The sequence below is a fragment of the Mustela lutreola genome, chromosome 6 (assembly GCF_030435805.1).
Source record: "Mustela lutreola isolate mMusLut2 chromosome 6, mMusLut2.pri, whole genome shotgun sequence".
NCBI lineage: Eukaryota > Metazoa > Chordata > Mammalia > Carnivora > Mustelidae > Mustela > Mustela lutreola.
Window position 1 is genome coordinate 110,072,223 of NC_081295.1, and position 72,089 is coordinate 110,144,311.

At 35.8% G+C, this 72,089-nt stretch overlaps 1 long non-coding RNA gene and 1 pseudogene across 1 annotated transcript; both read right to left on the reverse strand.

The window, feature by feature from the left end:
• Positions 1 to 10,761: 10,761 nt before the first annotated feature.
• On the reverse strand, positions 10,762 to 35,169 carry LOC131833219 (uncharacterized). Its single transcript, XR_009354358.1, has 4 exons — positions 35,068 to 35,169; positions 29,127 to 29,247; positions 28,311 to 28,399; positions 10,762 to 11,320 (listed from the first exon to the last, which is right to left on the reverse strand). It is a non-coding gene; the product is annotated as an uncharacterized LOC131833219 (long non-coding RNA).
• Positions 35,170 to 35,347: 178 nt separating this feature from the next.
• On the reverse strand, positions 35,348 to 36,172 carry LOC131834654 (3-beta-hydroxysteroid-Delta(8),Delta(7)-isomerase-like; annotated as a pseudogene).
• Between the last annotated feature and the right edge of the window lie 35,917 nt (positions 36,173 to 72,089).

Here is a 72,089-nt window from a genome sequence, read left to right on the forward strand (position 1 = left end):
AGCCATGCAATGTCCCTGATTTATGGAAATTCTTAGTAAATTGCTACACTGTTGTGTTAGTGCCAATAAATAAACTTGTCAAAGTGAATGATATCAGCAAAATAGATCATTTTGTTAACAAGGAACTTTCCTAATACAAGATGCTAAAAAGGTTTACCAGCACTTTTAGTTTCTTTATCCTGGAGGATATGGCCATATTTTTTTCCATACAAATTTATTGAATGATAGTTCTTCTTCTCAAAATATCATTATTTCAAGGTAGGTTAATTATATTGAAGCAAATTAAACTATGTGTTAGTCAAAATATTCATCTTTTTAAAAAGAGTTTTTTTATTTATTTGAGAGAGAGTGAGAGCATGAGCATGAGTGGCAGAGGGAGAGGAAAAGAGAACCTCAAGCAGACTCCATGCTGAGTTCAGAGTCTGATATGGGGCTTGACCTCAGGACTCTGACATCATGACCTGAGCTGAAACCAAGAGTAGGACACTTAACCCGACTACTCCACCAGGAGCTCCCAAAATATTCACTATATATTATTTTATCCTAAACTAAGAACTGAAGTAGTCTGGGGCATCTGGGTGGCTCGGTTGTTAAGCATCTGCCCTTGGCTCAGGTCATGATTCGAGGGTCCTGGGATTGAGCCCCACATCAAGCTCCCTCCTCTGCGAGAAGCCTGCTTCTTCCTCTCCCAGTCTCCCTGCTGGTGTGGCCTGTTCTTCTATCTCTCTGTCAAATAAACAAATAAAATATTTGGGAAAAAAAAAAAAAGAATGTTATCTTATGCATAGTGTTCTAACGAAGTCCCACAGGTTGTCTCTCATTTTTATTTATAAAGTAGGAAAATAACTTGTTTGAAAATAAGCCATAAAACCATAAAATAATTATATGAATACTAGGTAAATCTCTGAATAGTGAAGACAGTTTTGTGAGGGTTGATTGTGTTATGAGAATAAAACTCAGTGTAATGTGAGAAGTATTTTCTTTTTGGAGTGTTAGGTGTTTGTTTATTTGGTAACAGCTCTAAATTTAAATGTGACTACCACATTTTATTTAAAGAAATTCTATGTATCTTCTGCAAACCCACTGCTAGTGTAGAGTCATTTCCACTACTTAAATTATCTAATAACTTTTTATTTGTATGAACTGCCATTTGCATGAACTATGGTTGTACTGGTATATGTCTTACTTCAGCTGAACTTTTCATGTACCTGAAAATCTGGTACTTTCACATAAATGAAAATCTCTCCTCTTAGGGTACAAATTTGAAGTGGTGTAATATTCTACTTCTTCTCCCCCTTCAATATTTTGTTTTTTCTTTTTTCTGGTTTGGGGTCTATCTAAAATTCTTTCTGCCAGTGTTTGCTAGAACAAAACAAAATATGCTAAGTGAAGCACAGAAGAAATTAAATTGCTAAAGACTGAATATCTGTATCCCCCCTAAAAATTCATATGTGGAAGCCTAATCTTTTTTTTTTTTTTTAAGATTTTATTTATCTGTTTGACAGACAGAGATCACAAGTAGGCAGAGAGGCAAGCAGAGAGAGAGGAGGAAGCAGGACCCCTGCTGAGCAGAGGGTCCGATGCAGGGCTCGATCCCAGGACCCTGAGATCATGCCCAGGGCCAAAGGCAGAGGCTTTAACCCACTAAGCCACCCAGGTGCCCCTGTGGAAGCCTAATCTTTAATGTGTTGGTATTTAGAGGGAGGGGCCTATAGGAAGTAATTAGGTCATGATGGCAGAGCCCTCATTGATAGGATTAATGCCATTATCAAAGGGATCCGGGAGAGCTCCCTTGGCCCTTCCACCATGCAAGAGCATAGAAAAAAGATGGCCTTTTATGATTCTCATTAGAGAATACTGGTCTTAGATTTTACAGCCACCAGAATTGTGAGAAACAAATGTTTATTGTTTGTAAGCTACTAGTCTATATTTTGTTATAGCAGCCCAAAGACATCAGTTATATTAAAGTGCTATCATATGCTATTTATGATAATGTGCATATAGATGTGTTATATACTTTTCTGTATGTATGCTACAATATAGTATGAATTCATGTGCATTTTGGAGAGTACAGAAGGAAAGGCCCTTTTGGAACTTGAAAACTATAAAATCACTTGTCGATCAATTATTTGATTGATTGGTTTCATCGTTTACTCTTATTTAAAAGCAGCAACTGTTTAAAATATTCGCTTATTGCCATGGGTCATTTGATAATTCTGGTAAATGATTATATTATGTAAAAATTTGTTATAAAGGAAAAAGTACTAATGAGTATTCTGCACTTTAGTTTGGTCAATTATCAACATTTGACAAATTAATCTTCTTTTTTTTTCATTTTTTAAATTTTTTATTTTTTATAAACATATATTTTTATCCCCAGAGGTACAGGTCTGTGAATCACCAGGTTTACACACTTCACAGCACTCACCAAAGCACATACCCTCCCCAATGTCCATAATCCTACCCCCTTCTCCCAAAACCCCTCCCCACAGCAACTCTCAGTTTGTTTTGTGAGATTAAGAGTCACTTATGGTTTGTCTCCCTCCCAATCCCATCTTGTTTCATTGATTCTTCTCCTACCCACTTAAGCCCCCATGTTGCATCACCACTTCCTCATATCAGGGAGATCATATGATAGTTGTCTTTCTCTGCTTGACTTATTTTGCTAAGCATGATACGCTCTAGTTCCATCCATGTTGTCGCAAATGGCAAGATTTCATTTCTTTTGATGGCTGCATAGTATTCCATTGTGTATATATACCACATCTTCTTGATCCATTCATCTGTTGATGGACATCTAGGTTCTTTCCATAGTTTGGCTATTGTGGACATTGCTGCTATAAACATTCGGGTGCATGTGCCCCTTTGGATCACTACGTTTGTATCTTTAGGGTAAATACCCAATAGTGCAATTGCTAGGTCATAGGGCAGTTCTATTTTCAACATTTTGAGGAACCTCCATGCTGTTTTCCAGAGTGGCTGCACCAGCTTGCATTCCCACCAACAGTGTAGGAGGGTTCCCCTTTCTCTGCATCCTCGACAGCATCTGTCATTTCCTGACTTGTTGATTTTAGCCATTCTGACTGGTGTGAGGTGATATCTCATTGTGGTTTTGATTTGTATTTCCCTGATGCCGAGTGATATGGAGCAATTTTTCACGTGTCTGTTGGCCATCTGGATGTCTTCTTTTTTTTTTTTTTTAAAGATTTATTTATTTGACAGAGAGAAATCACAAGTAGACAGAGAGGCAGCCAGAGAGAGAGAGAGAGGGAAGCAGGCTCCCTGCTGAGCAGAGAGCCCGATGTGGGACTCGATCCCAGGACCCTGAGATCATGACCTGAGCCGAAGGCAGCGGCTTAATCCACTGAGCTACCCAGGCGCCCCATCTGGATGTCTTCTTTGCAGAAATGTCTGTTCATGTCCTCTGCCCATTTCTTGATTGGATTATTTGTTCTTTGGGTGTTGAGTTTGCTAAGTTCTTTATAGATTCTGGACACTAGTCCTTTATCTGATATGTCGTTTGCAAATATCTTCTCCCATTCTGTCAGTTGTCTTTTGGTTTTGTTAGCTGTTTCCTTTGCTGTGCAAAAGCTTTTGATCTTGATGAAATCCCAATAGTTCATTTTTGCCCTTGCTTCCCTTGCCTTTGGCGTTGTTCCTAGGAAGATGTTGCTGCGGCTGAGGTCGAAGAGGTTGCTGACTGTGTTCTCCTCAAGGATTTTGATGGATTCCTTTCGCATATTGAGGTCCTTCATCCATTTTGAGTCTATTTTTGTGTGTGGTGTAAGGAAATGGTCCAATTTCATTTTTCTGCATGTGGCTGTCCAATTTTCCCAGCACCATTTATTGAAGAGGCTGTCTTTTTTCCATTGGACATTCTTTCCTGCTTTGTCGAAGATTAGTTGACCATAGAGTTGAGGGTCTATTTCTGGGCTCTCTATTCTGTTCCATTGATCTATGTGTCTGTTTTTGTGCCAGTAACATGCTGTCTTGATGATGAGAGCTTTGTAATAGAGCTTGAAGTCCGGAATTGTGATGCCACCAACGTTGGCTTTCTTTTTCAATATCCCTTTGGCTATTCGAGGTCTTTTCTGGTTCCATATAAATTTTAGAATTATTTGTTCCATTTCTTTGAAAATGATGGATGGTACTTTGATAGGAATTGCATTAAATGTGTAGATTGCTTTAGGTAGCATAGACATTTTCACAATATTTATTCTTCCAATCCATGAGCATGGAACATTTTTCCATTTCTTTGTGTCTTTGTGTCTTCCTCAATTTATTTCATTTATAGTTTTCTGAATATAGATTCTGTGCCTCTTTCGTTAGGTTTATTCCTAGATATCTTATGGTTCGGGGTACAATTGTAAATGGGATTGACTCCTTAATTTTTCTTTCTTCTGTCTTGCTGTTGGTGTAGAGAAATGCAACTGATTTCTGTGCATTGATTTTATATCCTGACACTTTACTGAATCCTGTATAAGTTCTAGCCGTTTTGGAGTGGAGTCTTTTGGGTTTTCCACATATAGTAACATATCATCAGCGAAGAGTGATAATTTGACTTCTTCTTTGCCGATTTGGATGCCTTTAATTTCCTTTTGTTGTCTGAATGCTGAGGCTAGGACCTCTAGTACTATGTTGAATAGCAGTGGTGATAATGGACATCCCTGCCATGTTCCTGACCTTAGTGGAAAAGCTTTCAGTTTTTCTCCATTGAGAATGATATTTGCGGTGGGTTTTTCATAGATGCCTTTGATGATATTGAGGTATGTGCCCTCTATCCCTACACTTTGAAGAGTTTTGATCAGGAAAGGATGCTGTACTTTGTCAAATGATTTTTCAGCATCTATTGAGAGTATCATATGGTTCTTGTTCTTTCTTTTATTGATGTGTTGTATCACATTGACTGATTTGCGGATGTTGAACCAACCTTGCAGCCCTGGAATAAATCCCACTTGGTCGTGGTGAATAATCCTTTTAATGTACTGTTGAATCCTATTGGCTAGTATTTTGTTGAGTATTTTCGCATCTGTGTTCATCAAGGATATTGGTCTATAGCTCTCTTTTTTGATGCGATCCTTGTCTGGTTTTGGGATTAAGGTGATGCTGGCCTCATAAAATGAGTTTGGAAGTTTTCCTTCCATTTCTATTTTTTGGAAAAGTTTCAGGAGAATAGGAATTAGTTCTTCTTTAAATGTTTGGTAGCATTCCCCCAGGAAGCCGTCTGGCCCTGGGCTTTTGTTTGTTTGGAGATTTTTAATGACTGTTTCAATCTCCTTACTGGTTATGGGTCTGTTCAGGCTTTCTATTTCTTCCTGGCTCAGTTGTGGTAGTTTATATGTTTCTAGGAATGCATCCATTTCTTCCAGATTGTCAAATTTATTGCCATAGAGTTGCTCATAGTATGTTCTTATAATAGTTTGTATTTCTTTGGTGTTAGTTGTGATCTCTCCTCTTTCATTCATGATTTTATTTATTTGGGTCCTTTCTCTTTTCTTTTTGATAAGTCTGGCCCGGGGTTTATCAATTTTATTAAGTCTTTCAAAGAACCAGCTCCTAGTTTCGTTGATTTGTTCTATTGCTTTTTGGTTTCTATTTCATTGATTTCTGCTCTGATCTTTATGATTTCTCTTCTCCTGCTTGGCTTAGGGTTTCTTTCTTGTTCTTTCTCCAGCTCCTTTAGGTGTAGGCTTAGGTTGTGTACCTGAGACCTTTCTTGTTTCTCGAGAAAGTCTTGTACCGCTATATATTTTCCTCTCAGGACTGCCTTTGTTGTGTCCCACAGATTTTGAACCGTTGTATTTTCATTATCATTTGATCCATGATTTTTTTCAATTCTTCTTTAATTTCCCGGTTGACCCATTCATTCTTTAGAAGGATGCTGTTTAGTCTCCATGTATTTGGGTTCTTTCCAAACTTCCTTTTGTGGTTGAGTTCTAGCTTTAGAGCATTGTGGTCCGAAAATATGCAGGGCATGATCCCAATCTTTTGATACCAGTTGAGTCCTGATTTAGGACCGAGGATGTGATCTATTCTGGAGAATGTTCCATGTGCACGAGAGAAGAATGTGTATTCTGTTGTTTGGGATGAAATGTTCTGAATAGATCTGTGATGTCCATCTGGTCCAGTGTGTCATTTAAGGCCTTTATTTTCTTGCTGATCTTTTGCTTGGATGATCTGTCCATTTCAGTGAGGGGAGTGTTAAAGTCCCCTACTATTATTGTATTATTGTTGATGTGTTTCTTTGATTTTGTTATTAATTGGTTTATATAGTTGGCTGCTCCCACGTTGGGGGCATAGATATTTAAAATTGTTAGATCTTCTTGTTGGACAGCCACTTTGAGTATGATATAGTGTCCTTCCTCATCTCTTATTATAGTCTTTGGCTTAAAATCTAATTGATCTGATATAAGGATTTCCACTCCTGCTTTCTTCTGATGTCCATTAGCATGGTAAATTCTTTTCCACCCCCTCACTTTAAATCTGGAGGTGTCTTCGGGCTTAAAATGAGTTTCTTGGAGGCAACATATAGATGGGTTTTGTTTTTTTATCCATTCTGAAACCCTGTGTCTTTTGACAGGGGCATTTAGCCCATTAACATTCAGGGTAACTATTGAGAGATATGAATTTAGTGCCATTGTATTGCCTGTAAGGTGACTGTTACTGTATATGGTCTCTGTTCCTTTCTGATCTACCACTTGTAGGCTCTCTCTTTGCTTAGAGGACCCCTTTCAAGATTTCTTGTAGAGCTGGTTTGGTGTTTGCAAATTCTTTCAGTTTTTGTTTGTCCTGGAAGCTTTTAATCTCTCCTTCTATTTTCAATGATAGCCTAGCTGGATAAGTCAGCTGCCAATCTATTATTTTTACCATTGTATGTTACAGACTTCTTTTCCCGGGCTGCTTTCAGGATTTTCTCTTTGTCACTGAGACTTGTAAATTTTACTATTAGGTGACGTGGTGTGGGCCTATTCTTTTTGATTTTGAGGGGCATTCTCTGAACCTCCTGAATTTCGATGCTCGTTCCCTTTGCCATATTGGGGAAATTCTCCCCAATAATTCTCTCCAGTATACCTTCTGCTCCCCTCTCTCTTTCTTCTTCTTCTGGAATCCCAATTATTCTAATGTTGTTTCGTCTTATGGTGTCACTTATCTCTCGAATTCTCCCCTCGTGGTCCAGTAGCTGTTTGTCCCTCTTTTGCTCAGCTTCTTTATTCTCTGTCATTTGGTCTTCTATATCACTAATTCTTTCTTCTGCCTCATTTATCCTAGCAGTGAGAGCCTCCATTTTTGATTGCACCTCATTAATAGCTTTTTTGATTTCACCTTGGTTAGATTTTAGTTCTTTTATTTCTCCAGAAAGGGCTTTTATATCTCTCGAGAGGGTTCTCTAATATCTTCCATGCCTTTTTCAAGCCCGGCTAGAACCTTGAGAATTGTCATTCTGAACTCTAGATCTGACATATTACCAATGTCTGTATTGATTAGGTCCCTAGCCTTCGGTACTGCCTCTTGTTCTTTTTTGTGTGTTGAATTTTTCGGTTTTTCATTTTGTCCAGATAAGAGTATATGAAGGAGCAAGGAAAATACTAAAATGGTGGCAACAACCCCAGGAAAATATGCTTTAACCAAATTAGAAGAGATCCCAAATCGTGAGGGGGGAGAAAGGGGATAAAAAGAGGTTCAAAAAGGAAGAAAGGAAAAAAAAAAAGAAAAACAAAAAAAAAGAAAAGAAAAAAATTTTTAAAAAAGAAAACAAATAAGAAAAATATAAAAAAGAAAAAAATATATATATATATTAGATAAACTAGTTAAAAAACGCTAAAAAATAAAAAGTTAAAAGTAGGGAGGAGTCAAGATGGCGGAGAAGTAGCAAGCTGAGACTGCTTCAGCTAGCCAGAGATCAGCTAGATAGCTTATCTAAAGATTGCAAACACCTGAAAATCCATCGGCAGATCGAAGAGAAGAAGAACAGCAATTCTGGAAACAGAAAAACAACCACTTTCTGAAAGGTAGGACCGGCGGAGAAGTGAATCCAAAGCGACGGGAAGATAGACCCCGGGGGGAGGGGCCGGCTCCCGGCAAGCGGCGGAGCAACCGCGCACAAAATCAGGACTTTTAAAAGTCTGTTCCGCTGAGGGACATCGCTCCAGAGGCTAAACCGGGGCGAAGCCCACGCGGGGTCAGCGTGGCCTCAGGTCCCGCAGGGTCACAGAAGGATCGGGGGTGTCTGAGTGTCGCAGAGCTTGCGGGTATTGGAACGGGAAAGCCGGCTACAGAGACAGAGCCGACAGTAAGCTCGCAGCTCCGTGTTACCTTGAACCGGTCGCAGGCTCGGTGAGCTTGGAGCGCGGCTGGAGGTCAGGCAGACGGGAGTAACTGGGCGCTGTTCTCTGAGGGCGCACTGAGGAGTGGGGCCCTGGGCTCTCGGCTCCTCCGAGCCGGAGACCAGGAGGCCGCCATTTGTATTCCCGTCCTCTGGAACTCTACGGAAAGCGCTCAGGGAACAAAAGCTCCTGAAAGCAACCCCGAGCGGATTACTCACCCCGGCCCCGGGTAAGGGCGGTGTAATTCCGCCTGGGGCAAAGACACTTGAGAATCACTACAACAGGCCCCTTCCCCAGAAGATCAACAAGAAATCCAGCCGAGACCAAGTTCACCTACCAAGGAGTGCGGTTTCAATACCAAGGAGAGCAGCAGAATTCCAGAGGAGGAGAAAGCCAAGCACGGAACTCATGGCTTTTTTCCTGTGATTTTTTTTAGTCTTGCAGTTAATTTAATTTTTTCTTTTTCATTTTTTTTTTTTCTCGCCTTCGGGTAAAATTTTTTTTAACTGTTACCTTTTTCTTTTTTAACGATTTTTTACTAGTTTATCTAATATATATATATATATTTTTTACATTTTTCTTAGGTGTTTTCTTTTTTTAAAAATATTCTTTTCTTTTCTTTTCTTTTCTTTTTTTTTTTTTTCCTTTTTCTTTCTTCCTTTTTGAACCTCTTTTTATCCCCTTTCTCCCCACTCACGATTTTGGATCTCTTCTAATTTGGTTAAAGCATATTTTCCTGGGGTTGTTGCCACCCTTTTAGTATTTTACTTGCCCCTTCATTTACTCTTATCTGGACAAAATGACAAGACGTAAAAATTCAACACAAAAAAAAGAACAAGAGGCAGTATGCTTTTAGTGTGATACCAAATTAGATGGAGATTTGGGGAGATTTGAAGATGTGGGTAGTGTGTTTGGCATGTGAGGATGATATGAATATTTGCACACATACAGAGGACTGCTGTAGGTTACTGCACTTTTGGAGGTTAACTGCAAAACTGACCCAACCCTCTGTATGTCAATCCATACCCTTTGCAAGGTAACTTGTCAGCATTTCTCACTAAGAAGTGGAGTTTAGATTTGTATGCCCAGAATCTGGACTGTTCTTAATGAACTGACAGGAAATGTAACAAGGACTTCTCACACTTATACTCAAGAACTCTTGTCCATTTCTACCATGTTGCAGACTCCTGCCTCCATGACAAAAACAAGCGCAAGTTAGCCTGATGGAGGATGAGAAACCACCTGAAGGAGAGTTGAGGCATGCCAACTAAGAGTCAGCCAAGCCCAAGAAGGGCCTTTAAGACATCCTGTTAGTTAACCTCAAGTGCATGAGGCAGTCAAGATCAAACCATAAGAACTCAGATGAATCCATCTTAAATTGCCATCCTTAGAATTCACAGTGAAATAAGTGAATAGCTGATGTTGTTTTAATCCACTAAGCTTGGGGGTATTATCGTACAATAGTAGTAATTGATATCAGAATATGTATGGTTATTTCCTAATATATCTCTTGAGGTTTTGTTTTATGAGGACTGTAGCTATCTATATCTATATCATCTATATCTATATCTATATACCTATATACATCTATATCTATATATTTATATTTAAACAGTTTATTTATTTATTTGACAGAGAGATAGAGCCAGAGAGTACAAGCAGGGGGAATGGCAGAGGGAGAAGAAGAAGCAGGTTCCCCATTGAGCAGGAAGCTCAATGTGGGACTTGATCCCAGGATGCTGGGATCATGATCCAAGTTGAAGGCAGACCCTTAACCAACTGAGCCAGCCAGGTAGCTCTGTAGCTATATTTTTCAATGCTTGGGCATTCATAACTATCATAACTTGGGCAATAAAAATTGTGGTGTTTAATATAAAAATTTTCTTTTTCTCAATGAACTTTGGGGGCAAAATTCTACTTTGTCTTATATCAGGATTCTAATTCCTGCTTCTTTAGTTTATTTTGGAAAGCCATTTGGGGTACTTCTATCAATCCTGTTGTTTTAGCCTTTTTCCCACTACTTTTTGAAATCCTGTATCTTGGAATTACCATAAAATTTGTTTTTGCTTTGTGAGTTAAGACTATTTGATATATTTATATGTCTAGTATGGCTGGTCTCAAATCTTTTTAATGTTATTATATTCATTTTGAGTTTTCCTGGTTTGTGTATTTTTTTTCCTTTGCCTTCTAAAAGGGTTTTGGGGATGCCTGGGTGGCTCAGTGGGTTAGGCATCTGACTCTTGATCTTAGGTTAGGTTTTAATCTCAGGATGTGAGTTCAAGTCCCATGTTGGACTCCATGCTGGGCATGTGGAGACTACTTTAAAAAAATGTGTTTTTCTTTCAGGAATACTGATTATTTTTCCTTTATTTGTAATTATTTTTCATCAAAATCAAGAAATATGAAAAACACTGTTTATCTCTCTGTATTCTTTAAACACTTTTTTTCAAGATTACTATGAACTTTATTAAATTTCAAATTGTAATGTCCAAGACAATGTCCAGATAAATTATTTAAAAAGAGTTGAGCTAGGTTCCTCAACCAAAAATAAATATAAATAAAGAACTGAATCCCATATTAAGACAAATAAATGAAAATGAAATTAAAATTATCATCTAAAATGTTAGGCAATAGTAAAGATGAAGTGCCAGAAATAAGTCTACAGAGATATATGCAAGATCTCTATTGCTAAATAATAACATTTTGTGGAGAGACTTTATTTAAAAAAATGAGTGAACAAAAAATAATATTCTTAGTTTGGACAGCTCAATATTGTGAAGATACCAATTTTTCTCCAAAACATTCATAGTAACACAACTTAGGATAGCAGCACAGTGAAAACATGCAAAGGTCTACTACTGACAGGTTGGGTATAGAAATAGTGGTGCTTTCTTGCTGTGGAAGGATAACCAGTGGTGAAGCCCAGCCATTCATGCTTCAGGCACCTGGACAGACTCAGTGTGCAGGAGTATGGTTCCTTATCCTCTCTTCAGGATCTACAGGGTAGAGAAGAGACAGGGTCCTCTATAAGTTCAGAAAGCTCCTGAGGTTGGAGTTCTTGTCCACAAAGTCATTGCCTTCTAGCTACTCAGACATCATGAGGAAATGGAGGGTCCCCCAAAAGGTCTTGGGGAGAGAGTTGACTTGCCATGTCAAGGAATCACACAAAGTCTGCAAAGGGTTCTGAGGTGAAGCTAGGGCTGAGACAGGGGAAGATAAGGTCCCTACTAGGCACTCTGCACAGAGGCTCCCCAGGAGGTGGTTGTGTTGGAAACAGAGAAGGGGCTGGAAGACTTCCAAGGGGCTAGGCAGAGGGATTTGCATAAATCTACTACTCTCTATCTCCCCCTACCCCTCACTCTGGAAACAGAGGACATGCTGGGGCAGCAGCTCTGAGGCCCTTGCCTAGCTCAGTGCTAACTTTCCAGCCTCATCCAATGTCCAGACCTGCAATTGTTGAAGTTGTTGTTACAGCTGGTTGTTTGCTGCCTTGAGTATTTAGGCCCCAGTGCTTGAACCACACCTACACTTGGCACTTGCTCTTCTCAAAGTGTTTCTTTGGTTCCCACTGCTGTTCATTGCTGTAGACTGTACTCCTAACACTGCTGCTTCAAGGGGGACATAAGAATGGTGGGGGGCCCTGGAGACATTTATATTCTTGGATCCTTATTCTTGGTGTGTTCCTTGTGCATGTGATTCTACCCACAAAAGCTAGAGTTCATATCCGACCCTTCATCTTGTGCCCACCCTGCAGGCTCTGGATCGATCTCTCTCTCTCTCTCTCTGTCATGGTATTTATTTATTTATTTTTAAAATTAGACCACTTTTGCTTAAATATATAGAATAATGCAGTAGTGAAATCTGAATATAAGTAGAAAATTTAAATGGTATAATTAACAAGTTTTATAAACACATGTGTTTTAAATATAACTTAATAGGTTTTTATTCCAAACTTCTACATATACCTTCCACTTGTTTGATGGAACAACTGCCATGAGTTTGAATTGGAAGTATATCACAAGAGTGGAAGTGTTCATCAACAAGTTAATGTTTTAATTTCATATTTTATCAGTTATCTTCTCAAATGTCTAAAACTTTTCCTTGCTATCACATTGAGAACATGACTGTTTTAATACATCATTTATTTTGACATGACATAATTTGGCAGGGCTTTTACTTCTTTGGAAAGAAAGCTTTCTAAAATTGTAACATTATTAATTATCTTAACTTGTGCATCAATCTCACTTGGATGACATATTGACAAGGGAAATGCTCTGAGGACATGGGGATAATAGAAGCATCTATGAAGGAGACACAGTGAAAATTTTGGCACCCATAATTTTAAGATAGTCCACAAGATTTCTCCTTCCCACTGGACAGACCTGTCTAATTCTCTCTCTTTGAGTAACAGTGAGACATATAAATAACAGGGGATATTTCCATGATCAGGTTGTGTTATATGGCAAAGGGTAAGTGATTTTACAGATGTAATTAAATTTCCCAATTAGTTGACTTTAAGTTATCAAAAGAGAAAGGGCGCCTGGAGGGCTCAGTTGGTTGAGCATCTGATTCTTGATTTTGGCTCAGATCATGATCTTAGAATCATGAAATTGAGTGCGTGTCAGGGGGCTCCCCAAGGAGCTTGAGACTTTCTATCCCTCTCCTTCTGCCCCTCCCCCAGTGCTCTGTCCCTCTCTCTCTGTCTCTCTTTCTCTCTCAAATAAATAAGTAAATAAGTAAGTAAGTAAATAAACAAACAAAAATAACATATATGTATTTTTTTTCCTAAAGTGTTATCAAAAGGGAAATTATCATGGATGAGCCTAAACTAATGATCTGAGCCTTTTACAATAAGTTCTAGTTCCAAAACAGAAAAAGTTGTAAAAGTTCATAGCTGCACAAACTTCTTCTTTGTTAGCCTTGAAGAATCAACCTTCCATGTCATGCAGATCACATGACATGGAATGGCAGGTGTCTTCAGTTACACAGCTGTAAGAAAGCAAATTCTGACAGTGAGTTTAGAAGAGGAAACCCGAGTACCACATTCGATTGCAGACCCATCCAATGCCTCAAATATAGCCTATTGAGACCCTCAGCAAAGGACCACCTAATCTGTGGAATAAATCAATTGCATATTCTGAAGAATAGATATTTGTTGAATTGATGTACTTTCTATTAACTTTGCTCTTGTCAGTCACAGGAAGAAAGACTACTAAAGGAGGTCTCAGATTTTGTTTGCTTCCACAAAATAACCTCCATTCAGATACTCAGGATCCATTCTTTCCAAATTTATATCATAACTTTCAATTAAGGAACCTGGTGAGAATGTGAATTCAAATTACATTATAGTTCTGAAGCCACAGAATTAAATTTGTTGTCTACTTTTTTAACTGCATTACCTTGGGAATAAAAAGAAGAAAATAATTAATTCTGTTATAGAATCTCTGGGGGTCACCAATGCCTCCCTCAGCTTAATTTAAATCCCTAAGATATTAATTTGTTTTTTAAAAATAATTATTTGACGTTAGAAAGAGCTCAAATAGAGGTACAATGCTTCATATTGATTGTGGAATTTACCCAAAATATTGGCATACAATTGTTCATAGTATTCCTTTAGAAACTCATAATTTTTTCTTGCTGTGTATCTCACTTATGCTTACATTTCCAGAGTACTCTGTGTACTTTCCTTTATATGCATCCATTGTCAAATAATTATAAATATAATAGCTATACTGTATATTTTAACAAGAATTCAGTTATTTCTTATCAGTTAATTAATCTGTATAAACTTTGGATTTAGTTTATTTATTTATTTATTTGATTTAAGATAATATTATAAAAATAGCTCTGTTGTCTATAAGAATATCCTCCCCTTTTCTGAAACACTGTCACTTTTTTTTTTTTTTTAAGTCAAGCTTCTCTACTTGTGGTAACTGACAATTTTGTGAACTATTGTTGGCATTCTCTACCTTACAGAGAAGAGAGAGATGGTAAAAGTTATGAGTTTGAAATGAGTTATTCTTGGTTCAGTGAATACATGTGTACTATTTAGAGCAGAAGATACAATCAGAGTCAACAGAAAGCTACTGAATAAAGTGTAATTTACTTTATTCTTCTGTAATAAAGTCTGGGATAGAAATGCTCACAGTGCCCATTTCTTCACTTGGTGGAAATGTAAAGTATATTGGAGATAGCTTAGAACAAAATGAAAACACACATTTCTGCTGATGTAATAAAAGTAGTTTGGAAATCCTTTTTAAGATCCACAATTTTAATTGTTTGTTTGTTTCTCTCTCTTTAAAAAAAAAAAAAAGTCTTACTCATTTATTTGACAGAGAGAGACACAGCGAGAGAAGAACACATGCAGGAGGAGTGGGAGAGGGAAAGGGAGAAACACGCTTCCTGCTCAGCAGGAAGCCCGATATGGAGCTCTATCCCAGAATCCTGGGATCATGAGCTGAGCTGAAGGCAGATGCGTAACAACTGAACCAGTCAGATGATCTTGTTTCTCTTTCTTAATATTTCCTTTTGACTTAATTTAATGAAGTCTGATTTAGGTTTTTTGTTTGTTTGTTTTTTAAGTTTGGTGCTTTGTATTACTGTTTAAAAAGTTTAGCCAAGGGGTGCCTGGGTGGTTCAATGGGTTAAGCCTCTGCCTTCGGCTCAGGTCATGATCTCAGGATTCTGGGACAGAACCCCACAGCAGGCTCTCTGCTCGGTGGGGAACCTGCTTCCCTGTCTCTCTCTGTCTGCCTTTCTACCTACTTGTGATCTCTCTGTCTCTGTCAGATAAATAAAGTCTTAAAAAAAAAAGTTTAGGCAATGCCAAGTTCACAAAGATAATATCATATGTTATCTACATGCTTTGTAGATAAACTTCACATTTCTATTTATATTTATTTAAATTTTATATGAGGTACAGAAAACAATTCATTATTATTATTATTGTTATTAAAGATTTTATGTATTTATTTGACAGAGAGATCACAAGTAGGCAGAGATAAGCAGAGAGAGAGAGGAAGCAGGCTCCCTGGCTGAGCAGAGAGCCTGATGTGGGGCTTGATCCCAGGACCCTGAGATTATGACCTGAACGGAAAGCAGAGGCTTAACCTGCTGAGCCACCCAGGTGCCCCTCATTATTATTTTTATAAATACATATATCTCATTAGACCCAGAGCAGTTTAATGAAAAGTTTACATCTTTACACTTCAGGGCATGTTTTCATTAATTGTGTGACTGTAAATTTGTGGATTTATTTCTGAACTTTCCATTCTATACGATTTGTCCCCTTTTCTATACTTGCATTATTCTCCCACTCTTCAATACAGGTATCTCCTGCTTTTTGAAAGTTCGTATTACATCACTTCACCTTTATGAAAGACTTAGTATCTGTTTTTGCCAAATTAAAGATCATTTTAAGAAGAGGACTTTGGGGGCGCCTGGGTGGCTCAGCGGGTTAAGGCCTCTGCCTTCGGCTCAGGTCTTGATCTCAGGGTCCTGGGATCGAGCCCCGCGTTGGGCTCTATGCTCAGTGGGGAGCCTGCTTCCTCCTCTCTCTCTGCCTGACTCTCTGCCTACTTGTGATCTATCAAATAAATAAATAAAATATTAAAAAAAAAAAGAGGATTTTGACTTTATCAAAAAAGCTGAAAAGCAAAACGTGTTTAGTGTTTATTTTACAGTGAGCCCTTACAGAGGCAACATGTACCCAGAGCAGAGTGGCCCCACCAGTCTCCTTCCCCTGGACTACACTCAGCATCTCAGCATCAAGCAACCCTAGCTTTGAGTTGTGTCTGTGAGCATCTGTGCCTCATCTCCATTTATTATGTCATCCTTTAGCAACCTGGGTACTAAAGTATCAGAAAAGCCTAAGAGAAGTTGCTTTGGAGGTCTGGGAATGCTCAAAAATTGCTCATCTAGGGGAGCCTGGGTGGCTCAGTCAATTAGGCGTCTGCCTTTGGCTCAGGTCATGGTCCTGGGATCCTGGGATTGAGCCCCACATCAGGCTCCCCACTCAGCAGGGTGTCTGCTTCTCCCTCTGGTCCTCCCCCCTCTCCTGCTCTGACTTTCTCTCACTCTCTCAAATAGATAAATAAAATCTTAAAAAAAAATGTTCATCTAAATTAATGATAATGACTTCTTTGCCATTTTGGCTTAAGGAAGGTTTCATAGAAACATTCTACTTTCAGATAGTAGGGGATACCTATATTTTCATAATTCCATCTTAGATACTTTTCTACTCCCCAAGAACTTTGCTCAGTTTTTTTTCTCCTTGTTGGTTGCATTTATTTTCATTTTTAATGCTGTTTTACTGGGGAAAAAAAAGTTACAATTTTTCTTGTAGAGAAATTTCTTTTTTATAAATCTTGTAGAGAATATTTTTATACAGACATGCTTTCAGAATTTTAGTGAATTTCAAATTTTAGATTGACAGTTGTTTTCACTCAGTCTTTTAAAGTATTTTTCTATGATATTCTGCTTTTATTCGTTATTGTGCATGATTCATTTTCAGTTTGCTGCTTGCTCCTTTGAAGTTAGGTTGTGGACCCATCAATGCCAACTGCTTTTAATATAGTCTCACAACATTTTCATTTTCAGTATTTTTACTATCTTATGCCTATGTTTGCTTTTTTTGTATCTCCCTGATACATTGAGAGTACTCATCCTGAATTGCCCTTACCCTTGTTTGCCTCAAGGTAGAGGTTTCATATCAAGAAAGACAAGTTGAGAAAACCAGGGCTACCCTCTCTGCCCAGTACCCTATTTGTAACACATAATGTCTCTTGAGAGAAGTGGGCCATTACCTTATTCCCAACTCCAAAGTCGTGGTATAGATAGTTTTGTTCAGGGGAAGGTGTAGATCTTAATAAGAGAGAGATCAGTAGCCGTCCCTAAGTGGACTGACTTTATTTCATACAGAACTCAAGGAAATTAAAAATCACCATTGAAAGAAATGGGGATTTTGGTTATAAGCAACTAAGAGGCAGATAGCTCAATGATAGTAAAAAGTAAAAATGTAGAAGAACTAGAATTTTAGCAGAGAGAATCTGGAAAATAAGCAGCTAAGAAGAGTCTTCCTGGGTGTTAGAACAGGCCTCAAAGAGAGGTCTCAAGGTTACCCATGCAAAAGTTAATTGGGTCAGACTATGGAACAATTTATGTCTCTGGACTTTGTCAAAGCAGTAATCAAAAAAAGCAATCAGCTGGCTATTTGAGGGCTAAGAGCTGAGTGTAATGTCAATAGATGCAAATCAGCTAAAAGCTTAACAGGTCAAATCAGGGAAAGAGAACATCAAAGAGAACCCTGTGAAAACCAGCACCATCCTATGTTGATTGTGACAATATATTAGAATGCACCCTGGAAAGTGCTAGAAGAAGCTGAACATTTCAGCAGAAGTAGACTTCACTGAAAGAATCAACCCATCAATAAAGCAAATAACATGAAGAGCATCAGGAAACTTCAGAGGAGGGTGGGGATTAGTATACAGAATTACTGAAAGTCATTCTCTGAAATGAAAAAAGTCACATGTGCAAGGGAAAAAAAATAAAAGTATTCAACAAAAACTGCCTCTGAGAGAACTCAAATGCCAGAATAAACAGTTATTATTAAAAACTAAGGGACATGTTTTTATAGCAGTAAGGAATATATATCAACTATGTCTTATAATTTAGAGACTATAATATAGAGACTATTAAAAATGTAAAAAAAATAAGTGGAAATTCTGGGGTTTAAAAGTTTAATAGGCAAGATGCATTCATTAGATTACTCCTTTCTGCCCATGGATGCCACTGAATAAAGATCATTAAAGTCTTCCCTCCTGTCCCTGTTATGTCTAAGGCAGAGTCTCCCAAAGAGCTTACACAGGTTTGAGCTTTTAAACAACCAATGAGAGCCTAAGCAGTAGAGAAGTCATTGACATTCATACTAGGAAATGACATGAAGACTTAGTGTAGACTTTCATTTTATATAAATATGTCTTCAGTAGTATCCATGGCACAATGACTGTGTGGTAATGAGAGATCCAAACACCCAGTGCTTAAGAGGTTTGGGGTCTGTCACATATGCCACTTGTGGAGGAGGTGGATGAAACCATGAAACCAAGGCCACACAAGGTGGATGGAAGAGTTGTAAAATCACAGAAGGCTGTCTCAAGAGAAGATTCTCAAAGACCTGGTGTCTACATAACTGAAAAAGATTTCTGTTGGTGGTATTAAAAAAAGATACTGAAGAACATGTTCTAAGAGATTAGTATATTATGGAAAAATGAAAGTGATTGAAATCATGATTGACCGAGGCAGTGGCAAGAAGAGAGGCTTTGCTTTTGTAACATATGATGACTCTGTAGACAAGACTGTAATACAAAATACTGTACTGTGAATGACCACCACTTCGATGTAAGGAAAGCTCTACCTAAGCAAGAGATGGATAGTCCTTCATCCAGTCAAAGAGGATGATGTGGTTCTGGAAACTGGTGGTTGTGGAGGTGGTTTTGATGGGAATGACAAATTTGGTCACAGAGGAAACTTCAGTGGGTGAGGTGACTCTGGTGGCAGTTGAAGTGGTGGTAGATATAGTGTCAGTGGAGATGGTTATAATATATTTGGTAATGATGAAAATAATTTTGGAGGTGGTGGAAGCTATAATGATTTTGGCAATTACAACAATCAATCTTCAAATTTGGGGCCCATGAAAGAAGAAATTTTGGAGGGAGAAGCTCTAGCCTCTATGGTGGTAGAGGCTAGTACTTTGTCCAACCATGAAATCAAGGTGGCTATGGTAGTTCCAGCAGCAGCAGTAGCTATGGCAGTGGCAGAACATTTTAATTACTAACAGGAAACAAAGCTTAGCAGGAGACAAGAGCCAGGGAAGTGACAGGGAAGCTATAAGTTAGAGCAAATTTGTGAACTCAGTCAACACAGTGGTGGCAAGGGCCTAGCTGCTACAAAGAAGACATATTTTAGATAATACTAATGTGTATGGGCAAAAAACTCAAGGGTTGTATTTGTGACTAATTGTTTAAGAGTTTATTTTAATTTCTGTTCTGTGGAAAGTGGAAATCATTCCAATAATGGGTTTTAATGTAGTTTTTTTTTTTTTATTTTGTTGTTTTGTTTTTGTTTTTATTTGCATCCCTGCTATTGATTGCTAAACGTTATGGTCTCATCATGACACTGAATAAATATGTCTTTAAGAAAAAAAAAGTTTAATAGTCAAGAAGAAAAATTCACTGAATAGGCTCAATAGTAGATTTGAAGTGGAAGAGAAAAATATTGACATTTTAAGTGATTATGCAATCTTTAAGAATTCTCTCGAAGAAAAAGAAATGATATAAATAAAGAGAACTTTATAGAAGTATAAGACTTCACTAAGTGTACCAGCATATCCTAATGAGTATCAAAGACAGGAGAGAGAGAAAGGATAAGAAGAATATTTGAAGTTATGATGGATTAAAATTAATTTGATGAAAAATAATGTCTAAATACAAAAGGCTCAATAAACTCTAAGTAAGAATAGATTTGATGAAAGAAGTAGAGTTGTAAACTAAAAACCATAAATAATTGTTGAAAGAGATTAAAAAAAGAACAACTAAATTGAATGATAATCCATAACATGGATTAGGAGATTGATTTAATACTAATAAAATAATGATATTCTCCAATCTTATCTAGAGAGTCAATGTAATCCCTATCAAAATCCCAGATATTTTTTGGTTTTGTTTTTGCTTTTTTTTTTTTTCCCAGAAATTGTCCAACTACTAAAATTGGTAAGGAAATTCAAGGGGCCCAGTATAGGTCAAAATAATCTTGGAAAAAAAAAAAAAGAGAGAATATACTTGGAGGACTCACATTTCCCAATTTCAAAACTTAGTACAAAGCTATGGTAATCAAACCAGTGGGAAAATGAAATTGGACTAGACTTACAGGTCTGTGAAATAAAATTGAGAGTGCAGGAATAAACCCTAAAGCCTGTGATTAAATGAGTATCAACAAGAATGTTAAACTGTCAAGACACATCTGGATTTTTGTTTTCAATTCAGGCATAACAATATATATGGAGATCAATGTCCAGATTGCTCCTGGGAAAGGGAATATGCATCCAGAGAAAGATCGTGAAGCATCTGGAAACCTAATTACATAAAATGCCTGTAGTAGGTAAAGTTGTGAAGTCTTGTTTAAAGAAGAAAATATATAAAAGTTTTGGGAGAGCTTTCTTTAAGTATAAGAAAGTTCATGGGACTTAATTTTTAATTGCATGTAAAAGTAGAAGTACAGCGTACAGCAAACCAGCACCCATTTGAAACGATATATTTCAACCTTAGAAAGGGTTACAAGGGGCACCTAGTTGGCTCAGTCCTTAAGCATCTACCTTCGGCTCAGGTCATGATCCCAGGGTCTTGGGATCAAGCCCCACATCAGGCTCTCTGCTCAGCAGGAAGCCTGCTTCTTCCTCTCCCACTCCTCTTGCTTGTGTTCCCTCTCTCACTGTGTATCTCTCTATCAAATAAGTAAATCTTAAAAAAAAAAAGAAAAGAAAAGAAAGAAAGGGTAACAAGATGAAATACACTGTTTATCAGGAGAATGTTCAGGAAGAGTCTGATTGACAACTTGCCATGGATACTATAGAAAACATATTTATATAAAATGAAAGTCTACACTAAGTCTTCATCTTCCTTCATCGTATAAATGTCAATGACTTTCTCATTCAAGTGTCTTTTTATACCTACATCTTATTGATAAAAAAGAACTTTGAAATAAAGTGTTATAAAGCTAGATGATTATGAGGAAGAATGTGTTTATTTGCCTTTCAATTTAGTAGGAAATTATTTGATAGATTATAATGAAGTATGTAACAAAAAAGTTGGACTTGACCACATATTCATATTTTTGAAAAAAATATGTATATTTTTAACCACACACATGCATTATTCCATTTCCAGTCAAATGATTAACATCATATTAATAAAAGCTTAATCTTTAGCTACTTCTCCAACATTGCTCTGAGATAATTTTGGCCTTTGCATGGTTTGAAAAGAGGTGATATTTACCTGATACATTGGACTTTAGTAAATAAAAATATTTTGCATAATAAATAAGTCCCTGGAAAAAATTTGCAAATAGCATCCCCAGCTGACAATAGAAAGTTCAGTCAATTAATTTTCCAAATAGGAATTGCCATTGAATATAGTCAATGGTAAGATCAAAGTCATTAATTTAAGAAAAATTCAAAGACTAGAAGCATTTTTTTATCTTATTTTCTTTTATGATTTTTTCCCTAGATAATTTCCCTTCTAATTTTCTTCACAGATTAGGTTCTCTGAATGGTATCTGAATTATAACTGTGACTTAATAAATTTTGGCTTTATGCCAAAACCCAATGAATATACAATTAGAGCAAAATATTTAGAAAAGAACCTATGTGTTCAATTTTTCACTTTGTTTTGTTGCACTGATTTTAGAGAAAATAAAAAAAAAAAAGTATGAGAGAAAAACAGGAGATAACAAAAGCCTACTTATCTCTCATATCCTTAGAAAGATACATCCTACTGATCCTAATTATGGCATAAAACAATTATTTGTGATGAGAGAAAGTTTTTTGTTTGAAATGAAGTAGGAAGGTATCTTGTCATATCAAGACTTGTTGCTTGATGGCAAATGCTTATTTGAGTACATGCTACAATAGCTCCCCTTCCACTACCAGCATGTAGTTAGCAAGAATAAGGAAGAAAAAATTATTTTAACTCAATTCTCTACAAGCCACTTACATAGAACAATCCAATTAAATGCTATTAATTCAAGGTCTGTAAAGAAAAATACGGACAATGTATTAGATGTGTCAGACAAAGGAGGATGTAGAGATGCCAATCACTCTTCTTTTTAATCCTCAACTATTTGACCCAAGACAGTGTATGGTCATGTCGTGACAGTCTCCTTCAGGAAGAATGTGGACAGTGACAGATGTAATGTTTAAGATTCTTTGAATATGGCTTGAAGGGCACTTGGGCCCCTATTAAGTTATTTGTTTACAAGGAAGAAGTCAAAGTGGCTCATTGGGATTTAGTGAGTTAGAGAAAGAAACAGGATAATGAGGTACATTAAAGGGTTACAAAATCTCAAGAAAAGTCTCTTCCTCTGGGCTAAGAATATTTTACATTTTACTGAGGCAACATAGAAGAAATTTTATTTTCTAGAAACTATAGATCCAGTCAAAGTGTTATTCTGCAATTTTTTAATTTATGGATTCAAAACAACATAACATTGTCACACTGATTATACTGTATGAACATATTGCTAATAAAACGTATTTCTTCTTTTATGTATATTATAGTTTAGTTTTTGTGTGAAAACCTAAACATTGGATCTGGCCTTCAAGAAGGATGATGTGTATTTAATATTTCTTATAAACTCTCATAGAGGAAAATTACATGGTGGTTATTAAGCCCAATCTCAACAGTCCTATCTTATTAGAGGCAGATTTAATGAAAAAGTCCACTATATTCATTTATAGCATTAAGTAGCAAAAGGGACCAATTTTGGAAAAAACTTGGTTAGTAGAAACATGGCTAGTATTATAGGATCCATTAGTTGAAATAATGAAAAATGCACATCTCATTGAGACTTACCTGAGAACTATCACTAGCAAGCAAATGTTAACTTTATCCTGATGGGGAGAGAATAAATTAAAGGTATAGCTTAAGCCCCAAATTCTTGAGGCAAATATAGCTTGCTCCCAATTCCTAGAGTGTTCATTTTGATGATAGGACCTATGTATGTATGTATGTATGTATGTATGTATGTATGTATGTATTGCCCAAGTTGGTTACATTGAGAGCAAAATCTTAGTACCCTTTGATTCATGGCTTTATTTCACTGATGAGAATAAAGATTAGTAAAATTACAAACTAAATTTTGTGTTTATATTACTAATGATAAATTTGCTTTTTTACTGCTTCTTTTCCTATCACAGAACTTGAGTAGCTGAATGAGCTAGTCTTTCTTTGTATCTGATGTGATTTAAGAACTATCCTCTTGTGTAGAGTTCCTGGCATTGTCCATTAATTATATTAGATAACTATGGGAGACAGAGATTTTCATGGGTATTTAGTAAAAATAAAATTAAAACAGAACAAAGAAATAAATCTCTAAAGGAGATTATACGACTTCAGTGCATCTTAAATAAATAGCATGCATTTAAATATAAAATCTTAAGTAAATACTTAAACCAAAATAAATAATTACATAAAAATGGAATCCATTTTCTACATGGGTTTGTAATGGTTGCTCCTGTTCTGGCTGGTCTTTCTCTCTGGACCCTTTCTTCCATCTAAGCCTTAATACATTCAGTCACTTTACCAAATGCATACATGCTGGTAGTCAAATTGGGAAGAAGATAAATATAGTCAATGAACTTAAGAAATAAGACCTAAATAATGCATAAGTCCATTAAACATGTAGTGAGAATTAGGTTAGAACAGGCTCATGAGGGACTTTCTCCGTGAAGAGATAGGGATAATTCTTTCAGGAGCCATTAAAGGGATGCAAGAGTTCCATAGGGGAAAAAGAAAAAAATGAAAAAGCAGAACACTATAGAGTAACTGAACAAAATCTGGTATGACTGTAACAAGAGGAGCAAGTAGGAACATAAGCAATGAGGCTAGATAGTAACTGAGTCTAGTTAAGCCAAAGACTTGTAAGGAAATATCTGATTATAAAGGAAAAATAAGATGAAGTACTTTGAACTGGTTAAAAATGTATTACTTATAATTATAATATGATCAGCCTTCATTTTTTACTATTAATAAAAAAGTAACATATTATTCACCTAACTTTATGAAATGTATTGCTTTGTATTTAATTTGATTTATTCTCTGTTTCCATCTATCTATTCACTATCTTTTCATCCAACAACCATTTCAACATGAATAAAATCTGGTGAATTTGAAGTAGTCTACAAACCGAGTAAAAAGGAACTTTTGTTTATGTCAAATATATCACATCTAAGTCTCTAAAACTAATTATTAGAAATGCAAGTTCCAGGAAATGATATCCAAGGATTCATGATCAACAATAAACAAAAATTATTCAAATATTTTAAAATAATTTATGAAAGTGAAATTCACATAGCATAAAATTAGCCATTTCAAGCATTTGGTACATTCACATTGATGTGCAATCACCACTTGTATCTAGATCCAAAACATTTCCATGACTCCAAAGCAAAACCCTTTGAGTCACTACTCTCCATCCTCTGGTAACCACCAATATACATCCTATCTCCATGGATTTATCTATTCTGGATATTTCATATAAATAGAATCATGTGGTCTCTTGTGACTATCTTTTTGGAGTGTTTTGGAGACTCATCCACACTGGAGCATGCATCAATATTTCATTCCCTTACATGGCTAAATAACATTCAATTGTATGCATATGTCATAACTTGCTTATACATTCATCCATTGGTGGAATTAGGAGCTGTGAATAGTGCTGCTATGAACATGCCTAGACATGTATTTGTGCTTGTTGAATTTTAATTTTTTTAAAGATTTTATTTATTTATTTAAGAGAAAGAAAGTGAGAGAGAGCATGAGAGAGAAGGTCAGAGGGAGAAGCAGACTCCCCATGGAGCTGGGAGCCCGAAGCAGGACTCGATCCCAAATGGAATGATAGTTACACATACACACACAGAAATGTACACAAACAGAGATAGAAAGAGTAAAAATAAAAAGATTTGGGGAGAGAGTACTATCAACAAAATGGTAGAGTTTATAGCTCCAGATGCCCACCCCTCTATAGAAACATGGAAAAAACAAGCAGGAACTCTCAAAAACAACATTTTCCTAACTCTGAAAAAGGCAAACTTTACAAAAAACAAGCAAATGCTGAATAAAGAAAAATGCATCTTAAAAATGTAAGAAATGGTAGCTTTTTAACTTCCTCTTTTTCCAGCCTCTGCCAGCTCAGCAGCACTCTTGAAGGTGACAGCCTGCATTCTCAGTGTGGGACCATGGTCTTTGGTCTTGAAGGAAGCAAAGTGTATTTTATCTGCCGTTTCTAGCTCTTCTAGAAGATATGTAAAGGACTGATGCAAAGCGTTCATCACTTTTTGCCTAAATTGGAACTCTCTGGAAGGGTAACAGGCATTGTTTGAAACCAGTGTGAGGTGAAGTAAGTCCCAACAATGACAAGTGTAAAAGATTATTCTTAAGCTATAAGCATTAGTTTTTAAAACAATTTGGCAAGTAAAAAAATAAAACTCATCCACATTGGAAAGGAAGACAGTAAAACTATCTCATCATAAGTCATTAAGGAAATTAAAATCAAAACTATAATTATGTATAGCTTCACACCCAGTAGCATGGCTATAATACATTTTTAAAAAAGGAAAACAACTACTGTTGATGCAGATGTGAAGTAATTGGTCCTCATACATCACCAGTGAGAATAAAAGAATAGTCCAGCCACTATAGAAAACAAATTGTTAGATCCTCAAATAGTTGAGTATAGAATTATCATATTAATTGCAGACCCTGAAATTCTTCTGCTAGTCATTTACTACAAAAAAATTAAAATTCAGAGCACCTGGGTGGCTCAGTTGGTTAAGCTACTGCCTTCGGCTCAGGTCACGATCCCAGGTTCCTGGGACCAGGCCCCACATCGGGCTCTCTGCTTGGTGGGGGGCCTGCTTCCCCCACTCTCTCTCTGCCTGCCTCTCTGCCTACTTGTGATCTCTGTCAAATGAATAAAATCTTAAAAAAAAAAAAAAAGATGGACTGAAGCAGAATACACAAAAGACGTTAAGCAATCAAATTATTTAACTTTTCATGCATGTTTAATTCTATGAAAATAAAAGTTCATAACACATAAAGTTACAAATTCCTAAAATTTGGCTAAAATGGACAAAACTTAAGTAAATTACTAATATTTATGTATGATACTTTAGATTTTTATGTCACCGATAACATTAACTAACCATTGTTGGTTTTTTAGTGTCCTCCATGGTACGTTTTGTGCACAGAAGGTTACTAATTTTATGATGGTTTTGAGATTAATACTTTAAAATTCAGTCCATTAAAGGTAGAAATCCCAAGTTATAATTCTTTCTTAAGATTTTCTTTTTAGTTTACAAATCTGATTTTGCCAAGTTAAAACATAGAAAAATATTAATAATCCCCATCAAATGGGAAGGGTTTACAATTTAATTATTTTTTCTTAAACTTGGATTGACACTTAAAAATTAATGTATTTGACCTACATTTTAAGAACTCAGATATTTGCCTAACAAATTAAATCTTCCAAAGTACCAAAAAACTTGTATAAAACTAATAAATGAAACATAAATGAAATGAATATGATGTCTTAAGATTTCCTATATATTTCAATAGTACATATGATCATAATTTTTAAAAAAACTTAAAATTTTAAATCAATTACTCAAAAGTGTATTTTTTTTTTAAAGACACATTTATTCAGCGTCATGATCAGACTATTACATTTAGCAATCAACAGCATGGGTGCAAAAAAAAAAATCTACATTAAAACCCTTCGTTGGAATGCTTTACACTTTCCACAGAACAGAAACTAAAATAACCTGTTATACAATTAGTCACAAATACAGTCCTCGAGTTTTTTTGCCCATACACAGTGTATTTTAAATTTGCATCAAAGAATAACTTATTATTCTAATGTGCCAACATTTTTTAAGTTTTAGAATAAACCATGCACAGAATATTTTTCTCCTCAAAATATTAAACTATAAGCTTCATTTATTTTGTTATCTATGTAATTCATTTTAAATATTAACTTTTAAAATTCTTTTTAAAATTTATTTTAAAGATTTTATTTATTTGTCAGAGAGACAAAGAGATTATCCTTTATCATTTTCATATTCAATGAAAATACTACTGCCATTTACTGCTATATTATCTAACAAAAATGAATAGCAATCAGATTTCAACCTGCATTTCCTACTATAAGCAAGACCTTCAGTTTGTCACCAGAAATAAAATCAGAATAGAATAAAACAATCTGAAAAGGCCTTACAATTTATTTAGAAAGATAAATTCAAACACACAATAGTATAGATTTGGTTCTAGTGTTCTACTCAGAACTTGTGTTACTCTTGAAAATTTGACTTCCCTTTGCTATAAACAATAATGGTAAAAATTAATATCTATTAACATTCTTCCCCTCTTTTCACCTAAAAACAAATGCAGAGAACAGATTTTATGTTCCAAGAAATACATGTAGATGGAATATAGATTGAAATTTTAAAATATTCAATTAAAATACAATACATACTTCAGATTTTATTCTCTACTATTTTTTTCTAAAACATTTGATATATTTGAAACATGTATTTAGCTAACCTGTCACTAATGATCATGGATTATTGTAAATGACTCTTAGCAAAATATCACACAATTTAAGTTATATTGGCATTTAAAATTTCCGGGGAGGTTCAAATCAATTTGACACAATTATTTTGTAGTGATATTTCTAATAGTTAGTGGTTAATCTGAATCTCTTGACATATTTGATTTAACTAAAATTACATGTGAATAGACCTTTCAAATTGTGATAACTCATTAAAACTTGTGCCAGTGCTGCAAAAAAACTGAGGTCTACTATAAGCTATAGAAGGGTTAGAAAACACTTTCTTTTAAAAGAAAATAGGTGATTTCTAATTAGAATAATAGTAAGAATAACACATCAAATATATTTTATCATTTTTTAAAACACAGAAACATCTGAGGCCCCCCAAATGAAGATTCAGTTAATTAACTTAATTAAGTAAAAGCTTTAACAGATATAGGAAATGCTAGCAAGAATGAAGAAAAAATAATCTGTTTTATCAGTAAAAGAAGACTTTTGTGATAAAATAGTCTACAAGTAACTGGTTATTTAATTGTTCTAAAGGTAGAGTACTCAGATCATGGGATCAAAGTAAAGCCCTTTATTTAATTTAATAAGCAATCCAGTACTCACAGCATAGAATCAAAAAAATTCCCATATTTAATTTAATGAGGTGGTTACTTCCATTCTCATTCTTCTTCATACAATTTAAGGTCTTCTGTCTATGGAAAAATGAAGAAATATTTTAAATATAAAAGTATGAATGACCATCTGGTTTGAAAAATTATGGGTATATGTTAGCTAAGATCCATATTTTATGCATTTATTTCTCAATAATTCAACAATTAAAACTCCAGTTTAATAACTATTCAAATACTATGTATCCTTTCTCTTACCTCATGTTTACTTTTGAGTTTTTAATAATTTAGTTTTGTGGGCGCCTGGGTGGCTCAGTGGGTTAAGCCGCTGCCTTCGGCTCAGGTCATGATCTCAGGGTCCTGGGATCGAGTCCCACGTCGGGCTCCCTGCTCAGCAGGGAGCCTGCTTCCCTATCTCTCTCTCTCTGCCTGCCTCTCCATCTACTTGTAATTTCTCTCTGTCAAATTAATAAATAAAAATCTTTAAAAAATAATAATAATTTAGTTTTGTTACAGAGCAAATTAACTTGTATGTTAATTGCAAATATTAGTAAAGGTAGATGAGTGAAAAAAAATTTAAATTGTAACTTTAAAATAAAATAAAATAATTTAGGTAATTCTAATATACAAACATGAAAACTTAATATTTTGATATATAATCTTCATATTTTAACCTGTATTTACATTTCTAAACATAAATGCAAATATAAGCTTATATAGATAAATATGTACAATGTTTAGATATATACATAGAAAAATTACTTTATAAATATAAACCATAATTTTTTTTATGAATTCATTGAAGACCCACTTTTCATTCATACTCATCTTTGTCATTGTGATTCTGGGGATCATATAGACATGTGTTCTTGTAACGGTTCTGCTCCTTACCAGCTCCATAACATAGGATAAGTTTGGATAAGTTCATGTGCCTGTGAAATAGGAATAATAAAAATAATAGTATTTTCTTATACAGATGTTGTAAGAATCAAATGAGATCATGGAAAAAGTACTTCAGACCATACCTATCCTTCTCATAATATTTACCTCCTCCTTGACATTTTTCCATTCTTCTTCTTCAAGAAATTTAAACATTTCCAATTGTTTATTCATTCTTAGTTCATCAAACTAATTATAATTTGATATTGATTATTGCTGTTATCATGTTATGTATTTAAAGAACTTGGAAAGTCTTAATGTATGTTATGGGAAAATTAATAACAGTAAAATTCTCTTTTATTAAGATCTAGTAGAAATTCCCCAGAACACTGTCTTTTTATTTATTTATTATTGTTTTTTAAAAGATTTTATTTATTTGTTTGACAGACAGAGATCACAAGTAGGCAGAGAGGCAGGAAGATAGAGAGGAAGGAAGCAGGCTCCCTGCCAAACAGAGAGCCCGATGCGGGACTCAATCCCAGGACCCTGAGATCAGGACCTGAACCGAAGGCAGAGGCATTAATCCACTGAGCCACCCAGGTGCCACACCCAGAACACTGTCTTAACCTAATGTTTAAACGTTATTTTGAGGTAGATTTTTTTCTTTTTAATTTTAGTTATTGTTGATTGTATTAGATTTTCCACTTTTGGGTTTACTTTGATAATTTGCATTTCATAGAGAAATGTTCCACTTCAATTATTTTATTAAAAGTTAGCATTCTCTCAATCCTTCCTCATAAGTTCAACCTCTTGCACATATAAAACAAGAATCTTCTTACTAGTTATGGATATCCTGTATTTGTGGAAGAACACTATAATAAAAGAGCATGAATCCATTTTTTGATAATGGATTGCTTACATAGCTTTTAACACTTCTATACCCCTCTGCTTTTTGTTTGCCAGAAATTTGAGCTGATAATAAGAAATTTCTAAAAATTTCTCCTTTGTGTCTCCAGGAGACTCAAACCATGTTGCTCTTGAGAACCCTAAATCTGGCCCCCCATCTAACAACCATAAAAATCTCAAACCAAGTTTCATTTATTGCTGTTTCTCAAGATATTTTCAGACTAGCTTGAGAACATGCCCTGTTCTCCCACAAAACCTCATTATGTTCGTAATAAAGTTTTTCATACCATCTTTTGTGTGTATGTGTCCACGTGTGCATGTGGGTAACCATTAGTCTTAGCATTCAAACCTGTTGGGGTGGAGTCCATCTTATTGCATCAGGATAGCCAAAATAAATTCAAATGTGATAGTCCTCTTATGAATAACCTCTTAATTTATCATAAATAACTTAAAATAGTTAATAAACTTATAAAAATCTCTTCATAATTAAGTTCACTCCGGAGTTTAGACACTCATATTAAGTTTACTGGGTATTTTACGAGATAAAGAGGATAGCATATTCACATATACGCTGTTATATGACTAAATAAAATCCCTATCGCTCCATTTTGTTCTCATTCCATTTTTTTTCTATAATGATAGATACTGAGTCCACATAATTTCAAGATTGTTTTTCTTTTCTAGACTCAAAATTTATCCATCTTCCTTGTGTAACTCAATTCACTAGGTCTCATCCTTCTAGACCTTTATCTCTAGTCAGCCTAAAGACAAAGGAATATCTTAACATGATGCTAAACAAAAACACAGACTAACTAAAATGAAGACCTCATACTCAGATTTTTCTCCATACTGAGAATAAGGAATTTATGCTGTCCATGGCATTCTCCCTACCTCAGCTGGCTATTATGGAAAGCTGGGTTTTGAGCATGTTTTTGCACAGACACCAGACGGGCCTGAGAGAACAAGTATTGTGAATTTAGGGAACCCTTACATAATTGTTCCAGCCTCAGGATCAAGACCTTCCTTGATTTCCCTGAATATCCCATAAGGATTGAACATTTGAAGGATTTGCTATTCAATTCAACCTTTATCTCCAGATCCGCTGTCTCTTTCAGGCAAAGAAACCATATATTTATGGACCTTCTTTTCCATGTGGCCATAATGTCTTATCACTTGTGCCTTTTTTCCTCTTATACAAGTGCTAGATGTAAAGACATGAAAAGAATGTACATTTGAGTTGTCCAGATCTACCATGTGGAAAGAGTAACTAATAAGGAAACATACACAGAGGAATACAGAATCAAAAATTGAGAGAGCAAAAAATCAAATATCATGCCATCATTTGAAACTCAGCACTCAGCTGTGTTCAAACCTGTCTACCACTAAATGTATCAATCAGATATTTCTGAAAAATTGCCTCAGCTTGTGATTAAATTGTTTTCTCAGTAGAATTAAAGTTTTAAATTTGCATTTTATGTTTTAAAGATGGTTTCTTTCCCGTACAGCAGAAATTCTATTTTTTTATATAAATCAGTCATATATCTTGAGAGAACATGTGTTGAATTAATTATATCTTGTGCCTTAAAATATGATAGGTGAGGTTTTTTTAAATTATGATAAAAAACCATTTGGAGTTTTGTAAATTGTAGATAATGCAGTAATCTTTATTTTCCTATTTCATTAATAAATAATGTGACAACTAATTACATCACTGCCATTAATTAAAGATAATTAGTGGAACATTTTTTTTAAAAACAAAACGTTAGGTGATGGTAATACAAACATGATTAAACTAAGTGTAACATATCATATTACTTCTATGTTTAAAAAGTCCACATGTGGGGCACCTGGGTGGCTCAGTGGGTTAAGTCTCTGCCTTCAGCTCAAGTCATGATCTCAGGGTCCTGAAATCGAGCCCCACATTGGGCTCTCCGCTCAGCAGGGAGCCTGCCTCTACGTCTCTCTCTGCCTGCCTCTCTGCCTACTTGTGATCTCTGTCTGTCAAATAAATAAATAAAATCTTAAAAAAAAAAAAAGTCCACATGTAACAGTGGTCTCCTAAAACTTTCAGGTGAAAGTAGAAGTGGCTTCTCTACTTATAATTTTACCTGTTTGAAATTGAGAGCCAAATGACTTCTTATAGAAAAAGTTCTAGTTTAATTATTTATTTATTTTAAGATTTTATTTATTTACTTGAGAGACTGAGTGAGAGAGAGAATGAGCAGGGATGGGGAGACAGAAGGAGAGGGAGGAAGAAGCAGGCTCTGCTCAGCAGGGAGCCTTAAGTGGGGTTTAATCCCTGGTACTCCTGGCATTATGACCTGAGCCAAAGGCAGATGCTTAACTGAGCCATCCAGGTACTCCTTGGGTTTATATAAATACAGTGTTACTGTTATTTCTATCTTTTAATAATTTCTACAGTTACAATGTATCAACTTACTCTTGGTCAAGTAGGAGCCACTGTGTTATGAGTCAGTCAGAAAAAGGAAAACCAAATTACATGAAATAAAACACCCTAAATACCGTAAGATGTAAGTATAAGGAATTAGGTACTTAAAGAATTTCACCACAACAATAAAAGTTCAGGATAAGAAACTTCTAACACACATTCAAAGAAGAATTAACACCAATTCTTTTCAAACACCTCAAAGAAATAGATGATGATAAAACATTTCCAAACTCATTTCTTGAGTTCCCCGTTACCTTGAAAATAAAGCCAGATCAAGACATTACAACAAAATAAAATCACAGACCAATCTGTCTTTTGAGAATATATATAGAAATTTTAAATAAAATACTAGCAAAACCAATCCCACAGTACATGGAAAAGATTATACACCATTAACAAGTGGGTTTTATCCCAGCAATACAATGGTGGTTCAACATAAACAAATCAATGTAATCATATTAATAGAAGGGGAAAAAAATAACATGATCAACTCAGTTGATGTGAAGACTACAAAACAATGATGAAAGAAGATCTAAATAAATTGAAAGACATCCTGAGTTCATACACAGGAATACTTAATATTGTTATGATGTCAATACTACCTAAAATAATCTACACATTCAATGCAATCCCTATCATATTTCAAAACTTTCATTTGTAGAAATGAAAAAGCCAATCCTCAAATTCATGTAGATCTGCAAGGGACCTCAAATAACCAAATCAATTTTGAAAAAAAGCTGGAAGATTTTCTTTTCCTGATTTCAAAACACCATCCAAAACTACTTAAAAGAACATGGTATTGGCATAAGGCAAGAGCAATAGGATGGAACTGGCAGTTCAGAAATAAACACATGGATCTATGGCTAGCTGATTTCTAGTAAGAATGACAAGCTCACACAAGGGGGAAAGAACAGTTTCTTCAACAAAAGGTATTAGGAGAACTGAATTTCCATGCAAAAGAATGCAATTGATATCTACCTAACACATACAGAAAAAAATAACTCAAAATAGATCAATGGTATAAGTATGAGAGCTAATCTAATGTAGGAGTAAATCTTGGTGACTCAGCTTTAGCAATGAATTTTTATATATGATACCAAAACCAAATGGAAGTAAAGAAAAAAAAAATAGATAAATTGGACTTTATCAAAATACAAATTTGGATATCAAAAGACATTATTAAGAAAGTGAAAAGACAACTTACAGAATGGGAGAAAATATTTGCAAATCATATATTTACTATCTAGAATATATTAATAATACTAATAAGTACTATTAACTTACTAAAAAAAGAACCCTTATAAATCAAAAAATCAAAAAGAAGAAAAACCTTATTTAAAAATAATCAAATGGCTTAAACAGATATTCCTACAAAAATCATAAACAAATGGCCAGGGGCACCTGGGTGGCTCAGACCTTAAGCTGCTGCCTTTGGCTCAGGTCATGATCCCAGGGTTCTGGGATCCAACCCTGGGTCTGGCTCCCTGCTCCACAGAAAGCCTGCTTCTCCTTGTCCCACTCCCCCTGCTTGTGTTCCCTCTCTTGCTGTGTCTTTCTCTGTCAAATAAATAACTAAAATCTTAAAAAAAATAAAATAAATAAACAAATGTCCAGTAATCACTCAAAAAGATATTTTAAATCATCATGAGTTATCACTTATACCTACTCAGATGACTATTAAATAAAATTAAAAAAACAGAAAGCAACAAGTTTTGGTGAGGTTCTGGACAAATTGTAACCCTTATGCTCTTAATGACAATAGTACAGGCCCTATGGAAAGCAGTCTGATGCTTCCTCCAAGAGCTGAACATTGAATTATCATATGGTCCAGTTATTCCACTGCTGGGCATATACCCAACATAATTTAAATCAGAAACTCAAATAAATACTTGTATATCAGTGTTCATTGTAGCATTATTCATAATAGTCAAAAGATAACATTACAAAATTCATTAACAGATGAATGAATAAACAAACAATGTGGTATGTGTATGCTATGAAATATTATTTATTCATAAAAAATTATTTCAGAGACGAACCCTGAAAATACTAGGCTAAAATAAATAAGCCAGAAACAAAAAGTCAAATATGTGATTTCACTTACATGTGATATGTAGAAAGGTAAATTCTTAGAGACAGAAAATAGGTTAGAGATTGCCAGGGTCAGAGAGAAAGAGGTGTTACTGTTCGGTGGTCACAGAGTTTTCTTCTCTCTTTTGGGGGAGGGGCTGTCAAGAACTTTTATTTCCTGATTTAATCTATTTATTTATTTATTTAAGATGTTATTTATTTATTTGACAGAAAGACACATGAGGAGGGTGAAGGAGGGGCTGAGGAACAAAAGGAGAGGGAGAAGTAAGTTTCCCACTGATCAGGGAGCTGGGTGTGGCACTTGAGCACAGGATCCTAGGATTATGACCTAAGCCCAAAGCAGACAATTAACCGACTACATCACAGGCACCCCTATATCCTGCTTTTAAAATTGTCACCATCATGGACTTCTTAGATTCTTCTGTACCTTTGTCCCAGTGGCTCTCAGTGGTAGCTCCACATGCAGCTGCTCTCCTGCTCCTCCCTCTGCCCTTCTGGTTGCTCACTCATTCAGCCCGAGTTTGACCGATCAATTTGCTTTGTCCTTCCAACCTGTGGGAATAAGAACTGGACTTTTCTGGCTGGTGGAGTGTTCCTCATCAGCCAGTGTGCAAGCCCAGCCTATTACTTATTAATTCAGCTTCCTCTTGGTTTTTGTGGCTCCAGCGTCTTTCACATTCTAGACAAGAACAAGCTGTTTTAGAAAATTAAGCGTGAAAATTCCAGCCAAGGGCACTCATGAAGACAAAGTAAAACCAGAAGTAGAGTGGGCAGCCCAGCTCCCCATGCTGGAATCCGTCCTGGTGCTCTGTCAGGAAATAGAGCACATCCCTGTAGATCTGATCCACAGATCTTTTGTCTGTAAGACAAAACAGAGGGACTGCTAGTGGAGAAAGGCAGTCATCACCCATAGCCTAAGTGGTCTCCATAGGCAAGCTGTAATGGTCTCCATGCATATGTGAAGTTGTCACTCAGACTGTATCAGCTGTCTCCTGTAGCACAGGCTTTCCAAAGTTGGGAGAAGAAAGTTTGGTCTTGGGGCCCCTGGGTGACTTAGTTAAGAGCCTGCATTTGGCTCAAGTTATGATCTCAGGATCCTGGGATTGAGCCCCATTTTGGGTTGCCTGCTAGCGCGGCCCCAGCTTCTTTCTCTGCTGTTCCCTCTGCTTGTGCTGTCTCACTATCTATGTCAAACAAATGAGTTAAATTTAATTTAAAAAAAAAAAACGAAAAATAAAGAAAGCTTAGTTTCCAAGAGAGTGTTTGTGGTAGAAGCTGAACCAGCCCTCAGTCACCATGTTAACGAACCCACATATTGCAAACCAGCACAGGGACAGCAGCTACTAAGTCCTAAGGGGACTACAACAGTTACATCAATAACAGTTATAACAGCCATGTGGTTACAGCCAAGACCCCAGAGATGTAGAAGAAGCCAACCAGGAGATGCTGAGTGGGGCAGTCATTAGGTATAAAGTTGTTCAGCTCAGGTGCCAAGGCCAGTATGGGTGCAAGAGTATGGTGTCAGTGGTCATGTCTTTTTAGGTAATGGATGCAAAAAAGAAGAAAATGGGGTCATGGAGCTTCTGTTTGGGGTGATAAAACTATAGATATAGTGGTAATGACTCCATCTGAAATATATTGTGAATATAATTAATGCCACTTAGTTGTAAGCTAAAAATGACTAATAGTTTTATGTAGATGATGATGATGATAAACATGATAGATGGATAGATAGACAGACAGATGGATAGATAGCTGTACTATAAGTAAAATTAATCAGTAAAGTTGGAAGTTTGGAAGAAAAATGTTCATGGAAAACCACTGTTGCTTTCAGGAAATTAGAAGACTACAGTGAACACTGAAAACTGCCTTTGATAATCACTGGTACCTGCAGCACCTAAAAAATCCTGAAATTTAATGTAAATCTTACAATTGTATTATACATTAAAAAAAAATCCATGTACTGACAAAGGGGAAAAAAATAAAAGTCTTCACACCATCTGCTGCATCCCAATATTTCATCAGAATTCTATGGGAAAGAGTGTCTGAAAATTGTTACCAAATTTTTCTCCTATTTTGTAGATGGGATTGCAAAGGGCTACAGTTGATTTCAAGATGATAACAAAACAATGAGATAGTCCATGAAATTGTCAATTCAGTATCCAAATGTATTTTTTCACTTAAATTTAATCTGGGAATAAAAATAATAGCAACTGTATTACTTATCTTCTTAACATGATAGTTATTCTTTGTTTAATGAAGTGGTCATCACTTCTCTGAAAAGGAGGACCAAGAACTCTTTTGTCTTTTGCCATTTGCTTCCTCTTCTAGATCAACCACAACCTACCCTTTGATAACCTATAACCTAGAGATTAAATTAGAAAATTAACTAATGTCATCAACACCTTTTATAAAATAATAGGAAGCAGGTAAAAAGAAAAAAATGTTATTTAATTTATTATTGGTTTTTTTTTTTTTTTTTGAGAGAGATTTTTTTTTTCTCCCTTTCTCACTTCTTTGGTTGAAACTGTGTTACCTGTCAGAAATAATGCTATTTTGTATATAAAGATGGTGAATATGATATTTAGTAATTTTACATATGATTGTGCAGGCCAAAGAATTACTGGCAGAATAAATAATCAGTACATAGATTAATTATTCTTTCCAGTGAGGACAAAGCATTAACCCTGCAACTCTAATATAATCAACCTGCTACTAGATGGCTGGCCAGTCCCTCCAGAAATGGTCATCAACATTGGTAAGATATATTTTGGTGAGGTGAAGCCCATATGCTCAAGCTCATGCATAAACTTCACTTTTCTTGAGGCCACTGAGCAATCAGAGAGATGTCTGGGGAAGAATTATTAATAGAAAGGGCTATTTTGTACACATGATTATTGAAAATCTCTTCTGCTACTTGGGTGAGGATTCTCATAAAACACAGCACATACTCAGTGGTTCATTCATGGGACTCTATTCACATGAATAGAATTCACCACCTCATTAGTAATCTTACCATTTGGTTCTTTCAAGTGGTTCCTCATGAAGTCAAACCACCAGCAACTGCTTATGAATAAATTATTCTAGCTACGTCACTCTATAGGCAGATTTGACAGGCAGACTACCTGCTAAAAATCTATTTATTAGAGTCATTCATTTTCTCACTGTTCTTCAGGATTCCCAAAAATGTGGGAAACAATGTTGTCACAGTTAATTTTTATCTAGTGTCAAATACTGAGTATAAGCAATTATAAATCAACCACCTTTTTCTTCCCGTCAGTTCTTCTCAAGAAAAATGTGTATCTGTGTGTGCATCTGTGCACACATGTGTATGTGTGTGGGCATGCACATGAACAAATGTGGGTTTTTTCCTCTGAGTTTTAGATTTGAGAACTTTGGTTTAGAGTAAGACAAATTAGGTAAGTCTAGAAAGAATGAAAACAGTGTCCAAAACTCTACATAGGATTACAAATATGTATGCCGACAAGTAGATACAAATTCCACTTCCTGAGAATTAAAGAAAGTGTTACATCTGGCTGAAGTTGGAAATGTGTATCTTACTCCTTTTCATTACCTTACTTTAAAAAGGAAAAAGGAGAACAATAGTTTTCTTCTATTTAATCCTGTCTATGTTTGTTGGAGTAAAACCTGCAGAATTAAAGGAGTCCAATTTAGCAGTTTCCATATTACCTTACAGTTTAGATTAATATTGTACATTAATATAAATAAAAATAAAAAATAAAATAAAGTAAAACTAATTTAGATTAACATAAAATTCCTACTGAAAATAATATTGTGAAAAGTCAATTCTTTTAAAGTGAAGATGATTGTGCTAATTCATTTTGAAGCTTTGCTGTATGTAGATAATATTTCCTTAGAAGAATATGGCATTCTTGTATTTTAACTTAGAAAAGATGTCTTCTTTTGAAAGAGTAGGTAAAGATAGGGGAAAAGAGAGAGCGTTCAAAGTTGAATAAATATTGTCTTAACTTCAAGCCTTTTTGATATTGTTAAAGAATGACTGATTTTTTACCCTCTTTCACATGGTTATGTGGAAACAACCCTGACTCCATGAGTAAATATAGCTGTGAGCCAAACTAAATATGTCTGCCTTTTCAAATATCATAAAAATTTTAAATAATGTTAGAAATTTTACCATGGAAATGTAAAATCTATTTTATTTTGTTGTTGTTGTTTCCCGAGAAAATAAAGAGGATTTCTACTGGAAAAAATTGAGAGGTGGAAACATATATGGGTGAGGGCTCAGGAACAATCTGACTGGTCATGCTAAATCTCCCACTTTCTAGCAGGGTGATATTTGATCAGTTTTGCATTATCTGCAAAATAAAGATAATATATGTATTCTAAAATGTTATTTTGAGCATTTAATGATTTGAGTATAAAGCTATTTAATATATAGTAAGAAATTAAATTTGCCTGTTACATATCAAAATTCAATAAATGTTAGCTGATAATATTATGAGAGCTTTTGTTAGATTGAATATAATTAAATATAATAAATTAAATATTTAAAAAATTACTCATAGTAAAGAATCAAAATCTATGTATTAGGCATGACATTTTTTGTCCAGTATAATGTCATCAAATAGATTATATTCCATTGAAACTAAGGTAACGAGAAACACATACTTCTTCTTTGGAGGTACGTTTATATGCCAAATCTGTGCCTTTAGTGATTTTTGTGCAGCAGATCAAAACAAGTATGGTTTAAAGTAGATAAATGACATTTTATGAAATCACAAAATGTGCCTTTAAACAGCATAATGGCTTTAATGCATTTTAATTAGCTATCTGGCAAATCAACAGATGTACATGACCAAGCTTGCATAATTTATCTACTAACAATAGTGTTGGTCCTTTTTAAGAGCTTGTAACACTGCCTGCATTAACGCTCTTAATACATCATTGATTTCTGGCCTAACAATTTGCAATAGTTTTAAAAACAGCACCATTTTGAAAATGTCAATAAAATGTATGTTTTCCTTAATCTATGCAGATGCATAGTCTGGTACAAGTAATTTCTCAGAATTGATGTTAAGGTCTGTCAAAGGATATGTCACAACTTGGAGTTTTTGTAGATAATGAGTTATAATCTATACCAGAATCTAAATGTCCCAATTTATTTGATCTTTTCTCAAGGAATCATTTTTATTCATGAAGTTGTATAACATATTGGTTTAAGGGTCACACCCCGGTGGCAGATTGCCCACAATTAAATACTGCTTCTAGCACTTCCTGGCCGTGTGACCTTGGATAACTTATTTAACCTTACCAAGGCTCTGTTTTTTCCATGTGTAATGTTTGGTAAATAAAAATAATAACCATAAGTGACTCTTAATCTCACAAAACAAACTGAGGGTTGCCGGGGGGAGGGGGTTGGGGAGAAGGGGGTGGGATTATGGACATTGGGGAGGGTATGTGATTTGGTGAGTGCTGTGAAGTGTGTAAACCTGGTGATTCACAGACCTGGGGATAAAAATATATGTATATAAAAAATATATGTTTATAAAAAATAAAAAATAAAAAAAAAAAAAAAAAAAAATAATAGCTGGGTTGTTAAGGAAGAAAAATTGTATAGGCATGTGTGAGTTCTTCAGTTAAGAATTTATTTGGGGGGTGCCTGGGTGGCTCGGTGGCTAAAGCCTCTGCCTTTGGCTCAGATCATGGTCCTTGGGCCTAGGATCAAGCCCCGCATTGGGCTCTCTGCTCAGCAGGGAGCCTGCTTCCCTTCCTCTCCCTCTGCCTGTCTCTCTGCCTACTTGTGATCTCTGTCTTTCAAATAAATAAATAAAATCTTTAAAAAAAAAGAATTTATTTGGTTTTAAACTTGTTCATTCAATGAATTTTAATCTTATTTTTTGTCAAATACAAGAAAAAGGAATTTTTTTAAACAGTATATTTTATTATTTTATCATTTAATCTTGGAGATATCTATTGTGACATTGCTTCATTCAGGAGGTAGAGTAGTGTTGATTAGTAGTAATTCTTCTGGGAGTTTCCCTAGTATAATCAGAAACTTGCCCCTGTACTCAGAGGGAAGGGTGAGACCAAAGAAGGGCACAGGCCACTCTGCTGGTAGGTAACAGTTCTAGTAAGCAAAGAAAACGTACATGCAAGGCTTGTCTTGGGTGGCAGCAAGACAAAAGGATACCCACACCTGTCCACTGCCTCCTAAAAGTTTATCAAGAGGCCTTACATGGGTTTTGTCACAAACAGCATACAGGTGTTCTCTACACTATACCACTATCTCAAGGCTACGTCCTTGAAGCAGCCTCTAGGTGTGGGGAAGGTAAGCAGAATCCGTGTTCCAAGGAGAAGGGGATAAAGAGGCTCTGAATGCCTAGGTTCAGGTCATGGGTCAGTCTTTTGATGATGTTCTCCAACACTCCATTCTTCAGGACCAGCTCTTATAAAATTATGTTTCTTTTTTCTGTAGTGATTCCTGAGCAGTCAGCAAGGGGTTTCATTAGCAGGGTGGTAGCGCATGTGGAGGCTCTGTCTGCCTGCATCTGGGGCACATGCCCCAGCAGCAAAGCAGGCACATGCAAGAGAAAACACAGATTAAGACAATAGTTCCCCAAATCACTGACAACTTCTCCCACCATGAGCCCTAGGATCCAAACCCTTGATTTATTAAATCCCTTAGACTGGGGGTTGGATCACTCAGGGCCTTCATTTGTGTCCATATGACTTCCTAAAGATGATTCATTAGCAGACTCATCAGGTATGAACACATTCTGTTTGGATAATGGTGCAAGTGTTTCCTTGTGAAGCAGTAATAAAGTTGAAGGCCATTTTATTTTGGAGGACAGCTTTTCACATCAGAAACATTTCAGTGTTCAACAAGGAGATACTTTGTTGGCTATCATTTAAGACTTGCTGGGTGAATTAATGAGGGATTTTACATGTGTTATAATGTCCTCTAAGCCAGTGGAAGTAACAAAGATAGAAGTCAGGTGATAATTCAAAATAGAATGTTTCCCCCCAACCCCAGCCTTGAAGAGAAGGAAATTGATAGCTTTAGTAATCTGACCAAGTTGTATATACCATATGAGTTGGGTGTGCACTCTCAGGTGTAAGGAGATGGTGTGGGGTGAGATATGCCACACCAGGACCCTATCTGTTCCTCCTTCAACTGCACATGTTCCATAATGTGCATAGCATGTTTCAATAGATCCAGTTTTCAGGAAGATGATGGGATCCCAGTGGAGATTGAGTAGTTCCCCCCACCCAGAGGTGCAAATTAATTCACCCATCCCAGTAGGATGTCCCATTGCAAATTCCAGTAGATAGTTCTTTTTCTGGGTGTATGGGCTTGGTGTTCTCAGCAGGATAGTGTGTGGCTTTACCAAGAGAGTTGGGGCAATAGTTGTTTATCACGATTTCCATAGCTTTGCAGTATTGTATGTCTGGGAAAGGGCCTCTAGTCTGGCATATGGAGCAATAGGCTGTACTAGTTGAACATTCAAATATATTAAAACATGGAATAGTATTTTAGTTCACACACCCAAGGTGGTTTTACCCATTAACAATTTAATTGGCTGTTTTAATGGCCAGGACTTAAGTGTAATCACCAGCCAGCCCAGTTTGAGCTCAGCCCACTGTCTGCTACACTGGGTGCTGTGTGAGAGACTCTATCTAGAGGTGTGCTGTGTATACAGGTAGGAGCTGTTATTCTACCGAGTTATGTCAGGTGTTTGCCCCCTTTTGGAGCTGGAACCAAAATCCCAGGAGTATTCTCCCCTTTAGTTGTTTTTGCCACAGTGCCCAAATCATACTTTCTGGAGTCCAAGCACATCTAAGTCAAATGGTAGCTTAGGAGAATCCACAGCTTAAATCTATTTCATTAGTATTTTTGCCTTCTCAAAGATGGCCATTGCTCTGATCCTTCATCTCACATGTGCCTATAGAGCACAACAGAGTCTCTCAGTTCAAGCAGGAGCCTGTGTCAATGAGGCAAACAGTTAAGATAGTGCAGGTAGGAGATATCACCAGGACCGACATCGGCTGACACCCCAGAACTGATAATGAACAGAACCAGAGAAGGTCTGCAGAGACCCAAAACTGATTAAATCCCTTTAAAAAGGGGACGATTTTTGGCAGCAAACAGTCAGAATCTTCAGACCTGACCCTGTATGTCTGACCACTTAAAAAAGGTAATTGCTACTGAAGGCTTTGCCTGACTGATCTCCCAACAGAATCGAGGTCCTTCCCTGCTGGAACATAAGCGGCAGTAAGGGCCAAACAGACCCAACCCTTATCTCAACTTCATGTCCATAGTCTGACTTGGCATTTAATTCGTTAACTTCCTGCACTTTCTGTTATCTTGTTTGTGGTGTGGCTCGTCTTCTGTCCTGCTCTGTATGCTGTGTAAGAAGCCAAGTTTAATCACATGGTAAATTGTCACTGAGTTTGGAATCCCGAACCTGCTTTCGAATTTAGCAAAAAAAGATTTAACTTTGTTTTGTGATTGAAGAAAGCTGACGTTGTGGAAAGACACAACTCATGTATACACCTTCACAGTGTGCTCATGAGACTACCCCTTCTTTACCAGGTGGTAAGAGAGATGGACACTCTGTACCAGTGGGTATTAAAAGTCTTCCAAAAGTCCGAAATTCCTAGGCAGGCTTATAATTATTTCACATTCTTAGAGGTTGAATAAGCTTGCATCTTATCAATCACAGCTTTTGTGACATTTGTCTTATCCTACCAGACATCCAAAATCTTATGGCAGTGCCTGGGCCTTGGATTTTGGGGGGTTTATTGCCCATTTCTTTCCTTGTAGATGTACCAGCAAAGCCTGCAGGGTGTCCTGCAGCAAAGGCAAATCTTAACATGTTAACATTACATCATCAATGTAATGCATCCATTATCGAGTAGGGATAGGAGTTACATGGAATTCTCTGTACTCTCTGCTCAGTTTTGTTGTGAACCTAACAGTGCTTTTTAAAAAATAGTCTATTAAAAAAAGAAAAAGGTAAAAGAAAAGAACTAAGTTCTCCATTTACTTTCTTCTTTTCAGTTACCACTAAATCCCTGCGTTCATCTCGGGCAATACTTAATATTGTATGATAGGAAAATAAAATAGCCTGGAATATCTTCTAAATGACTAGGTATTAAGTTGCACTTTAAGAGCAATCGGTGAGCATGAAGTTGTGGGTTACTATTGTGTTTCCTAGTATACTATACTACTTACATAAAAAGAGCTGCATCAGAGAAACAGCACTGAACCAATTCACCTTTTGAGATCCTGAAAGACACATACTTATGTACCTAGTGGGCAATGTGGAAGAAATTGCAAAAAGTCTTCAGGTTAAGACTGAACAGAATTAACGTTTTTGATTTTTAATTAAAACCAAATTTAATCAAAATTAATTAAAATCAAAATTAAGAATTGTGATTTCAATTCCTTTAGAATTTTTAACTCACAGAATCAAAATACTTTGATTTTTATCTTTTAATTCTTCTCAGTCCTTGGGTTTTGACTTGCAAGGTGACCTTGATTTCTCCCCGGAACTTTGATACTGAAGTGTATAAAGCAAATGTGTGGCTTCTCTGTTACTTGCATGTTATTTTTGACATGGCTGCAACATTTGATTATTGGAGTGTATTTGTGATAATGTTCTTTTCATTGTAGATAAAACAGATGATTAGGAAAAGTAAAATAGATTTCTTTGCAGACCTGAAATAAAATAGGGGATGAGATTTCAAGTTTGGGTTCAACATGTCCTTATAGTAGATATAGCTCTTTTGTTGTTTGATCCATGACTACAAAATAATCCACTGCTTAAAAGCAGTTCTGTGGTTATATACAAAGGGAAAACATGACTTGTGTTCATGACTTGTGAACATAGTCATGAAGACTGGAGATTGATAGACTGCTGTTACCCTACCTACGGTTAATCACTGTATTTCTGGTCGAACATCACTTTAAGGTATAACCCAAAGAGTTGAACGGGCAGAGATTTAGAAATGATAAAAAAAGAAAAATTCTTAGGACAATTCCTTACAGGTAATTGCTCTTAAGAAACTTTAGGCGCGGGGCACCTGGGTGGCTCAGTGGGTTAAAGCCTCTGCCTTTGGCTAAGGTCAGGATCCCAGGGTCTTGGGATCAAGCCCCACAGTGAGCTCTCTGATCAGCAGGGAGCCTGCTTCATCCTCTCTATCTGCCTCTCTGCCTACTTGTGATCCCCATCTGTCACATAAATAAATAAATAAATAAAATCTTTAATTAAAAAAAAAAACTTTAGTCGCTTGTTAAACTGTCTTTGAAAGACTCTTGATTCTGCATCTGTTGCTAGATCTTCAAATCCACAGTGTAGGTCATCAGAAAGTAAAGATGAATATAGAGTAGAGTGGATCAAATGCAGGATGGATGCACATTCATGAACTGGAGACCCTCAAAAAAAAGAAGTAAAACTTGTGTCAATTTTGTTGTTTCTGACCTTGATGACTACCATGTCCTATAGGAACCAGGACCCTTCATCACAGAACTGACTTCTCACTCTCTATTTATTTATTTTAGTTTTTATTTAAATTCTAGTTAGTTAACAGATAGTGTAGTATTGGTTTCAGGAGTAGAATTTACTGATTCATCACTTGTATATAACACCCAGTGCACATCACTCACTCCTGATTCAGTGGTGGGAAAGCTGGCGGAGGATCTATGGGGAGGTGCACATGCAGGCTTAGTCACTGCTTTAAGTCAAGGGCATGAGTCAGTAGGTTAACAACAGTGTGTGTGAGTTACAAAATGACTTTTGCTTCCCTCTACACTCATAATCTCATGATTCTTTCTTGTGTCTCACCCTTATAAGAAATGCAGTAGGAAATTCTGAGAAGTAAAAGAGTTCAGCATAGCAAGTTAACATATTACAGAGCTACCACACTGTTTTTTCCCCCTCAAAGAGGAGAAACTCTCTCTTTGAGACTCATCTTTGGCTGTTTGACCAAATTCTTTTACTCTTCCCATACTTAGGGGTAAACTAAGTTACCTCGTGATGGTGGTAGCACTTATTTATGTTTCTGGATTTAGGAAAACTCATCTGTACAGATTTTGAAAATAGAAAAAACAAAATTCAGCCCATTAGAGGCAATGACCTAGGGAAAAAAATACATATTTTGTTCACTCCATCTATTCTCTAATAGGCTGTCTGCAGGTCTAGACAGTAAATGGTTAGCGAGTCCACTTGGCTTTCACACCTAAGCCAAATTCTCCAATATAGAGTAGAGTGGTTTAAAAAAAAAAAAAACCACTTCCATTTTGTTTCTATATTTTTTAGAGTTAAGTGTTTTATTTCTTATAGAAATTGGGAGAGGAAGAAGGATGGCATTTATTGGGTCTTCAATGTTATAATGGATGAATAGAATGTTTAAAATTGTAACACGTGTACTAAAATATAATTAAATTTCTTGGGCGCCTGGGTGGCTCAGTGGGTTAAGCCGCTGCCTTCGGCTCAGGTCATGATCTCAGGGTCCTGGGATCGAGTCCCGCATGGGGCTCTCTGCTCAGCAGGGAGCCTGCTTCCTCCTCTCTCTCTCTCTGCCTGCCTCTCCAACTACTTGTGATTTCTCTCTGTCAAATAAATAAATAAAATCTTTAAAAAATATATAATATAATTAAATTTCTTTAAAAATTATATTCTTTTAAAGGTGAAACTTACATTTTTGGGCCAATCTTGGCATTAGAAACTTGTCTTGAATAGTCAGTTCAGGTTTCTAGCTATAATATCCAGAGGGATTATTTAAAGTTTTGCTAAAATACTATAAATAAAAGATATATTTTTGAAAATGCTCATCTCATATCCTGAAATGAGAACTATGCAAATTATAGCATACACACACACACACACACACACATATGTATATGGATATGTTTTTCATTGCTATAATTAATACTACCCCATGATATCCAGTATTTCAGGGTAAGGTTGTAGCTGCTATAATGGTAGAGAATAACAGTGTCATACTATTGCTATTTGTGCTTCAAAAACCAAAACTCTAGTATATTTAGTAATATCTTTAAGAAAATTTGTATAAAATCTTATTCTGCTCCTGATTAAAATCCCCTGGCCCTGGAGAAATATCACTGGAGTATATGGAAATACACTGGTGTTCAGAAGGGATATACAACTTGGTCTTCCAAAATTGAGCCACAGGAGATATACTCTTAAGATACACTGGGTGCCTCAGTCCTTAAGTGTCTACCTTCAGCTCAGGTCATGATCACAGGGTCCTGGGCTCAAGTCCCACATCGGGCTCCCTGTTCAGTGGGAAGGCTGCTTCTCCCTCTCCCTCTGCTGCTCCCCTGCTTGTGTTCTCTCCTTCTCTCTGTGTCTCTCTCTGTCAAATAAATTAATAAAATATTAAAAAATAAAGATACGCTGGGTTTCTAGTAGATGAAGAATATGCCTGTGCCCATTTCCCGCATCTGAAGTTCTGAGATGTAACATAATATGAAGACAACAATGTAATATGTTGTTACATTACTAAATTAATAATATCACACCACTAACTTTAACAGTAATGTTTAATATAATAATCAAGTACAAAGTTTTACTACAATCAGAGAATGCTTATATAAAGGGAATTATAAAATAAAACATGATATGGGAAGGAGTAAAATGCCTACTAGACTTGGAAATACTGGTAAAAAAAAAAAAGTTAAGAGGATCAGATTTAGGTGAAATTATTATTTTAAATCATGGACGTGGGGTCGCTAGGAAAGACACTGTTAAAAACCTGAGCTTGTTTATGAAAGCATATGAGAAAAGTGGCTATGCATGGCACTCTTTCTCTGGCAATTCTACCGTGCAGTGGGGAGAATGGAGCATCACTGGTTGAGGACTATGTCTAGGTAAAAGGCCTGAAATGGGCTATAGGCTGGCATAGAGCATGTGGCAGATATAAAGATTTCTATATGACTGGTTTTGAAATACAGAAATGCCAAGAAGGTAAGTGCTTCGAGATGGATCTGAGCTTGTGTAGAAAGTCCAGATGACCAAATGCAATGATTCTACTTTCAACTTTGACCCTGAATGCTTATATATAATTTCACATGATTAATATTGATACATAATTACAAGAGGGAATAAATAAGTGATATGGACATCTCAGTGGAAGACAGAGAAAACTTCAAAGACAAGTGGACCAGATGATGCTTGTAAAGAGTCATTTCCTGATTATAGAAATCCAGAAGGACTCCAATTACAGTTTGCCTAAGACAATGACAATCACAATCTTTCTTTAAAACTTCCTAAGTTTTGTGAATTTCATAGTAACATTTTAATGTATTGTTATTAATTATTATTGTTATTATAACTTGTTTCTATCACTTATTAATAAAACAAGGACTGTAAGTAAGAAGTTGATAGTCGATATAGTCATAGCAGCCAGGCAGCAGAAAATAGAAAAATGTAAGATACTTGGAAGTGGTTATTGTGTTAAGATGTAATAAAAAAAACAATGACATAGCCACCCATAGCCTGGAGTTGAAAAAAAAAAAAAGCACATAATTTTCATAGAGAAAAAAATAAGACTATGCAATATCTTCTAATTATCTGAGACCTTGTACTTACCGAGAAAAATATTCTGTGATCAATATATATGCTAACACATATCAATTAATAAAGTATGTGGTGATTGAACTTTAAGAAACTAGAATTCTGAGTTACATCTGTCCTAAGCTATACCCTCTTGGACACCCCCCAAAACTCCCTTTCCTTATGCCATTAAGAAAAATTGGTAGAGAAAGGCCAGAATCTTTTAAATAATCTTTGTAGAGTTTTTTTCCCCCCAAATTGGGAATATAGGAGATAAATCTTGGTGTCATAAAGAGTCTCTGATACCAGCAGAAACAGAAAGAAACTGAGACACTTGAGTCTATTCGCTGTATTTATCTGATCAATTTCAATGTGTATAAGGTTAATATAATAAGCAGCGAAGTAAGCCTGCTAAATGGAACTCAGCAAGCAGTTTACATACTATGTACTCTAGATATGGTTAATTAATCATAGAGCTCGCAGGAAAGAAATCAACAGGCAACCCATTCACAGAGCTACCACAAAATTGGCATAAAACTGAGAAAAGTACAAGGTATCCATGCCTTTGGAAAATAAATTTAATCTAACTGCCACCATATATAGTCGTGGGCTCTCACGCAGGTCTGTGTCACTGGCACAGAGCTGTGAATGAAGTCTGTGTACCCTTGAAGGAAGCCTGCTCTAACACTACACTCAGTAATTGTTGAATGTTCTTTGTAGTCATTTCCAATACAATCTGCAGTTAGTTTCCAAGGCAACTGTAGACTAGGAAAAGCAAAATATCCAAATATCTCAAGGATTATTAAATCCTGGAGCTAACAATAATTTCAGGGAATATAAAAACATTTTAGCTAAATGTTTGTACTGAGTTGGTACTCAAGAATGCCATGGGATAAATGAAGTTATAATCAGATTTTGTATCATATTAGGGCTCTTGAAATTCTAAACATAATGGTTTTTTATTTTGGAAATCATGTAGAATTGCTATTGTTTCTCTCTCAAATAGCTGGTGAATTTACCAGTAAAGCCATAGGGCATGAAGTTTTCTTTTTTGGGAAGTTTTTCATAAAATTCAATTCCTTTGTTAGACTAGTTGTGCTATCGATTTCTCTTTGAGTGATTTTGGGAGTTCAGTCTTTTAGGAATAGACCAATTTATCTAAGTTATGATATTTGCACAGAACTTTTCATATTTGTCACATTTTATCCTTTTAATATCTGTGGAATGTATATAATATGCCCTCCTTTGATTCTTGATGTTGGTAGGCTGTATCTTTATTCTTTTTTTTTTTTTTTTTTTTTAAGTTGAGATAGAGTTTGTTAATTGTGTCTGATCTTGGGGAAAAAAATTCAGTCTTTTATTATCAAGTATAATATTAGCTGTAATTTTTTTATGGATTTTCTTTAACATATAGAGAAATCCCTTTTATTCCTTTTTTGAGTGTTAGATTTGGTCAAATATTTTTCATACATTTGTTGGGATGATAATGTGGTTTTTGTCCTTTTCCCATCAATTTGGCATTTTATGTTAATTGATTCTCAAATGTTTAACCAATCTTGCATTTGTAGGATAAAACCCACTGATAAAGTTTTTTTTTGAAAAATATTTCAAAAATTGGTATTATTTACTTTTTAGTTGTTTGATAGGATTTGCCAGTTAGGCACCTTTTGTTTTTTAAAAGATTTTTTTTTTAAGATTTTATTTATTTATTTGACACAGAGAGAGAGATTTATTTGACAGACAGCAATCACAAATTGGCAGAGAGGCAGGCAGAGAGGGAGGGGGACCAGGCCCCCTGCTGAGCAGGGAACCTGAGGTGGGACTTGAGCCCAGGACCCTGAGATCATGACCCAAGCCAGAGGCAGAGACTTAACCCACTGAACCACTCAGAAGCCCCTGCTTTTTAGAAGATTTTTAATTATTCTTTTGCCACCCTCGCCCCTCCCTCTTGCTCTTGCTATCTGTATCAAAGATCGCTGATTTGAATTTCCATTTATATAATACCTTAAGAATAAATTCTGTTATTGAGATTTTTAGAGAACCGAAGTTGTAATACCTACTTTGAAGTTTCTGATTTATTTTTCATGTTATTGTTTTCGTTTTCTTCAAGCAAGGTATCAGCATCTATAATCAGAAGTACTTGAGAACTGTTATTTGTTTTAATATTTTTCATTTTAGAAATCTTTCAGCTTTACAGAAAAGTTGTAAAACAATTTTACAATTGTGAGGCACTTCCCATGTAAACCATTATCAATACCTTGCTAGTATAATACATTTGTAACAATTAATGAACCAATATCTATTGACACCTTATTGTTAACTGAAGCATATACTTTATTGATATTTATTTCTTTTTTACCTAATGTCCTTTTTGTCCTTAGTATCTTGATGATCATGTTCCAAGATCCCAGTTAGGATATTATATTACATTTAGTTTTCATGAGTCCTTATGCACTTCTTGGCTGTAACAGTTTCTCAGACTTTTCTATTGCGTTTTTGTTTTTGTTTTTGTTTTTGTTGGTCAAATGTTTTATAAAATATTTTTCATTTAAGGTTTTTCTCATTTTTCCTCATGATTAGATTGAGGTTATAAATTTTGGTGAATACTACAGAGGTAAAGGGTCATTCTCATTGTATCAATGGTACATAGCACCATCAGGACTTACCATTGTTCATACTCATGCTTATTACGTGAGTGGTGTATTGCCTTTCAGATTTCTCCACTGTAAAGTTCATCTTCCCTCTTATACAGTATCCTCTTTGGAAGGAAGTCACTATGTAGAGCCACACGGAGGCAGTGGGAAATTGTGCCCCACTATATTGAGTATGGAATATCTTCATAAATAATTAGAATTTTTCTGCATGGAGACTTGTCGATTTTCCTCATTCATTTATTCAATCATTCAGCTATATCATTATGGACTCATGTGTATTTATTTGTACTTTGTTTTATTTCTCAAATTATTCCAACCTTGGCCATTGAAAGCTCTTTTATTTTTTTTTAATTTAATACATTAAAAAGGGATAAGTTTGGAGGTAATTAAAAAGAAGGACCATATTCTATATATTAAACTACCATGTAGGATAGTCAGTGAACTCAGGACAGGTGTCGCTGCAATTTAAGTGACTCTCTTAAAATGTTGACCTCTTGAGTTGGAACTGAACGTATATAGGGCAACAAATAATGATGCAACTCCAAGTTATCTTAATTTCAAGGAAAGAGTAGATTCTGCTTGACCTGCGAGTTCTATTTTTTTTCTATGAGGAAAATTACTAATTATCCAAAATAATTTTAAAGTATCCATTATTTTCCTTCACATACTGAACCAAAAAAAGACTTAGAATGAGTGCATATGAAACCAATTAAATTTGACAATGTTTGTTTCTTCTCCAGCATTTATATAGTCCTCTATTAAACAAAATTAAAAATGAAAGATATTAAAAATTCAACCTTCATCTTGCTTCTGATATTCTCTCAAAGTTTTTTGTCCTTATTCACATGTTGTAATTGGTGGCAGGCAGAATTTCCAGTCATTATGTAAGAAGCAAATAGACAAAGAAGTTTATTAAATTTAACTGAACATACTGCAGGTTTCCATAGAAAAAAATGTATTTTGTCATCAGAAGTAATTTTAAATTTTGAGTCAGTCTCTCTACCCTTAAAATGGATACTTTAAAATTATTTTGAATAATTATTAAATTCCTTCACAAAATGTGCCCCCTTCCCAGATTTAATTAAATGTATGTCATAATTTCTTCTCTTTCACATGAGGTAAAATATAACTCAAAGTGTTTGAAACATGCTACCTTTATCTTTATCAAGCTGTGAATTTACCCTTGGGCTATTTGGCACCATTTTTATCTTTTCAGAAGTAACATCTCTTCATGACATCTCTAAATGCTTTTTCAGATGTTTCCAAAAGGTGACAAATGATTGCAATGATAACATAAATTCTCACTTGTCTTCTTGTTTCTACTATGCTGGATCAATGATAATTGAAATAGAGAAAAGTTAAAAGGTATCCAGGACTTTTTGTTTTCTGTGTGGGAGAGTGAAGAGAGTTCTTGGGTCATTTGGAGTTAGTTTTCTGAAACAAAATGAAATAATCAGAGAAGGGTAAGCCTCTTTGAAAAAAAAAACACACAAACAAAAATACAATGAGAAGGCAAAAGTTGATAGAGGTTGGGAGAAAATAAAATATTTTGGGGGAATATTATGAGAAATGTGACTAGCACTGCTCTTAAGCCGTCTGATTCTAGGACAAGAGATGAGGTTTGCCAATTTGAGCAGGACCTATGCTCTTTGCAGGTAGGCTAGCATAAAGATGAAGAGTCTAGGCTCAGGGTCCAGACTACTCAATTTGATCCCCAGTTCCAGCAATAAATGGCCTGTGATCTTTAACAAGTTACTATTTTTTTTCCTGCCTCAGTTTCTATTCTATAAAAATGAGACTATAAGAGTATCTACCACATAGGTGTTGTTTTGAACATGTAATGTGCTAATATATGTAAAGAACTTAGAGCAGTGTAAAAACAGTAAGTGTCATTGATGAACTTGTCCTGCAACACAAATTCATGTCTCATTTGGGGATAACAAAAAATATATTACGGAGTCCAGTGTTTGTATATGTCATCAGTCTTTTTTTTTATGCTGAATACAGATTATCAATGGCCATTGATATTAGTTATACATGATCCTTTTTGGAAATACTGTAATATAATTTAGATATCTCACTTCACCAAAAGAAACACTGCAGTAAGCCAATAATTGAAAATCAAATAAAATGTTCAATAAAATGACTAAGAAAGGGTATGTGATATTCCAATGCATCAATTTTAGACTGAATTAATTTACATGCATTTTCCAGGTATATATTTAATAAATAGTTATTAAATTCTTGACTTTTTCACAATTCAATGCATTGCAATTGGATTTTTTTAAATACTAGAATTTTACTTTTATTTAAAAGAGACAAGACCCATGATGATACAATGATTTCTATTTCTCAGGTTAAAATTTACTAAGTTTGCATCACCACTTCCTCATATCAGGGAGATCATATGATAGTTGTCTTTCTCCGCTTGACTTATTTCGCTAAGCATGATACGCTCTAGTTCCATCCATGTTGTCGCAAATGGTAAGATTTCATTTCTTTTGATGGCTGCATAGCATTCCATTGTGTATATATACCACATCTTCTTGATCCATTCATCTGTTGATGGACATCTAGGTTCTTTCCATAGTAAGTGGGTACGAGAAGAATAAATGAAAGAAGATGGGATTGGGAGGGAGACAAACCAGAAGTGACTCTTAATCTCACAAAACAAACTGAGGGTTGCTGGGGGGAGGGGGTTTGGGAGAAGGGGGTGGTATTATGGACATTGGGGAGGGTATGTGTTTTGGTGAGTGCTGTGAAGTGTGTAAACCTGGTGATTCACAGACCTGTACCCCTGGGGATAAAAATATATGTTTATAAAAAATAAAAAATTATATTAAAAAAAATTTACTAAGTTTGCTTTTATCAAAAGACACTTTCGAAGGCCAAATTCATTAACACATAAACATCTGAAAGACCTGCGGATCCCCTTACCCAAGAATCCAACACTGCCACTGGATGCAATCAGCAAGAGGTTCTTTATTGTTACGCAGGCGCCTGCGGGTGGTCAGCAGCTCCTGCTAGCTGAGCACCCCCAGCTGGGGTGGTGCCGGGTTTTTATAGACAGGTACAAACAAGTTTTGGGTGGGGCGCAACTGATTGGTTGACAGTTAGAACTTTTGAAAAAGGCCTTAGTGGAGTTTGCTGATTGGCTTTGGGGACCCGCGCGCACGAAGAGAGAGGCGGGAAGGGGGAACAAGCTGATTGGTTCTGAGGGCCCACGCGCGGGAGGAGAGAGGCAGGGAGGGGGAACAAGAAGGGGGAAGGTAGGAGTGCCATCATGGCGTCTTCTATTATTTCTATAAGCCAAGCAGTTACAGAAGGGCAAAAGAGCAATTAATAAGCAATTAATAACCTAATTTACGCCTAAAAGCCAGCGGTTCACAGAAAAGCAAACAAGCGGTTAGTTATCCTATCTGTCTACTAAGGGAGGGGTCTTTCTAGGGGAGGGGTCTTTCATTCCCCCCTTTTTCTTTATCATGGATAGAATCTTCTATCCATTCGTCTTGTTCTTGCATGTCCTGCCCTTGCATTGAGCTAGTCCGGGGCTCTGTTTGTTTGAGGAGTTGGTATCGCTGTGTCAGTACCATAGTCTGAACAACAGACCGGCGATCTTTAATGAACTGTACTATCCTGTTTAAGACACAAGGACCCAAAGTTAGAATTAATAACAGAATGATGAGAGGGCCCGTTATAGATGACAACAAAGTAGTAAGCCAAGGCAATCTGTTGAACTAGTTTTCGCGGTGGAGAAGGGTGAAGAGGGGGTGCAAGGCATCAGCCCCTTCTCCATCCTCAGCCAGCCTCCTGCTCCTTCATCATTTCCCCCTGAACAATTTTGACTCTTAAATCTTTAAGGTGGTTGAAGGTGGAAGGTCTCATCTTCTGTAACTTCTTCCTGCTGAATAGGGGCATAGAGCTGTCCCTACCTACTGGGGTCAATATTGATCAGTGGAGGAATGTATAGGGGAGTTACAAAAGGCGGAGGCAGCCGAATCCAGCGCTGACAGTGAAGAGGCGTCCTCTCATGCAACAAGGATCGTCTGTCATGGTGAAGTCATTGCAGCAATGGAGTCTCGGCACCAAGTAGAGAAACATTGAACAAAGCAACATATTAAGGTTAATGAGGTGATAAAAATGAGAAGCCCGAGAAGGAGATTTGGCCATAGTCCTCCTTCAAACCAGGAACTTAACCAATCACTAAAAGAGAGAGAGAGAGACTTATCCCTAAGACAAATCTGGACCTGATGTGAAGTCATTACAGTCAGGGACTGTCCCATAGTGAACTTTGAGGCTCTTTTATGAGGGAGGCTGTTCTAGGTTTTGCTAAAGCATCTATTTGCAATCGCACCTCAACAGAGGTGGCCTCTAGGATAAATATGACTAAGGGATGAAACCAATAAGAAGACCTTTCAGTGGTCCAGCCTTAACAATATCCTGATTACAGAGGATCACTGGCAAGTGAGAAAACTTGTCAAGAGATAAGGGGAGTCCCCCATGCATCATCCAATCCACTCATAAAAGTGGGGTCATCCATTATCTCCACAAGTCCATAGTTAATCCTATGGAGTGCAATAGGCTGGCTTCTAGGCAATTTCATTATCCCAGCCACAGATAAGGTGTTAAAGTTATATAATTGTAGGAAATTAATCCCATTTTCCAGTTGTTTAATCATGTGCTGTGGGGTCTGCTAATATCCCCACAAAATAAAAAAGCAAGAAGATCATCTAAATGAGCTATTGTGTAACTTCTCTGAAGTTTACCTCTAATTGTTTAGCCAAACATTTAAAGACAATCAAATCTAGAATTTAACATCCATAAAGGTGTGTTACTAAAACAATTTTTCTCTCTAAAATAACCCTCATTTACAGAGATAGCCAAATCAGGACTAATTCACTTGAGAAACAAGTCCAGTTTTAACAAACTTGGCCTAATTGTTTACATAAGCTCAGCAAGAACAGTGAGTGTGATCAATAGATCTTTTAGAATCTGCTTTGCTGGAACTTCTTATAAGGAATCTCTAGGTTGAACTTTTAGTAGCCTCTCCGGGCCAGAAGCCAAGCCCTGTACTTGCCATGAGGCATGCCTGCAATACCTTTGGGCGAATTCCTCTTCCCGAGACTGCACCTACCAAGGAGTGACATTCTTTACTCACCTGGTGGGGCTGCTGGGAACTCTGTAAGCAAGGTATCAGGCCAACAGTCCCAAGGGGCTTTATGGCTCCAGGTTTCATAAAGTCAACCTTAGTTCCTTAAAGCTGTCTGGTCATATCTGAGTTTATGCATGTCTTTCTCAAATATGACATCCCAGTCAAAGCCTTGGTAAAATAACCAGTTTCCAATGGTGTCCTGTTACAAGGAGAACAGATTCTTATTGAACTTATGCAAATGACTGATTGCCATGGAAGAAAGAATACTTACTGAGACCTTTTGGTTTCAGAGGGTTCAGATAGAGAGAAAAGGTGAATGCTTTGAGCACTGTTACAAATGAGCACTTATACATCTCTATAAGTTACAGATAACTTAAGAAAAAGTATCCCTAGTCTGGAAGAGCAAACATTAGAGAGAACCAGCAATGTTTAAAGTAAGACAAAACATTAAGAGACACAACACTATAATCTTTTAGTTCATTTAGTCCCATGTTACTAATTCTGGTGAATTCGGCTTTAGTCAGTTCTGGAAATTCTTACCCATTTCAGTTTTAGGATTTTCAAGTATATCAAATATCTGTATTTGTCCTGAAAGTCCTTTATAGGAATCTACTTGAAGATAAAACTCATTTTACCAGAGAATTAAAACAATTATAAATGACAAAAACTCAGAATGGATATGGTTAGAGCTAAAGAGACAGGGGAGTTTACAATTTAACTGCAAGGAAATCAGGTTATTTCTGTGATACATAACATTTCCATAATTACAGTATCAAGCGGTGATCTCTCAAAACATTAAAACTTTAGGAAGTGTGTAGAATCTCTAGAATAGTTATAGCATTTTCCCAAATGTAATCCAAGGTTTATCATTGGTTCAGTAGTACTTCATGAACAACTTCACATACCAAGGAAAAGCCTGAGTTAAAGAGATTTACAATTTAAATCCTGTCAACATTTCCTAAAATTTTAGAAAGTGTTGAAGCACATGCCTAAATATAATTAGGGATGTTAAACACCTGATAAAACTGAACATAGAAACTGGTTTTTCTGGGCAGGCAAAGAGAAAACCATTTACATTTTCTTAACAGCAGATCAATTGATCTAAGAAAACATTGTCCTTTTGAACAGAGACAATTTCAGTCTTGTACCAATGTACCTTTAAAACCCATTCATTTCAATCTTAATCCATTCTTGACCATAGATAAAATTCCTTTTCTGAAGATTTCCCTTCACAAACCTTCTACAACTTTCCTTTGCATTCAGGTTTTGTCCCAAGCCATTTCCTTCTAAACAACCATCTCATTTAGGACAAAATCACCTTCCTTTACCTTCAACAAAATGTATTCCCATTCCTTAAGTCTTTCTTACATATCTCCTACTTTCCTACATACAGTTTCCCTTTATTTCCATCAGTCTTAGTTACACTAAGCAGAACTTTGTATTCTTAGAAACACCTTTAGTTATTAACCAATTGTGAACTGTTACAACAGAATTCTTCAGGTGGCAATTTATGAATCAGTTAAGTGGCAAACAAGTTTACCAGCAGATTTAAATACTCTTAGTTTCTTTGCAGTAAGTAAAAAAGCACAAACCTACATCCAGTAATTAATGACTTAGCATTTTATCCTGTTTGGTTAAGACCTAGATGTCCACAATTTAATTCCACTTGTCATCCAAGTAAAACTTTAAAACTTTCAGGTTACCAAAGACTTTGAAAGCTACTTCAGCAATTACCCATTAGAACTTTGAGATAGACAATTAACCATCAGTTTAGCCATTTCTTTGCTAACAAATTTTAATAAATAACACAAGCTTATTTGACCCTCAGTAAACTTTGATAGAATAAAGCTTCACATTTACTGCTGTTAACTTCAAAGATGCATCTATCTTAATTAAACCAACAGACTTAACTTAGTTCCAACACTGATTTACGTTCCACCTGGGCCCACTCTGCTTTGAATGTTTACCTGAGACATGTGTGGGAAGATCTGGAGTGGGTGTTAGGTCCAGGGGGTTCTCTTCTTGCTCCTTGACAGTGAAGAGAGAAGGAGCCGTGGTGCATGATCTAGAGGCTAGTCATGCAGGTTGCACACGCGTTGGTACAGAAACACAATAAGGGGGAAACAGAAGAAACAAAGCGCCGCCAGGAGGCAGAGAAAGGATTCCCGATTTTGGAGCTCCTAAGCCCCAACAGAGGAGCAGACGCCATGCTTTCCCATCAGCCAGGGGGGAGGGGTTAGGCAGTCCAAGTCAGGCCAGAGAACACAGGGAAACTTCCCCGAAACAAAGAGAGTTTCGGCAGCTGCTTGGGAGTATACCTTATAGTCTCTGTCTCGAGTTAGACCAACCCCAGTTGGCTCCAGTAATAGCCATTAACACGGGAAGTGAATGAGGGAGAAGCTCCATTTTAGAATCAAAGAAAACACCAAGGACAACGAGTAGAACGCACAAAACAATTAACAAAAAGGTCGCTGCGCGGTTTCGGTATACTACCAAAAGCAAAATTTCCACCGGCCCAGAGGAGCCTCGAGGTCTCCCTGCGGTGGACAGATTCCGTCCAGGGCCGAGGGGTTCCTCTGGAACGGACAGACGGAGATACCCCTCGGACAGATGAGGGGCCCCAAAAAATTGGGCCCCTCGACACCCTGGGGCGTCCCCCAGGGTTGGCAGGGGAGAAGTCCGAGCTCGTCAGCTCCTTCTCAAGCTGCCTACAGAATACAGAGCAACAACGCGCGCTGTCGTACAGTCCTATGCTACTGAAGCACAGGCAGAACAGACACAGACTAAGACAGAACAGAAGACGAGGAGACGGAGGGACAGTTTTGGGCTGGCCAGCTAGCTTACCTCCCGGTGGGAGTCCGTTGGATCCCTGGGCAGGAGTCCGATAATCTCGGTGGGACCTCCAAATGAAAGACCCGCGGATCCCCTTACCCAAGAATCCAACACTGCCACTGGATGCAATCAGCAAGAGGTTCTTTATTGTTACGCAGGCGCCTGCGGGTGGTCAGCAGCTCCTGCTAGCTGAGCACCCCCAGCTGGGGTGGTGCCGGGTTTTTATAGACAGGTACAAACAAGTTTTGGGTGGGGCGCAACTGATTGGTTGACAGTTAGAACTTTTGAAAAAGGCCTTAGTGGAGTTTGCTGATTGGCTTTGGGGACCCGCGCGCACGAAGAGAGAGGCGGGAAGGGGGAACAAGCTGATTGGTTCTGAGGGCCCACGCGCGGGAGGAGAGAGGCAGGGAGGGGGAACAAGAAGGGGGAAGGTAGGAGTGCCATCATGGCGTCTTCTATTATTTCTATAAGCCAAGCAGTTACAGAAGGGCAAAAGAGCAATTAATAAGCAATTAATAACCTAATTTACGCCTAAAAGCCAGCGGTTCACAGAAAAGCAAACAAGCGGTTAGTTATCCTATCTGTCTACTAAGGGAGGGGTCTTTCTAGGGGAGGGGTCTTTCACATCCAAGCTCATTGAATATTAAATCTTAAAATACCAAGTTGTCACTAATAAATTAGAACCCCATATAGAAAAAGTGCTTTCATTTATTGACATCTTTTTGAAATATACTCAGTTTGTGCCTCAATTAAGTACCATATTTTTCAAGATACATTAATTTTCCTTCAAGTACAAAATCTTTTGCCATTTGAATAAAGAAAACAAGTACTTTTATATTGTACTGATTGCTCTCTTAAAATTCCTCACATCATTGAAACCTATTTTTATGAATATATTCTTATACAAATGTTCAATATATTAGGTTACTAATAGCAATATAGTTGCAACATTCATCTTTTTTTCTCTTAAATTGAATATAGAGCTTCTTCAAACAAATAACACAATTAAGACATTATGTCTCATTAGTGTAATGAGATGTACCCTCTATTTTGAAAGTACATCATCCATATATTGAAATACATAGAATTCTATAAATAGCTATATGAGAAAAAGTTGTAATTGGAATCATTCATTGGTATGTTCATTCTAATGGGTTTGTCAATAGAGTAGTTTTCCCTTGGTTTACAAATTTATATGAAATGTTCATATAAAGGAGACCCAATATAGATCCCATTCCCCATTTAGCATCTGAAGACACAGTGAGAAGGCATAGCCTGTGAAATAAGAAATGGGCCCTCATCATAACATAACCATGTGGGCACTTTGGTCTTGGATTTTCCAGCCCCTGGAAGTATGAGGAAACAAAATTTCTGCTGCATATAAGCTACCAAGTCTTTGGTATTTTGCCATAGCAACTTGAATGAGCTAAGACATATTTATATGGTCTGTTTGTATGGGAATTATAATTACTGTTGACTTAGGGATTATATATATATATATAATATATATATATATATATACACATATATACATATATATGGGATTATATATACATATAATATATATATACACACATATATATACCTCCAATAATACTCCCATACAAATAGATCATATAAATATATATATAATATATATATATATATACATATATATGGGATTATATATACATATTTTATATATATATATATATACCTCCAATAATACTCCCATACAAATAGACCATATAAATATGTCTTAGCTCATATACATACATATACATACACACACACACACATACACATATACACACACTGTGAGAAGACAGAGGTTTGGGATAATTAATTTATACATTACCAAATGTTCTTCTATTTAAATATTGATTTTAAAAAACAAATAACTGCAATATACACGATATTATGATTATCGAAGAAAACTGTAGTTTTAGTTTAGATCAGTAAGAACAGGTAAAGATTTTTTAATTGGATTTAGGAGAAAATAGGCATGTTGTTTTGGTGTAGGTGTCCATGCATACTTACATATTTTTTAAACCATTTATAAAGTAATTTATATTTCTCATGGAAAATAAATTACAGTCAGTGCTTCAGAAACAAGGAGTTGTAATTTTTAGGTGATTGGTAAATATATATTTGATGAAATTTTATTCAAACTTATTTTCTGGGTAATAGAAAGCTAATTTTTCTTGAAGATATTTCTTGAATTCACAGTGTCTGGATTTAGAGTATTACAAAAAGCAGAGGACCCCTCTCAGCTATACATCTCTAAGAGGAAATGTCTTCCATTTTGAAGAAAATTAAGATGGTAGTAAAACATATAATGTCTTTCTCCTCATGCCTGGCATAAGGAGTAACTTAAAACAGAGGTTTGCTGAGAGTACACTGGTATGTCTATTATCCATTTCATTTTGCTCAAAATCAAATAATTCAAAGCAGAATAGCTTGCTGGGAAATATCCTTATCCAAAATATGTTAACAACTCATCTAGGCAACAGATGTCTGGCTATATTTAAAGAGTTGTTTAGGAAAGTCATAACTTTTTGAAATATTGAATCATTTTGTAAGGACTGGTGACATCTAAGTTACTAAAATCTATTTTTGTTTTATATGTATTTTTGTCTTTGTATACATAAGTGAAAATAAAAAGTACTAAAAATAATATTTCTGTTATTCAGTTCTGTTTCTCAGAACTCCAAATAATAAAGCATTATTTATAGAAGAATCTGTATGGAAACCCCTAGTCATTATGTATACTATTTGGGTAAATTGGTGCAATAATATGTATGTAAATAAATTAAAAATACACACACAGACACACACACACACCATGGAAGAATGAAAAGTTTTGTGTTTCAGAAAAAGCGACTGATTCTGGACTTACAGTTATCTGTTAAAATATTGAGAATATTTCATGGAACAGCAGGGGTGCCTGGGTAGCTCAGTTGGTCAAGAGATGGCCTTCAGCTCAGGTCATGATCTTGGAGTGCCAGGACTGAGTCCCGTATCGAGCTCCCTGCACAGGGAGTCCGCTTCTCCTTCTGACACTCCACCTTCTCATACTCTCTCTCTAATTCTCTCTCTCTTTCAAATAAACAAATGAAAGTCTTAAAAAAATAAAAGAATGGCATATACTTGCATCTTTGAATTTTTGCAGTGAATATATGCGGTGTTTTACATTTCGAGAAAATTTTTCCACACGCAATGCCAGTGTCAATCCTGATCTATCTTTTAAGCTATTTCTTCATGTTCTAGATGAGATTGAAATATTCAGCTAGCCACAGGTTTATTAGGACCTCAGTGAGAGGCAAAGACATTTCTTTTCTCTGAAGCAAGAGAATGAAGAGGGGAATGAAAGGGTGAGGACTGCCATGAACTTGAATTGGGATAACCAAACCCCTTACTCCTGAGCAAGCATGCATTGGTATGAATTATAATTATTGTTGACTTAGGGATTATAAATATTATTGATTTAGGAAACAAAATTGAGAATTTTATTTTTTATTAACATATAATATATTATTTGCTTCAGGGGTACCTGTCTATGAATCTTCTTACACAATCCACAGCACTCACCATAGTACATACCCTCCCCAATGTCCATAACCTAGCCACCCTATCTCTACTCCTGACCCACACAGCAAGAGTCAGTCTGTTTCCTGAGATTAAGAATCTTTTATGGTTTGTCTCCCTCCCAGGTCCCATCTTGTTTCATTTTTTTTTCCTTTCCTAGCCCCTACGACCTCCCACCCTGCCTCTCAAATTCCTCATATCAGAGAGATCCTATAATAATTGTCTATAGCCATACCACCCAGAATGCAACCAATCTCGTCTGATCTTGGGAGCTAAGCAGGGTCAGTCCTGGTTAGTACTGGAAGGGAGAATTTTATTTCTAAGAACACTGGAGAGGGAAAATTCCCTGCATGGAAACCCCTCATAGTGTGAAACCAATTTTTATCAGTAAGCTTGTAAATCTAAATATTCATAATAAAAGTAATATTCAGAAAATATTTCAAAAATTTTAACTCCTTAAAAAAATTGATAGAGGGGTGCCTGGGTGGTGCAGTAGGTTAAGCATCCAATTGTTAGTTTCAGCTTAGGTAGTGATCTCAAGGTCCTAAGATGGAACTTGTGTCAGGCTAGCACACAGCAAAGAGTCTGCTTGGGATTTTCTCTCCCTCTCCCTCTGGCCCTCCTATTCATGTTTTCCTTCTCTTGCTCTCTCAAAATAAATAAATATTTTAAAAAATTATATAGATCATTATTAGCAACAACTTTTATTCTATAGAGAATACAGATGGGAGAAATTAGAAGTCAGTTTGTCTTAAAACCATCCTCATTATGCAATAACTCTTGGACCTTAGGATAACATGTCTGTGCCTTTAAATATATTTACTAAAAGGCACTTGTGAGTGCATTTTCATCACCATAGTCAGAATATAATATTAGGATCAGCATACCTATGTGATTACATATGTAGTTTGAGCAATTTATAGTTCTAAATCTACCTTCCAAGACGGTGACCCCAAGATTGAAAGCATGGATAAATTAATTCATCATATATAAATGAGAATAGCATCAATATAACTGCTAAGCTACAGAAGTTATATTGTAAGGGAATTAAAATTATTTTTAAAGTAACGAAAATAATAAAGGAAACCTCATTTAAGATGGAGTCAGGAAGCCCTGAATGGGGCATTTCACTTGCATGTGCTGCTCACAGCAGGCTGCCTGGCTAGCAGGGAATAGAAAGATAGGAATTATTTTGACAAGTAAGAACATGTTTCCCAAAAGAAATTTATCTCTGCTTCTAAAGAAGGAAGATCCCTCCATGCCCTAATGCACTAACCACCACTTGCAGTGAGCGTGAAACTGCCACAACCTTAAGCTCTTGTTCTTCTCCAATGAACTTCTGTTCAAAGCCACCCTCCTCCATTTCCTCCAAACCCTACAAAACCTTACCTTTCCTTTGTCTCTTCAGACTTGCTTGGTTCTGAATATGGTTCACCATAGCTTGCTTGTCGTGAATTATAATTCTTCTGCTACTCTGCTAGTAAAACAACTGGCTATTTTATTTTAAAGTTTGATAAAGTTGAACACAGCAGTTATTAGAGTTCCAACTGACAGCCAAAAGGAACTTTAGAGAATGGCATGAAGATTGGAAACATCCTTTGGGAAACCCTGATCTACATTTGAATATCCTAGGCAAACAGCCAAATGTATGCAAAGAAGAAAGTAGTTACTATAGTAAAGATATTCCATGTGACTTTGCAAACTGAAATTTTCTCTACACATAGAGGTTATTTTAGTTCATTAATAAGGCCTTTTCTCATATTGACCATCTATATAAGTTCCCTTGGAGACTAAGATTTATATACATGTGGATAGATAATATATAGATAGATATAATTTGAAGCCTGAGCTACAGAACTAGAAATTAGAAGAAAATATGTGAAGAGTAATGCCATACAGGGAAGATTACTTTGAGTGATAGGATAGGATCCTGTAGGCAAGGAATCGATGGTGATGAAATGAACTGATTAACATTGGAAATCATAAAAGTCTCCATCAGCTGTCTAGTAGTAGAATGCCTAGTTGTATTTGAAAGCAGGATTAACATGATAGGCATTCTTGGTATTTGTATTTTGAATGCATTACTCCAAGTAAAAAGGTAGAAGTGAATTATACAATTTGAGTTTAAGCTCCAGCTGATTTAGAGTCCTTCTGCTAACACGGGTTTTAGAATCAAGAACAAATGAAGGAGATGATTTAGGAATCAAATCATGGACCAAGCCTGGAGGAGAAAGTTTAGGTTTCAGGAAAACTGGAGGTGAGAAAAAACAAACAAACAAACAAACAAAACACTCCCAAATTCTCACTCTAAATTTTTCCCTATTTAATTCAGTGAAAAAAAAAAAAAAATGGAGGAGATCATTGTTTCCCTCTGGGAACAAGACTAGAATCTGAGTATGGATTGAAGTTGAAAATGCAGATTTAAGGATCTTTCCCACTATTGGCAGGATTCTTCTGAATACTCTCTTCATCTTGTCATTTTTGCAGTAACTTTTCTCTTTTGATCTATGATTGCATTGTTTAAAGTAATCTAACTGCTGTCAAATTACTTGTTATTTGTTTGAATATTACATTGATTCCATTCATAACATGCAGAACTTTAAATGGCTTAAAGTGATATGAATCTATTTCTAGTCTTGCTTTATATGGTAAACAGTTCAGTAGGTTTTCCTCCTCCATGAAATAATTAAAGGAATCCGACAGACAATGCCTCTGTCATTTTGAACAAAGCCTTTTCTGAGGTTGTCTTGGAGGCTGATTTCATTCTAGGCATCTGAAAGATAAAAAAGTATAATAAAAAGAATAAAAAAAAAAGAATTGGGGAACTTGGGATATTATTTTAAGCTAGGCCTAGAAGTACACATATCACTTCTACCATGTACTAAGGTTTCAAAAAGCCACACCTGGTTTCAAAAATTCTAAAAACACAGAACTTGAAATCTAATTTTTGGTAGAATTATGATATGCTGCATGGGAAAGTATAATTTATTGGTGGGCAGTTAACTATCTCTGCTAACAATCCTAACTCCAAAACTAAGTCTTATTGTTATTCTATATTGAATTGGGGTAATTCCTTATTAGCAATGTGTTAGTTGACAACAGTTTTGGAAGGAAGTTGCTGTGGTAGTAATTTTATTTATGTATTTTGTGTAGTAAATATTTTACCACATTGCTTTAATAATACATATTTTGCTCAGAAGTATCATCTCTAAATTCTCTAAGCTACGAAGAGAGACCACATGATATCCTGGGCATATGGGGCACTATGTGAGGGAGACATTTGTAATGTCACTTAGAAGTCTGTTTCATTCTCTTAAACTATGAATTATGAATTATGAATAATGAATAGTGTCTTCAGTGTTTATTTCTACCTATTACTTCATCCCACCTTTCTTTATTGACAACGTGTTTTTGGTCTTACCCACACCACATATTTCTGGCAGTTGGCTTGTGAACATACATTTTGGAAATTCCATTCCATTCTCACTACACTGACATAATGGGAATAATAGTATTTATGTAGAGTATTACTCTGGCTAGCATGTTGTGTATACCTCACTAATTTTGAGTTTTGTATTTTCTATAGACTTTTTATCAACCTTTTATTAGTTCAGCTGGAAATAGGGAAAACATCAGTTCATTTACTTGTACACTCTTGGGAAAGTGACACTTGTTAAGGATATGGTTATTCTCAAAAGATAGTAAAATCCTAGAGTTGTGGATGAGCATTGTTCCTACCATTTGATTAAAGCCTGACTCAAGGAGAGTAAAACACACCAGAAAAATATTTAAAGCAGCATATATTCCTGGGTCCATCATTGTACTCTTATACCTACCGGTGTCTCTATCCATTACCCTTTTGATCTTGTTAGGTGCCCAAACTAAATAGATCCCTGCCTGTTAGTGTTATTTGAACTTGAATTTGTGTCAGTTATCATACAAAAATCTTTGTTGCTTTTAAATAAGGCAATTTATACAAAAACAGAGCACACTGCTTAAGTGCCATTTTTATTTCCTTTATAAAGTATGTTCACTTCTATGTCACATATCCTAGTTTTCTATGTTTCCTCAGAGTGAAGTAAGATCAAGGGCAAAGATACTTCTGTGTGTTTGTCTCCATGTTTTTAAAGACTAATATAAAACTAGCACACAGAGAAGAGATTTCTGTGAGAAATGGTACTAATCTAATTAAATGATTCAATGACTTGAACTACCATTTCTTGTAGAGGATTTCCCTGTTGGTTTTGTTTGGTGTAGTAAATCCCAAAACTTTATTTGGCTACAAAGAGCAACTGTCTTTAAGAGTGTAAAATACAGGGGCGCCTGGGTGGCTCAGTGGGTTAAGCCGCTGCCTTCCGCTCAGGTCATGATCTCAGGGTCCTGGGATCGAGTCCCGCATCGGGCTCTCTGCTCAGCAGGGAGCCTGCTTCCCCCCCCCTCTCTCTGCCTGCCTCTATGCCTACTTGTGATCTCTCTCTGTCAAATAAATAAATAAAATCTTTAAAAAAAATTAAAAAAGAGTGTAAAATACAGACCTGATGAACATGGAGATTTCTTGGTTGAAGTGGGAGAGGGAGCCTACCAACACATCTATTTGCTCCTTTCATTAATACCTGCCAGTAAAAGCTACCGAAGTGCCTCACAGTCTCCCTTAATGCACTTGGCACAAAATACATTGTTCTTGAGGAATCTATAGTGATTGATGTGTATGTATGTGTCTGTTTTACACAACACAAAATCTATCTGGCCAGCACAAACATTTGTTGCTAGAACAAATCATTTTGAAACTGCATTATCATGGTGGGATCCACACTCTCAATTTTTCTTCTGTGCAAATTAGCAATAGATACAAAACCCTAGTCTAATATTGATCATCCAAATAATTTGTATTCGCATAAAAATAATCTGAAAATATAACTTATTTTCAAATGCTTCTGTTTTTCTTCTTGCCAAGAATCATTAGTGGCTTACTTGTAGAAGACGGCATCCCTAAGTATAACTAATTATATGGCAAAATAGTGATCATGTATTATATTTATACTTTCCTCATGGAAGCCTTTAATCCAAAATGTAGACTTCTCTATCTAATGATCTAAAGAATATTGGTCTACAAAAACTTACCAATGCATTACCTAAAATAGAGAAAGGCAATTAAAAACATTATTAATCTCACCCATAAACTCTATGCAAATTCTATTATACTGAGCCCAATTAACTGTTGAACTAAGAATTATAATACAAAAGGTCCTGGCAATTACTAGATTTTGTAAAAAATTATCTATCATCTTTCAACAAATAGATTACTTGTATGAATCTTGGTACTTGCAATTCAAACCAATTAATGAGGAATCCAGATATGAATATCACTATGCAGAGTAGATCACCTTAACCACATACTGTTGGCTTTTAAGTACTTCACATTTAAAAGTTCTTAATTATTTCAAGTCAAACTGAATCATCAATAAGGATATAAAATAAGTGTGTTAATGTTTTCTATCATTTTTATGGGACCAGTTACACTGTAGATATAGTCTGTAAAGCAAATCTCTTTGACTGATTGAAATATGTCCTCACATCTCCATGGCATAAAAATGAAACATGATTCTATAGCAACTCATAAAGTTTCTCTTTGAGAATTGTCAAATCCTACTCTCTGCATAATAGATTTCCAAAGATCACTAGAAAGAATGGTGAATCCTAGGTTTTCATCAAAGTAAGATAGGTGATTAAAATACAGAATCAGGATTTTTTTTATAATATCATTATCTTACCCTGATAAATCATCTAAGAAATGAATTTTCTAAATTAATGGACTTTGTTTTTTAAAGCAGTTTTAGACTAAAAGCAAATTGAGCAGAGAGTACAGAGTTCCCACATACCCCTTCACTATATTCCCTAATTTCCCCTATTTGTAATATCTTACATAAACTAATATAGTGTATGTGTTACAATTGATGAGCGAGTATCAATACTTTCTTATTAAATAAAGCTCATAGTTTACAGTGAGGTTCACCATCTATGTTTTCTATGCCATTGGTTTTGGTGAACATATAATGAAATGTATCCACCAGTACATATCACATCAAGTAACAGTTTCATTGTCCTAAAAATCCCTTGTTTTCTTCTTATTCCTCCCTCCTTTTTCCCCACTCAACCTCTCATCTTTTTATTGTCTCCATGGTTTTTCCTTTTCCAGATGTCATACTGTTGTACATACATATGTAGCCTTTTCAGGTTGGCTTCTTTCACTCAGCATATGCATGTAAGTTTCCTCCATGAACTTTGTGACTTAATAGCTCATTTTTTATACTATTTTATTGTATAGATTGCAGTTTGTTTGTTTTAAAATTTTATTTATTTATTTATTTGACAGAGAGAGAGAGAGATCACAAGTAGGCAGAGCAGTCCACAGAGAGAGGGGGAGGGGAAGCAGGCTCCCTGCTGAGCAGAAAGCCCTATGTGGGGTACCATCCAAGGACCTTGAGATCATGACCCGACCTGAAGGCAGAGGCCTTAACCCACTGAGCCACCCAAGCACCCCTAGATTGCAGTTTGTTTATCCACTCACCTACTGAAGGACATAATTATTTGCTTTCACATTTTGGCAATAATGAATAAAACTGCTATTAAACATTCATGTGTAGGTTTTTCTGTTTTGTTTTGTTTTGTTTTTTGAGATGTAATTACCTCATTTAAGTAAATAATGAGGGATGTGATTGCAGGATCATGTGGTAAGAGCATGCTTAGTTTTATAAGAAATTGCCAAACTAGGGTGCCTGGGTCAGGTCATGGTCTCAGGGTCCTGGGATCAAGCCCTGCATCGGGCTCTCTGCTCAGCAAGGAGCTTGCTTTCCTCTCTCCCTCTGTCTGCCTCTCTACCTACTTGTGATCTCTCTCTGTCAAATAAATAAATAAAAATCTAAAAAAAAAAGAAAAGAAACTGCCAAACTATTTTCCAAAGTGACATACTGTTTTGCATTCCCACCAGCAATGAATATTTCTTTTTTTTTTTTTTTTTTATATACATGCACTTTTATATGCATTGTTATGGTGCCTATAAGGGTAGGTTCCATCTTACATATCTTTTGTTTTTTTGATGTTTCACTTTCTTTTATTAATTTTTTATTTTTTATAAACATATATTTTTTATCCCCAGGGGTACAGGTCAGTGCTGTTCCATGTCCTTGCTAGCATTTGATGCAAGGAATAAATTTTAATCCATTTGAACATATGCTGAATGATGTCTAAATATTAAGTATTAAACTAAAATTAAACTTAATTTGCTATAGAATCATTATAGCTAATGAGATACCGATTTTTTAAAAATTAAAAAAAAAAATGAGGGCTGTGAAGTGTGTAAGGTGTAAACCTGGTAATTCACAGACCTGTACCCTTGGGGCCAATAATACATTATATGTTAATAAAAAAAAAAGTAAAAGAAATAAAACACTAGATATTTCAAAATGGCTCTAACTACCACATTATGTTCTTTTATTTTTAAAATGTAAAGTATTACTTTTGTCTGATATTCTAATTTTGGTCATTGCCTTACATATCAAGAACCTGGGTTTATATTTTTTATATTTCAAAGATATTAATTTGAAGATTTTATGTATTAACCTCAGTTGGTCTCTCTATACTTGATATTCAAAACCAATATCAAATTGAGGACTGTGTTCTTTTTTGAAGATTTTATTTATTCATTTGAGAGAGAGAGGGTATAAACAGAAGGAGAGGCAGAGGCAGAGAGAGGCAGACTCCCTGCTGAGCTGGGAACCCAACTCAAGGCTCAATCCTAGGACCTGACCTGAGCCAAAAGCAGAAGCTTAACCATCTGAGTCACACAGGGCCCCTGAGGATTGTATTTTTTAATCCCAATTGTATGTGTTTGTGTATAATTATTATGTATTTGTATATATAATTATTATATTATTTTAACTACAGCACACTGATCTATGCCCTGAGGATATAGTAGTAAACAAAAATGTTTTGGCTGCGGTCCTCATAGATTGTAGAGGGAGAAGACAGAAAAAAAAATAGAAATATTAATAGAAAATATAAGGTCATGTAAGGGGTAGGGAGGTGCTGCTTCAAAAGGATTTGCCAGGAAGGGCTTCCTAATAAGGTAATATTTGAGAATAAGTTCAAATGAAGTCAAGGAGTATTGAGGACATCTGAATAGAGATAATTCCAGACAAATGAACAAATTCAAAGGCTCCACAGTAAAGCCTGTTTGGATCATTCCCAGGACTTACATAGTCAGTTTGTGAAGCTGGAACAGAAATCTGAGAACATAGAGAAAGAAAACTAGTTAGACTGACCGGTTAGATTGAAAGGAGGAAGATCAGTTAGAAAGTAACTACTGTAGTCCAGACAAGAGATGAATATTATTTAGAATAGGGTGTAGTTCTAGATTTGGTGAAAAGTTGATAGAGTTTGCATTTTTATTAACAGGTTAGGGATATAGGAGAAAGATTTTGTGGATGACTCCAAGGTTTTTATCCTGAGCTCAAGACTATACAGAGGTTTGCTTTGCTAAAGATGGGCACTATAAAAGAAGCTACTGATTTTCAGTGAAAATCAAGAATTTGGACATATGCAGGTAGAAATGTATTTTAGACATCCATTGTGATATGTCTAGCAAATGATTCAATACATTATTAAGAAATTCAGGGACTATAATTTGGAAGCCATCATTTGGATTGGATGAAGTCTACCAGAGCTATGGTGTCCCATACAGTAGACGCCAGCCTCATTTGGCTCTAAAATTTAAGTCAACCAAAGTTAAAGAGAAATTTTAAATGTAATTTCACAGTCACAATAGCCACATTTCAAATGTTTAATAGGTACTGGTGGCTATTGGCTACCATATTGGATGGTGCAGAACATTTTCATTTCCTAGGATACTATATCATTTGATTAAATGAATTTTTTTTCTCTATATCTCCATTTTCACCTGATGACAATGGAGGATTTTTATTTAAGATTTAAACCATATTGATACTCAACCTAATACTTCCCATCAACAGGTTTAGTTCTATGAATGACCTGAACAAGGAACATAAATGTTGATATCCATGCACTCCCAAAGACATCATAACTACAACTCAATTCACTAAGCCAGCTTGTTAGTTACTGTTCTTATTGTTTTAATAAGGGGATTTTTGTGCACGAAAAATAAAATTGTGTATATTAACACAAAGTTATAGTTCTTGAGATTACCATCTAGCTTCAAACCCTCCCTGAAAATTTCCCAGCTGTGTATACTTGGTCAAATTATTTAGACTTTTTAAGTCCTATTTTCCTCATGGGTAAAATGAGAATAATAATGTTCACCTTAAAGTGTTTTTATAAGGAATGAAAGAACTGATGGTGGCTATAAAGTGCTTTACATAGTAGCTGGCACATAGTAAGTATAAAATAAATATTAGCTTTAAAAATATCAACAGTAATGATAACACTATACAACTATATAAAAATAGTTATTACTTATATGTTGGAAAATACCATAACTTTATTAGATTTTAAGAGAAAAGAGATATTACAAATAAATTTACCAGGGTTGGTATGTGCTTTTAACTGTACTCAATACAAGTACTTCAATAGAAGTACTCAAATTTTTTAGAGGCATTAGATGAACATAGATGCAATTAATAAAGCACTGATTTTTATAACGTTCTGG